The sequence below is a fragment of the Oncorhynchus gorbuscha genome, linkage group LG06, assembly GCF_021184085.1.
Source record: "Oncorhynchus gorbuscha isolate QuinsamMale2020 ecotype Even-year linkage group LG06, OgorEven_v1.0, whole genome shotgun sequence".
Classification (NCBI taxonomy): Eukaryota; Metazoa; Chordata; class Actinopteri; order Salmoniformes; family Salmonidae; genus Oncorhynchus; species Oncorhynchus gorbuscha.
Window position 1 is genome coordinate 59130654 of NC_060178.1, and position 72089 is coordinate 59202742.

Genomic DNA, 72089 nt, shown 5'->3' on the forward strand with positions numbered 1-72089 from the left:
GGTTTCCTTGCCCCGGTTGGCTCGGATGGCGCCCATCCCACTGTCGGGCCTCAGCCAGATCGTCAGTTCTTGTTCGTCCAGCTGGTCCAGGAGTTTTTGTTTTTCGTTTTGTTGGTGACGTCGGGTTGGATCCCGTCGCCGATAGAACCGGAGGTGCTTAAGCCGGCTCGAGACGTTTTCCTGGCTCTGCGGCTTCCCACCCCACTGGATCATCGGGCTCCCCTTCTGCAGCGGGATCGACAGGCTCTCATTGCCTCGGGCCGGCTCACCAGGCTCTCACGCTCCTACCGGTTTGGACGTTTTCACGTCCCAACCGGCCAGCCCAGCGCCCATGTCTTGGCTGGTTCGCCCAGCTGTCACGTCTGCTCGACTGCTTGTTTTTTGTCTTAGTTTCTGTTTGCTGATGCTGTGCTTGTCTATTTGTAAGTCGCTCTGGATAAGAGCGTCTGCTAAATGACTTAAATGTAAATGTAAATGTTATATGTCCGTTATTTATTAAATGTTACTCCCGTACCTGTTTTGTCTCTCCAGCGTCATTACATGTGACAAAGAGACTTGCTTGGGCCAAGAAACACTAGTAATGGACATTAGACCGGTGGAAATCTGTCCTTTGGTCTGATGAGTCCAAATTTGATTTTTGGTTCCAACCGTTGTGTCTTTGTGAGATGCATAGTAGGTGAACGGATGATCTCTGCATGTGTGGTTCCTACCATGACGCATGAAGAAGGAGGTGTTATGGTGTGGGGGTGCTTTGCTGGTGACACAGTCTGTGATGTATTTAGAATTCAAGGCACACTTAACCAGCAAGGCTACCACAGCATTATGTAGCAATACACTATCCCATCTGGTTTGGGCTTAGTGAGACTATCATTTGTTTTTCAACAGGACAATGACCCAACATACCTCCAGGCTGTGTAAGGGCTATTTTACCAAGAAGGAGAGTGATGCGGACCACAGAGTGAAGAAAAAAAACAGCCAACAAGTGCTCAGCATATGTGGGAACTCCTTCAAGACTGTTGGAAAAGCATTCCAGGTGAAGCTGGTTGAGAGAATGCCAACAGTGTGCAAAGCTGTCATCAAGGCAAATGGTGGCTATTTGAAGAATCTCAAATATTAAATATATTTGTTTATCACTTTTAACATTTCTACATGATTCCATATGTGTTATTTCATAGTTGTGACGTCTTCCCTATTATTCTACAATGTAGAAAAAATGTAAAAATACAGAAGAATCTTTGAGTAGGTTTTCTAAAACCTTTGACAGGTAGTGTATGTCCTATACACAAATATAGGCCTAAACAGTTTAAAACATTCTTTGAAAAAGAATACGGAAAAGAGTGTTTCTTATTTGACAAGTCCAAGTGGTCCCTCCCCTTTTCAATCTGTTTTCCTCCATTTGCTACCTAATGAACATGGACCAGCAGCAAAACGCCCTCTGCCATTATCTAAATTTACACACCCATTCCCAGGAAAATCTGTAGACCCTATAGTTATAGCCTATTACTGCAAACTAAATCAAATCAAATGTTATTTGTCACATGCTATGTAAACGGCAGGTGTCGAATAACAGTGAAATGCTTACGGGGCCTTCCCAACAATGCAGAGAGAAAGAACTGGGGCATTTCTGGACGTGAGTACTTCCTCGTCAGGAAAAAAACAAATGATCTTTCAGCTTGTTTTATGTCCCACACACAAATACAGGCCTATGTAAAAAATGATTTGATGAGACAGGCTGCCCACACGCTCCCTCTCACCTGTCTCAGTCTCTCTCCTCCAGCACCCTGGTTCTTCCAGCCAATGGAGACGTTGAAGACATTGAACCCTGCCAACAACAACAAAGCCATCAGATGACTTCATATTCTATGATGTGGTCATGATCACCATGGTAACACTGACGCAGCAATGTCATGTGGGCAGTATTGGGGGATTCGTTTGAGAATATAGAGTCCCCTGCAAAGGAACAAAATAAATGTTATCATCATTATACAAAAACAATTTGGTTATATATATATATATAAATTGGGTAACAATTAAATGCCTTACTGTAATAGTTTTCAATAAAATGGTCAAAAATAAACAAAAATAGCTTTTTAGCAAAAAACAATTTCTCAATAAATAATTTTACTAGGACTGTATGTGTGTGGTCTGAGTGGGGAGGGGAAACTGAAAACTAGCTTTTATTGGCAGAGAGGTTTGGAACGCTCTTTGTTATTGGTCTATTAATTTTTTACCGCTTGGTGAGGTTACCAGGCAAGCCAAAATCCCACCCATGCGAAACCTGCTGATAGATGGACCTGTGTAGATTGTATTTTCAGACAGCAACTATCAGGATATAACACTGATCAAATGTTTTCACACTTTTACAGTGTTCGTTTATAATAATGATACAAAGCACAGGAATAATCGGCTATGAATGATCGGCTATGAAAAGCCAACTGTCATTTACTCCTGAAGTGCTGACCTGTTGCACTCTCTACAACCACTGTGATTATTATAATCTGACCCTGTTGGTCATCTATGAACGTTTGAACATCTTGGCCATGTACTGTTATAATCTCCACCCGGCACAGCTAGAATAGGACTGGCCCCCCCTCAGAGCTTGGTTCCTCTCTAGATTTCTTCCTAGGTTCCGGCCTTTCTAAGGAGATTTTCCTAGCCACTGTGCTTCTACATCTGCATTGCTTGCTGTTTGGGGTTTTAGGCTGGGGCATCGGCTGATGTAAAAAGGGCTTTATAAATACATTTGATTGATTGATTGACCGAATAATAATTTTGACTGCACTGGGCCCTTAATAAAGTCTTTATATGCATGACAGGGTCATAATGCCCTACATAGATACTCTTTCATGCAGCGCTAATGCTGGAACAGTTATAACAGGCTTTAACTGTGTACGTACCACAGACATCGGTTTCCTCAGTACAGTAGCAACAGGAGCATCGGACTGACCTAACCCTAAAATGTGGCTTTGGGACAGGCCGAGTGGTCCAGGCACTCATCTATGTCTGCATTAGGAGGGAAATTATCATTATGTGCATTCATCTCTCCATATATACGACTGTAACATATGGCCTATAGACCTTAGATCTATTACATTGTCTTTATAAGTGTATATACAGAGTATGGCAGCCATATTAGGGATTTGTCAGATTTCAGACAAAACTCCATCTAGGGGTCAACGGGTCAGTACCTGTACAGTGGCATCCGTCCCCAGTAAAGCCAGGCTTGCACCTGCAGCTGTAGTTGTACCCTGAGCTGATGCTGTCAGCCATCTTGTGACGTCGAAAGAGGAAGGGAGGGAGGTAGAAGTCTGAGAGGAAAAGAATGACAGACATGAATGAGGACAGCTCAATGGTAATGAACAGGGCCAGGAGTTTATCTTTGCAAGTAATAAATAAATTCCTGAATCCAGGTGAGGGGTTGCTAGTGGAGTCTTGTTCATTAGGGCATGAAAAGACGAGCTCCAGGCAGTGCATCCCTGTTTTCTACCCCGTTTTCTGTCTAATGAACACAACCCTTGTAATCCTAAACACACTAACCATCCTCAAAGCACTTGTATCCCTGCCTGTCCTCATAGATGGTAGGTGGCGGGGGGCACTATCCACAGGTGAACTGGTCTGTCTCTCCCTGGGATTGAGACTGGGACTGGCACTGCACTCCTGGGAAGTTAGGCTTCCCTTTACACACTTCGGTGGTATTCCGACAGAATTAGGCCACAGACACCCTACCACCTGGGAGGACAAGACACAAAGGAAGGGTGTGTGGGTTGATCGGCATGGGAATATCATCTCACACTCAAAACCCAGGACTATACTGCGCTCTGGGAGAAAACACCCAATTATGGGATTACAGGTAACTTCACGAAGAGGGGAGTTGCATGTGTGTGTGTGTGTGAGTAGCTCACTTTTCCCAACAGAGGCTTGTGGTGGTCTGGGGAAGAGCATTGAGAAGCTTATATTGTTGGCATCTTGAGTGCCGATCTGCACGTGAACAGTGGATTTGAGGCATGTTACCTACATGGGAGAGAAATTTGAGCATGTCAATGGCCTATAGAGAGGCATGCTAACTGACCTCAATCACCACTACACCGCATTTGATGAATTCTTACACAACGGTTGGTAGAATGCGTTGGAGTCGGATGAAGTTGCACATAGAGGCTAACCTAAGGTCCGTTTTGCGTTTATCCCGCTAAACCAGCCCAATTAGGGTAGTAATTAAGATTAGAGTCTGTAATTGGGGAGAGAGTAAGCTGCTCCTAGATATTTGTCCAGGGGGCAACTATTTCAACTCCTTCAATGTGATTTATTGACTTTAAGCCTCACTCACAGGTCAGGGACCAAACCGAGGGGTGTATTTTTACCAACTTGTCAGGCCCAAAGCTGAAAGGGTGAAAGACCGCTCCTTTAAACACCTAGCAATGTCTGTTGAATGGCTACCAATACTTGGAGGGTTGTTGTTGGGGAAGGTCATCAAGCTTCCCGTCAGACTGCAGGGAGTCATCGGTGTGGTTGGAACTCCAGAGGCCCAGCAGGCCCACGGTGCGGTTGTAGAAGGTCTGGGGGACCTCCACCAGAGCAGCCAGCTACTGTCCACCATCACCTCCATCCACCCTCCAGACTACCATGTGTAGAGCCCAAACCTGGTATTTAGTCGTGGATTTCGCAACGTGGTTCGCTTTTAACAGCTAGGACTGCTATTTCTTGTCCCGGAATCCCGCTTAGCAGACAGTTTGAAGCCTGCTTGACAGAGATGCCATCAAGCTAACGAAGATGATACCAGAGCTTTGCAATGGAGCGCTCTTTGTCTGGAGAAATAAATGAACTGTTCCAGTGCTGTAGGAGCTTTGTTTCGGGACAAACCAGATCACTCAGAGTTCCAATCCGGCAATTATTTGCTTGTCAATGATTAGAGGCTGGAGGTGTGCTCCTTGATCATGCAGGTCGACCAGCCTACGTAAGAAACTGGGGAAAACGCAAAGTGGAATGATTACCTCTTCTACGCTGGTAGCTGGACGGCGTTCACACTTGTTGGATGCATCTCCGCCTTGTCGTTTGTCATTATCAGGCTGGCCAGGCAATAGTGGAGTGGAAGGAGCACAGCAAGAGGAGCAAGGCAATCAACAATCGTCGCATCTCACGAGCCGTGGAAGCTGAACTAGACTCCCAACTAGAGGCCAAGGTGTGGATACAAACAACAAATAGTTTCGTTGTCCTGGAGCCTGATCTTCCTGCACCTTCGTCGCTGGGGGTGTCTGCGGCCGCAGTGCCTATTCCTACGATTTCGAAGTCGACAACAGACAACCTTCTGTCCCTTTTCTGGATCGAGCAGGACTTCTCCATCTGTCAGAGGCTTGCGCCGGGAGCAACGGGCTCAAGTTCTCCTGCCTCTCACCCATCCATAAAGGGTTCTCCTGGCTGCACCCCAGCCAGGATTTTAGCCAGCTCTATTGTAGAGGTCGACCGATATCTCACACACACACACACACACACACACACACACACACACACACACACACACACACACACACACACACACACACACACACACACACACACACACACACACACACACACACACACACACACACACACACACACACACACACACACACACACAATGACAATTGCAACAATACTGAATGAACAATGAACTTTTATTTGACCTTAGTATAATACTTTTTTTTGTCTGAAATAAATAATGAATCAGGCTCAATTAGGTTTAAATAATGCAAAAACACAGTGTTGGAGAAGAAAGTAAAAGTGCAGTATGTGCCATGTAAGAAAGCGAATGTTGAAGTCCCTTGCTCAGAACATGAGAACATATGAAAGCTAGTGGTTCCCTTTAACACGAATCTTCAATATCCCCAGTTAAGAAGTTTTAGGTTGTAGTTATTATAGGAATTATGACGCATTGACTATTTCTCTCTGTACCATTTGTATTTCAATTTCCTTTGACTATTGGATGTTCTTATAGGCACTTTAGTATTGCCAGCCTAATCTTGGGAGTTGATAGGCTTGAAGTCATAAACAGCGCTGTGCTTCAAGCATAGTTAAGAACTGCAAACACACTAAAGAGCTTTTTGAATGAATGCTTACAGGCTTGCTCCTGCCTACCACCCTGCAATCTGACTGCTCTATCAAATATCAAATCAGACTTCATTATAATATAATAAACACACATAAATACGAGCCTTTCGTCATTATAATAATAATAATAATATATGCCATTTAGCAGACGCTTTTATCCAAAGCGACTTACAGTCATGTGTGCATACATTCTATGTATGGGTGGTCCCGGGGATCGAACCCACTACCCTGGCGTTACAAGCGCCATGCTCTACCAACTGAGCAAATCCGGAAACGATCATTTTGAAAACAAAACGTTTCTTCTTTCAGTGAAATATGGAGCCGTTCCATATTTTATCGAACGGGTGGCATCCCTAAGTCCAAAAATTGCTGTTATGATATGTACACAACCTTCAATGTTATGTCATAATTATGTAAAATTCTGGCAAACGAATTACGGTCTTTATTAGGAAGAAATGGTTCGCAACGAGCCAGGTGGCCCAAACTGCTGCACAAACCCTGACTCTGCTTGCACTGAACGCAAGAGAAGTGACACAATTTCCCTCGTTAATATTGCCTTCAAAAATGAATTTATTTTAACTAAATATGCAGGTTTAATAAATATATACTTATTTTTTATATATAAATATATTTTAAGAAAGGCATTGATGTTTTTGTTTTGGTACATTTGTGTAACGATTGTGCTTTTTTTGCAAATGCGCTTTTGTTAAAGTCATCACCCGTTTGGCGAAGTTGAAATAGGCTGTGATTTGATGATAAATTAACAGGCACCGCATTGATTATATGCAGCGCAGGACAAGCTTGTTAACCTCGTAATATCATCGACCATGTGTAGTTAACTACTGATTGATTGTTTTTTATAAGATAAGTTTAATCCTAGCTAGCAACTTACCTTACCTCCTTGCAGCCACAAGGTCCTTTTGATGCTGCACTCCAGTATCAGGTGGTCAGCCTGCCATGCAGTTTCCTCGTGGATTGCAATGTCATCGGCCATAATCGGCATCCATAAATGTCGATTACCGATTGTTATGAAAACTTGGCCCTAATTAATCAGCCCTGGCGATTAATCTGTCGACTTCTACTCCATTGTAAGAAATGTGATGACACTAGCGTTCCACCTCGACAACAGCCAGTGAAATTGCAGTGCGCCAAATTCAAAACAACAGAAATCCCAAAATTAAAATTCCTCAAACATACAAGTGCTATACACCATTTTAAAGATAAACTTCTTGTAAATTCAACAGTGTCCAATTTCAAATAGGCTTTACAGCAAAAGCACACTTTGCGATTATGTTAGGTCAGCGCTAAGCCACAGAAAAACATACAGCCATTTTCCAACCAAGGAAAGGTGTCACAAAAGTCAGAAATATCATTCAAATTAATCACTTACCTTTGATGATCTTCATCTGGTGGCACTCCCAGGTCTCCATTTTAGACAATAAATGTTTGTTTTGTTCGATAATGTCCCTCTTTATGACCAAAAACCTCCTTTGTGTTTGCGCGTTCAGTCCAGTAATCCGAATGCACAGGGTGCGGGCACTAATTCCAGATGAAAAGTTTTTTTTTTAAAGTACAATAAAAGTTGGTAGAAACATGTCAAACGATGTTGAAAATCAATCCTCCGGTTGTTTTTGTCATAAATAATAAATTATATTTCAACCGGACAAAAGCTTCGTCAATAGAAAAGGAAAAATAAGAAATGGCGCATGGCTGATGTCTGGAAATTTCCACTGTCCACTGATTGAAAGTGGTGTATCTCCCTCAGTTTTCAGAGTAAAAGTTCTGAAGCAATGCCTAAAGACTGGTCACATGTTGAGGAAAGCCATATATATTGTGAACAGGGTCCTAAGTCTTTATATGGTGGATAGGCTTTCAATGGAAAAACAGCCAATTAAACAAAAAAAGCACTTCCTGGTTGGATTTTCCTCAGGTTTTCACCTGCCATATCAGTTCTGTTATACTCACAGACAATATTTTAACGGTTTTGGAAACTTTAGAGTGTTTTCTATCCAAATCTACTAATTATATGCATATCCTAGCTCATGGGCCTGAGTAGCAGGCAGTTTAATTTGGGCATGCTTTTCATCCAGAGGTGAAAATACTGTCCCTTACCCAAGAGAGGCTAAGCTGCTCCCGAATGTACTACGTCAGGACATGGAAATCGATTCTATCATAGTTCATGTGGGTTTTAATGACATTATGAAGGGCAGCTCTGAACAGTTGAAACTGGATTTTAAAGAGCTGATTGACTCTCTGCTAAACATTATCCGGCCCTGTGCCGTCTCTGAATCGTGGCACTGAGCGCTTTAGCATGATTCTTTCCCTTCACAACTGGCTACGTGATAATTGAAGCTCAATGGGTGTAACTTTTGTTGTCAATTTTGATACCTTTTGGAAAATAAGGAGGATAGGATCCACCCAAATCAGTTGGGTTCCTGGATCCTTTCACAGCATTATAAGGTTGCATTGAGACAATGACTTATCAATGACCCAAGCCCAGCTCAGTTAATTACTACCATTGTGACGCAGAGTTGTCACAATGTTTAAGCAAATGTACATTATACCAGGGGTGTTTGTAAACACAATTTAAGTAACCTAATGTATGTCCCTCTACCTGCCCTGAATGCTTCTGCTTATCCTACAGCGATGCTATGCAGTAATCATGTGCCTTTGAACCAGATTTATACTGTTGGCACTGAGGCGGTGTGCCCTAGGAGGAAGTCCCCTGTGTGCAGCTCACCCTGCACTAACATAAATAACCTGAGCATATCTACTTCTGCTAAGCTTCCCAGTTAAGCAATGAAAACAAGTAAGCATTCGAGAAGTGCTCAAAATAGCCCACGTTAACATATGTAGCTTAAGAAAACAGGTTCATGCAATCAATAATTTGCTAGTAACAGATTGCATTCATATTCTGACTATCTCTGAAACTCACTTAGATAATACCTTTGATGATACAGTGGTAGCAATATAAGGTTATAACATTTACAGAAAAATGCCAATGGTGGAGGTGTTGATATTTATATTCAGAACCACATTCCTGTAAAGATTAGAGAGGATCTTATGTTAAATAATGGTGAAGTAATATGGCTTCTGGTTAACCTCCAGGGTAGTTACAAACAGCACAGGAATGCAATCATCAACATGTATTCATCACATCTTTACTAATGCTGCAGAAATGAGCTTGAAAGCAGTATCCAGATCCATCGGATGTAGTGATCACAGTATAGTAGCCATATCTATGAAAACCAACGTTCCAAAGGCTGGGCCTAATATTGTGTATAAGAGGTCATACAACATGTACTGTCGTGATTCATATGCTGTTGATGTAAAGAATAGTTGTTGGTCTGTGGTGTATAATGAGGAGCAAACAGATGCTGCACTTGACACATCTATGAAAATTGCTTATTCAAGTTACTAATAAGCATGCACCCATTAAGAAAATGACACAAAAAAAGGTTAAATCCCTGTGGATTGATGAGGAATTGAAAAAAAAATATTTTCGAGAGGGATAAGGCAAATCTAATGGCAAATAAGTCTGGCTGCACAACCGATTGGCGAATGCATTGCAAATTGAGAAATCATGGGACTGAACTGAATAAAAAGAAGAAGAAAATACACTATGAAACAAAGATAAATTACATAAGGAATAATAGTTCAATGCTTTGGAGCACCTTAAATGACATTTTGGGAAAAAAGGCAAACTCAGCTCCATCATTCAATGAATCAAATGGCTAATTCGTCACAAAACCAACTGATATTGCCAACTACTATAATAAGCAGGATAAGCTAACATGACATGCCAGCAACAAACACTGACATTACACATCCAAGTATATCTGGCCAAATTATGAAAGACAAGCATTGTAATTTTGAATTCCGTAAAGTGAGTGTGGAAGAGGAGAATAAAATTGTCTTATCAACAATGACAAGCCACCGGGGTCTGACAACTCGGATGGAAAATTACTAAGGATAATAGTGGATGATATTGCCACTCCTATTTGGCATATTTTCAATGTAAGCCTACTAGAAAGTGTGTGCCCCCAGGCTTGGAGGGAAGCAAAAGTAATTCCACTACCTAAGAATAATAAAGGCCCAACAACAAGCACTTACACAAATGACTGATGTTTGGCTGAGAGAAATTCATGATAAAAAGATTGTGAGGGCTGTTTTGTTAGACTTCAGTGCAGCTTTTGACATTATCAATCATAGTCTGCTGCCTGAAAAACATATGTGTTATGGCTTTACACCACTGCTATATTGTGGATACAGAGTTAACTGTCTAACAGAACACAGAGGGCGTTCTTTAATGGAAGCCTCTCCAACATAATCCATGTGGAAACAGGAATTCCCCAGGGCAGCTGTCTAGTCACCTTACTTTTTGCAATTTTTACTAATGACATGCCACTGAGTAAAGCCAGCGTGTCTATGTATGCAGATGACTCAACCCTATGCATGTCAGTTACTACAACGACTGAAATGACTGCTACACTTTTCAAAGAGCTGCAGTTCGTTTCAGAGTGGGTGGCAAGTAATAAATTAGGCATAAATATTTCTAAAACTAAAAGCATTGTATTTGGGACAAATCATTGATTAAGCCATAAACCTCAACCAAATCTTGTAATAAATAATGTGGAAATTGAGAAAGTTGAGGTGACTAAACTGCTTGGTGTAACCCTGGACTGTAAAACTGTCATGGTCAAAACATGTCGATACAACAGTAGCTAAGATGGGAATAAGTCTGTTCATAATAAAGCAATGCTCAACCTTCTTAAAAGCACTATCAACACTATTCTACAGGCCCTAGTTTGGTCACACCTGGACTACTGGTCAGGTGCCACAAAAAGGGCAAAAATTGCAATTGACTCAGATCAGGGCAGCACGGATGGCCCTTGGATGTACACAGAGAGCTAAAATGCATGTCAATCTCTCCTGGCTCAAAGTGGAGGAGAGATTGACTTCATCACTACTAGTATTTATGAGAGGTATTGACATGTTGAATGCAACAAGCTGTCTGTTTGAATTACTAGCGCACAGCTTAACACATATGCATACCCCACAAAACATGCCACAAGAGGTCTCTTCACAGTCCCAGAACAGACTATGGGAGGCGCACAGTGTTATATAGAGCCATGACTACATGGAACTCTATTCCACATCAAGTAATTGATGCCAGCACTAAAATTAGATACAAAAAAACAGATAAAAATACACCTTATGGAACAGTGGGGACTGTGAAGAAACACAAACATAGGCACAGACACGTGCATACACACACACACGATAACATACGCACTATACACACACGTACGCATGGATTTTGTACTGTAGATATGTGGTGGTAGTGTTGGAGTAGGGGCCTGAGGGCTCACAGTGTGTTGTAAAATCTGTATTTTAATGTTTTCTAAATTGTATAAACTGCCTTAATTTTGCTGGATCTCAGGAAGAGTAGCAGCAGCTAATGGGGGATCCATAATAAATACAAATATAGCCGGTGATCAAACCTTACCGACAGAGACCTCCACATCATCCACACCAGGACCTCCAGTCCCTCTCCTGACTATGCACACCGCCACTTAACCTAAACACACACACATTCACACCGAGGTAAGGATAATTAACCACATGAGATTTACAGCCCATAATACAACCCATAAGGCGCACACACATGCACGCACACACACTGACCTTGTGGAAAGGAGCCATCGTCACCACCGCGGGGACCCGTCTGGCCTGTCCATCTGTCTCCAGCTCGTCCTTCTCGCCCTGCAGCGTGAAGATAATGGAGCTGGTGTAGGAGGAGAGGTGCACAATGACAAACTTGCCGCAGGGCCTTGAAGGAGTACTCAGTCCCATTGAAGGTGATGAAATGAAGGCTACTGTACACCATGCCGGCAGACATAACAGATACACATGACTAGGACACCATTCACTAACCAAGGCTGTATACAGTACATTTACACTGACAGGCACGGTGCGATGGATCTGTCTATTATCACATAATGGGGCCAAACATGTGGGATATATATTATTATAAACTGGGTGGGTCGAGCCCTGAACTCTGATTGGCTGACAGCTGAGTTAAATCAGACCCTATATCACACATGACTGTATGACTAAATAGCATATATTTTATTATTATTATTAAGTCAGACCGTTACTATGACTAAACTAATTACATTTGCAACCAGTTTCTAATAGCAATAAGGTACCTCGGGGGTTTGTGTTATATGGCCCATATGCCAAGGCTATGTCATGTCTGCTCCCGCTCTTCCCTCCCCCTGGCGCTTGAGGGCAGCAGGTTGCCATGCATCAGGCACTCCTGCCATCCATCACGCACACCTGCCTTCCCTCGTCACACGCATCAGCGTTATTGGACTCACCTGGACTCACTCATCACCTGTTGATTTCCTCCCCTATATCTGTCAGTTCCCTTTCTCTGTTCCCTGCTGCTGCATTGATTGTTTTTTGTCTTTGTTTGCTGACGCTGTTCCTGTCTTGTTATATGTCTGTTATTTATTCAATGTTTGACTCCCCGTACCTGCTTCGTCTCTCCAGCGTCAACTCATGTGATAGGCTAAGGGCTGTGTCCAGGCACTCTGCATTGCGTTGTGCGTTAGAACAGCCCTTAGCCGTGGTATATTGGCCATATCCACACCACCTCGGGCCTTATTGCTTAAATATATTGTGATCCAAGTAAATAATAATGAATTAAACGAGTTGACAGGAGCTGAAGGTAAATTAACCCCATTCCGCTGAGTAGAGGTAAGCAATCACCAATGCTGTGTGTTGCCTTGGCTGCTTTTATGCAGCAGTCGCTCACCCAGCCATAACCTTGGCAACGGTCCAGGGGTGTCATGGCCAGATAGAGGTGGCACAGAGGAGACAGGATACAACACCATTGGAACAGAAGGAGATCCTCAACTAGAAATGATAAAAGACAAAACTATTGTTAGGCAATAAGAACGAGTTTGCTCGTTTAAAAGACATGCAGTTAGTGATTACATCATTGAGTGGTATTATTGATTTGAACAACATTCCAAATGGCAGGTTGATCTTTCACTATATGACTTAAATGAGACGTTACCTACAGTGAGCTCCAGAAGTATTGGGACAGTGACCCATTTTTTATGTTTTGGCTCTATACTCCAGCAATCTGGATTTGAACTGATACAATTGCTGTGATGTGCATACAGTCAGCTTTCATTTGAGAGTATTTTCATTCAAGTCAGGTGACCCGTTTGGAAATTACAGCACTTTTTGTTCATGTCCCCCCATTTTTAGGGACCACAAGTATTAAGACAAATTCACTTATGTGTGTTAAAGTAGTCAAACGTTTATTATTTGGTCCCATATTCCTAGCACACAATGTTTACATCAAGCTTCTGACTCTACAAACTTTGGACTCTAAAAACTGTCATAATACTGTTGGTTCTCACTGTACGTGTTTCTGTGCAGAGGCTCTAGTGAAATAGCACTCGCTGTATCCAGCCAACAGGGCACCTTGTGGGTCATACATACATTGGACAGGATGGACTGGAACACGCCACCCCAGCGCAGTCCCAGTAGCTCCGTTACCCGTATCTGATCCTGCTGGTTGAGGGGCAGGGTCTCAGGCCCGTATGCCAGATCCTCCAGTGCTTGGGTGTGGGGGCACCACGACACCCCCTTGGCCCACTCCTTTGGCTCAGGCTCCTTTACTGCTTACACCTGGCACCTCTTCTGGGGGTTCCGTTTGGGCTCTGACCTATATTTCCCCTCACCTCCTTAAGCCTGTACCGCCACCCAAATAGATTCATTTCATTTGTGATCTCGTTGAAAAAGTGGTGGAGCCTTTGGCCAGGACCCCAACTCCCCGAAGCGTAGCAGAGCGAAGGAGTGCTCCCCGTCGGTAGTCAGGATGTACTAGAAGGTGTTAGTCTGGAAGTGGGCACAAGGTGGCACCACAGGAATAAAAATAATAGGTGAGAACTGACATAGCTGGGAGAATGTAACCTAACACCTGAGGTTCTCACAATGCACACAACAATGGATGCCAAACTAGGACAAACATCAGAGCAAACTATACCACACCCTACCGTCCAATAACTAACTTTCCTGACAGATATGCAATCATGTTTACCACCAATAGACACCCAAAGTATATGCCTATATTGGAATATGACATAACTGGAACATGGACATTGAAAACAGACCAATACTCTGAGTGGTTCATTTCCTGGTAGTAGACAGCCATCACATGATCCCAGGTGATCTTTACAACGCAGGCTGGGGTAAACGCAGGTTTGCCCTTCTGTTCCGTGTAACATCCTCCGCTGTACGATTGAAGACAATTTGGGAATATGTATCAGACATATTCAGCTGGTGGTATTCCTAGGAGAGAGAAAATAATGAAGAGAAGGTGTGATTAGTAAATCCCCACTTTGATTCCACTTTGACCCAAATTCAATTCTGACCCCTCAACTCTTGACCTCTCACCTGATAGAGCAGCTTCCCCTCCCCATGGGTGAGGTCAGCATCGTAGGTCAGAACACTGCCAGCATGGCAGAAACCCTTAGGGAAGGGGACAGGAAGCAGGAACTAGTTCTGACTGACAAACTGGATAAGTCCATTATCTGAGAACTAAGCAGGATAGAGAATAATGTTTCACTAAATGTCCACAGCAAAGGCCATTTCAGAGAAGAATCACAGTGATGTACATTTTCTTCCAACTGCAAAATAGAGGAAAAATAGAATTGTACAAAAATGTAAATAGTACTCATCACTTATTGTCTTGCTCTCTTTAGTTCAGGATTTCCAGTGTAAGAGTTGTGGGTAAAGATGTGGATACTTACATAGATCCGATCAAACAGCTTGCCCATGAAGCGGAAATCCATAATTGGTGTGACGTAAAGAGAGATCCCATCTTCTTTGTCCAATCACAATCCTCAATCTTCCCCTGGTCACCAAACGGATACAAATGTGAATGAAATGCACAGTTAGTCAAACAGTGGCACACCCCATTATAATTATGACATTATGATACACTTTCACCCCCCGACTTACAGAAAACGTTTGACCTCTGTCATTGCCAACAAAGGGTATATAACAAAGTATTGAGATAAACTTTTGTTATTGACCAAATACTTATTTTCCACCATAATTTGCAAATAAATTCATTTAAAATCCTACAGTGTGATTTTCTGGATTTTTTCTCTCTCATTTTGTCTGTCATAGTTGAAGTGTACCTATGATGAAAATTACAGGCCTCTCTCATCTTTTTAAGTGGGAGAACTTGCACAATTAGTGGCTGACTAAATACTTTTTTGCCTCACTGTAAGCAGACAATGAAAGCTCTTCCAATATTTTATGATGATATTTCTCTAAAAACAGGCTATAGGCCACATGTGCACCACCAAGTCAGAACAGTAGGCTAAGTTATGGGGGGAAAAGGGACCAAATTATTAGGGTGAGGCACATGGGCTACTAATAGCTTACTACACAACATACACTTAGTATCGCTACAGTATACATATCTTTTTGGCATATTACATCATTTTTGCAGCAGCATACAATACATTTTTGCACCTTGTTGTGCTCACTTGAACAGAAAGGTGGCACGTCGATCCTTTGTGGGCAAATTTTGTCATTAAACTTTTTTTTTAATGGTGCTTTCAAAACAACTGGGAACTCTGAAAAAAACATGGTCAAATTATGATGTCAGTGATCTCCAGGTCGGAGCTCAAGAAAGAGGCCAGAGTTTTTGACTTGGAATTCCGAGTTGGATGACCGTTCAAAATGTATTCTCCCAGCCGGAGCTCGTTTTTTTCTCCCCAGAGTTCCCAGTTGAAGTCTGAGATTTCCCAGTTCCGAGTTTCCAGTTGTTTTGAACGTGGCAGAAGTCATGTTGGATTGACAGCATGGCCAATGTTGAATGTTTATCCTTTTAAGCTTGGAAAAAAGACCCTTAAACCCAGACTTGGACCACACGCCCACTCCACTGAATAGCAGGCAAAAGATTGCTTTGCAATGCTTGCAGTTACCCACTGATTCCTTCCAAACCCCTCATTGTTGAATTTTGTGATTTCCAACTTGTATAATGTTTATGTCCAATGAGCACCGATACGTTTTTATCTAGAATTTCTCTTCATAATTTATCTTTATATGACAAGGATTTGCCAATAGATTGTCAACTTGATTCATGATGATGACTGCTACTTGCTAGCTAAGATTTTGAAAGTGACGTATGACATGATCAGTCCATGAATTTAATCTGATTTGACCACATTTTATCTGTGGCAAATGACCAAATGAGCAAATGAGTCTTCTTGGATGGCATTTTTATTTGACCTCTTTTTCGTGGTATCCAATTGTTTTTTTTAGCAGCTACTATCTTGTCTCATCGCAACAACTCCCGTACGGGCTCGGGAGAGACGAACGTTGAAAGTCATGCGTCCTCCGATACACAACCCAACCAAGCCGCACTGCTTCTTAACACACCCGCACCAATGTGTCGCACCAATGTGTCGGAAGAAACACCATGCACCTGGCAACCTTGGTTAGCGCGCACTGCGCCCAGCCCGCCACTAGAGTCGCTGGTGATGCGCGATGAGACAAGGACATCCCTACCGGCCAAGCCCGCTGGGCCAATTGTGCTGGGCCAATTGTGTGTCGCCCCACGGACCTCCGGTCGCGGCCGGTTACGACAGAGCCTGGGCGCGAAACCAGAGTCTCGGAGGGGTTGAATTTTCGAGCTCTCTTCGTAGATTTTGCAGTGACGTAGTGTCCCCATGTGTGAGAGAACACTGAGCCAATCACGGTTCAACTAGAGAACATAACCAACCCCATCCCTGTTTTCCGCTGGCTGCCCCACCACCACTACAGAAAGCACTGAGCCTGGCTGAAACACCTGCATTTTGGAGCTGCCTTTAAGAAAGCAAAAAAAAGAGACCATGTTTGTATGCACTGTTATTGACTCTTTCTTTTACATTGTTTGCAAGCTAATATGTGACACATTAATGCTAACATGCAAAAAAAAAAAAAAAAAACTTTTTGCTAGACAGGTAGAGCTCAAAACTGAATTACCGGTCACCACTGGCCCACGCCCTCCACCAGGTGCCATTGCCCGTGTGGTCCTTCTGTAGCTCAGTTGGTAGAGCATGGCGCCTGTAACGCCAGGGTAGTGGGTTCGATTCCCGAGACCATCCGTATCCACACACGCTCACTCGTCCTCATGGACGAGTTGTGGGGCTGGGTGGAGTTGTAAGGACACTCGTGAACATCCTGGCACTCATAGCCACTGCCCTCGGTGCCAGTTGAAGGATCCAACCTGTTACATGAAGAAAACACAGAGGAACCCAAGAGCGGACTCAGATGCAGATGCAGAAGCAGAGATGAATGAACCAAAATGTTTATTGTACACAGAACGATATGGAGTGCAGAACCGGGGTTGCTCAACAGGGGGAGAACTGCGGGTTAGGATGACACTGGATGAACACCAGAGGGCGCAGTGGGAGCAGATGTGACACAACCATTTGTAGCAGCTGGCAACAGGGTGGCACCCTCCATTTTGGGTTTGGCACTCATCAATGTCTATAATTCATCCAAAATGGGACAGTGTCAAGGAAACAGCCCCATAAGTTGCTAAAAAAAAAGCTCACACAAAAGCAGGGCAGGTACAGTATAGATGAACAGTCAAAACAATCAAAGTAATGTAATGTATAGTGATGATACAAATGACAAGAGAAATGGTTTGCTTACCAGAACAATTCTTCCCATCACCAGCAAAGCCACGGTGACAGAAACAAGAGGTGACTCGCAAACATACAGCACTCCTTTTCTCCAGATTCACTCTCATCCATATCGGAAGAGAGAGAGAGATAGAATTAGTCCCTTGAACACGGTCTTACCACATTATCAATTTTACAGAACAACATATTCTAAGTAAGATCATCAAACACCAGATTTTGAATAAAGAAAGACAGGACTTTGCAATTGAATGGTTATTGTGAAATATTGAGTAGTTCTGGTAATATTTGTGAACTAAATCAAGTCTTCTTAACAGCGCAGTTTGTCTCGTTCTGTCTGTAGCCTACTTTGCAGAGGCAGGCAAAAGAGCCTGGGATATTCACACAGTCTCATTCTGGGAGCACACACTCTCCTGTCGCTCACTTAAGTCAGAGCAGGTGAGTCAATCCCCCTCAAAGCCAAGGTAGCCAGCGGATGAGGGTTGGCAGAGCCCATGAAGGTGGCAGGCAGAGGCACATTAGAAACTGGGGGCCACACAGGTGTCATTATAGGTCACTGTCTTGTTCATACAGGAACAAACGTAGGCTCCGGGGGAGTTGACAAACTCTAACACGGGGGGGCAGGTGGCGGCGTTGGAGAGAGCACACTCATTCACATCCTGGCACCACCAGAAGCCGTCCCCGGTGAAGCCCTGCTGGCAAGAGTAGGAGAAGTCGCCGTGCACATTAGCACACAGTAACCACGGGTGGCAGGTGCCATTTGCAACGCACTCGTCCACATCCTCACACTTGGAGACGTTGCCTGTGAATCCGTGCTTACAGGTACAGGTATGGGAGCCCACTGTGTTCAAACAGGTGGCATTGTCGTGCCAGGGGTTGTCCACTTTGCACTCGTTGATATCCGTACAGGCCATGGTCACCTGGCTAGGGCACCCGTAAGCCCCCAAAGTGTTGGAGCAGCGCTCATTGAGGTGGCATGGCTCCTCCATGTTCTGTACACTCATTGTAGATGAGTCCCAGGCCATTAGGAGTTGTCCCCCCTTTTGCCCTTAGAACAGCTCCAATTTGTCAGGGCATGGACTCTACAAGGTGTCGAAAGCATTCCACAGGGATGCTGGCCCATGTTGACTCCAATGCCTCCCACAGTTGTGTCAAGTTGGCTGGATGTCCTTTGGATGGTGGACTATTCTGGATACACGTGGTAAACTGTTGAGTGAAAAACCCTGCAGCGTTGCAGTTCTTGACACACTCAAACCGGTGCGCCTGGCAGCTATCATACCCTGTTCAAGGGCACTTAAATATTTTGCCTATTCGCCCTCTGAATGGCACACATACACAATCGTTGTCTCAATTGTCTCAAGGCTTAAAAACCATTATTGAATCTGTCTCCCCCCCTTCATCTACACCAACTGAAGTGGATTTAACAGGTAACATCAATAAGGGATCATAGCTTTCACCTGGACTCACCTGGTCAGTTTGGCATGGAAAGAGCAGGTGTTCTTGATGTTTTGTACACTCTGTGTATATCCTGGCAGATGGTGCGGCTCACCAGGTCGAACCAGGCTGGACACAGACAGAAGGAACCTTTACTGTTGACGCAGATGGCTTTGTTCCAGCAGCCTCCATTGTCCACCAGTTCACATCTGGACACTGGATCACCCCATCCCCGGAGTAACATACTTGGCAGCTGCAGATGAACATGCCTGCCAGGTTGGTGCAGAGGGCATCGGGGTTGCACTGCTGTGCCATGGAGCACTTGTCCAGGTCCTCACAGGTGATGCTGTTGCCCCTGTTGCCCCTGAACTTACAGGTGAAGGAGCCCAGGAAGTTGGCACAGGTGAAGAAGGGGCTACAGTGCCCAATGGCACACTCATCCAGGTTCCTGCACTTGGAGTTATTGAATGTCATGTATCCGGTGCCAAAGTTGCAGTAGAACGGAACTTCGGTGTTGACAGACCCACCGAAGCAGGGCAGATATTAAGAATGACAAACTCTCTTCCATCCCTTAGATATCCGGAGCGGCAGGAGCAGTCATAGCTGCCCAGCACATTGATACAGACAGTGTTGAGATCACATTTATTCTGCCAATTACACTAATTGATGGCCCTACAGGTCAGCCCATTCTCATTCAATTCATCGAAGCAGGTGCAGCGTTACAAGCCCAACATGTAGACACGGTCATCGAAGAGACTCTGAACTGGGGGTCTCTGAACTGGTAGCCTAGCAGTTAAGAGTGTCTGGCCAGTAACTGAAAAGTTGCTAGTTCGAATCCCTGAGATGACTAGGTGAAAAAAAATCTGCCGATGTGCCCTTGAGCAAGGCACTTAACCCTAATTGCTCTGAATAAGAGTGTCTACTAAATGACTAAAATGTCAAGTAAATGTATATCCAGACACAGGTAGTTCCCATTGCCCTTAAAGCCTGTGTTATAGATGCACACATAGGAGCTGCTTGTACCAGATCAAATTTTATTTGTCACATGCGCCGAATACAACTTTACCGTGAAATGCTTACTTACGAGCCTTTTGCCCAATAGTATAGAGTTAAAAAGTAAGAAGAATTTGTAAAAAAAAAAAAAAAAAGGAAGTAGTAACCCAACAAAAGAACAATAACAAGGTTATACAAGGAGTACCGGTACCAAGTCAATGTGCAGGTGTCACGCATACTCCCGTTCTCTCTCTCCGCCTGTCCTGGCAACCCACATTACGCACACCTGGGAACTAGGTGTGTGTTTTGTGTGTGTGAGCATATGGTGTGATGGAGTGTCAGTGTAGTGTGTATGGGTAGAGTCCAGTGAGTGTGCATAGAGCCGGTGCAAGAGCGTCAGAGCAAATAAAAAGGGGGTCAATGTAAATAGTCAGTGACCATTTGATCAACTGTTCAGCAGTCTTATGGTTTGGGGGTGGAAGCTGTTCAGGAGCCTTTTGCTCCCATACTTGGCGCTCCGGTACCGCTTGCCGTGCGGGAGCAGAGAAAACAGTCTATAACTTGGGTGGCTGGAGCCTTTGACAATTTTAAGGGCCTTCCTCTGACACCGCCTGGTATAGAGGTCCTTGATGGCAGGGATCTCGGCTCCAGTGATGTACTGGGCAGTACGCACTACCCTCTGTAGCGCCGTGCATTCGGATGCCAAGCAGTTGCCATATCAAACGGTAATGCAGCCAGTCAAGATGCTCTCAATGGTGCAGCTGTAGAACTTTATTTTCAGCCTCCTGAGGGGGAAAGAGGTGTTGTCGTGCCCTCTCCACGACTGTGTTGGTGTGTTTGGACCATGATAGGTCCTTAGTGATGTGGACACCGAGGAACTTGAAGCTCTCAACCCGCTCCACTACAGCCACGTCGATGTGACAGGCGGCATTCCCATGGCAGATGCCACGTTTTGTGCATTTCGTCAATGTCCGTGCACTGAAAACCATTGCCATTGAAGCCTCTTATGTACTTGCAGTCTTGCCCTCCTCTATTCGTACAGAGGTTAGTAGTCTGGCAGTTGTCGATGTCCTTTCATTGGACTCTGTCGCCGAGGCAGCCATCCAGACACGCACAGCTGCTGTGTTGTGTAATGTGCCTTTGAGTGGCAGCCGTGGAGGCCAGTAACACACTCGTCAATGTCCTCACTCAGTAGTCCATCTCCATGGTAGCCAATCTGACACGCATGTACACAGTCACTGACTTCAGCCTTGAGGGACTCGACGTGGGTGTGGCATTGACTTCCCACCGATTCCTAGTCACTCAGATCAGCAGCTAGAGAGAGAAAGAGAACGAGGGGAGAGAAGCATTATTAGGATAGAGATAAACGTATTGAGGCAGTTCGTTTATTTAGACCTCATATACTATACTAGACCAAAACAAAATGTAATTGATAAAGAGAGAGACGACATGCACCATGTTGTGACGACCCTCCCACTCTGTCTGCCGTATTCTGTCTTTGTTCTTGTTTCCTTATTAGGATGCCGGTGGGCGGAGTTGAGAGGGTCGTCAGCTACATGGGAAACACCTGTGCCAGGTGTCTCCCAGGATAAATAGACCTCTTCCACATTCATGGAAGAGACTCTCTCCATGCAGACACCTTTTGTAGATTCTGTTGTGGTTCTTGGTGGCCTTTTGTTTGTTTGCTTTGGCACCTTTCATCACCCTGCATTATCACATTCATGCATGCAAAACACTCACTTACACTACTGATTACACACACCATTGTATATTATACTTAGTTACTTATTTAATAAATATAGATTTTGCTACTCCTTATCTCCACGTTGTCTCCCTTTGTTACGGGCTTTGAGCCGGTTCGTGACACATGTGGACAGACTCACCTACAGAGCAGTATCCCAGCACTGCACAAAGACACACCAGTCTTAGCAGCGGTAACATGCAAGAAAAAGAGTACAGTGAAAAGGCAGAGCCCCGTCTGTGCGTAGTCCAGGATCAGCTCTTTGGTCTTACTGACATTGAGGGAGAGGTTGTTGATCCGGCCCAAATTCCTTCTTGTTTCTTAATGGTGGTAGAGTATTTGTTCCATTTCTTAGGGTCCTTTCTGTTTCCGTACCCACTTCCACTCCAAACATTAGCGCAGGGTCTACTATTACCGTGACATGAAACCTATTTTTTGGAGACAAGAATCAACACAGGAGATCACTGAAAAAGTACTGATATTTGTTCTCCAATTATAAGCGGAATGTTGCTAAGCATTGATAGGATAAAATAGGGAGGAAACTGAAATAAATGATAGAGCGGTAGTTGCTATTCATATTTGGGTTGGAAACATAGATCATTTGTATAATTAAAAATGTCAAGACATATTCCAAAAAGGTATTTGATAACATGTTTTAACTAATCATTTGACAGTATCTGCTGTTTCTTTGATTAGGCCACAAAATGAACAACATGAGACGAAAGGACACTACTGGAATCCCTTATTGCTTGTTCAAAGAAAGTCCCCACAATGCCTTAGACTGTATTGTTGAGCATCCAAATAGATAAGACTTGTAAGTCCAGAAAGTTTGGAAGTAAACATCCCCTGAGAGCACTGAATACAATCCCTGTTTTCTGATTGGATTACAAGCTAAACGCTAAGATTCCCTCTAGGCCAGGTTCAATTATTGTGTGTCTGTGTGGGGGCCTGTGGGGACAGAGCTCCATATGAACCTGGGTGGTGGTGAGTCTTTACATAAGAATACAATCTACTGCAAGCCCCATAGGACCTTATTCTGCACAGTAAATCAAATCGTGTCAAATACAACAGTACAACAGCTTACTTACAAGCCTTTAACCAACTATTTTTATATTACCTTTATTTAACTAGGCAAGTCAGTTAAGAACAAATTCTTATTTTCAATGATGGCCTAGGAACAGTGGGTTAACTGCCTGTTCAGGGGCAGAACGACAGATTTGTACCTTGTCAGCTCGGGGATTTGAACTTGCAACCTTCCGGTTGCTAGTCCAATGCTCTAACCACTAGGCTACTAGTGAAAATTAGATAAGTAAAACTTTGTCTAGGTGATTGAGGTAATATGTACATGTAGAGTTATAGTCCTACAGTTTCAGTAAATCAGTAAACTAAAGTTAATGTTTGCCTCCTACCAAACCCTGACATTTCAACATTAAGCACAGTATCCACTGTATTCCGTGGGTAAGTTACTGGGCCATGAAGTGTAGGCTATTTGTTTTCAGGTCCAGAAATATATCAAATTCAAATCTGTTAGATTAGAATTGCTCTAATACAACATTTCAGTTTCAATGTTGAAAACCCAAATGATCTATATCACAACTTGGCAAATGAAGGTGAACGAGACATACCATTGCCTTCACTTACGGATAAGGTAAAGATTTTGTATGGATTTAAAAAAAAAATATTCTCGAAGACTATAGATATGAAAATAATATGGCCAAGGTACAATGATCTGTGATGTAAGGAAATGTTCTGTTCCCATTGACAGGGAAAAGTTTGTCATCAGACAATGTCTTATATTTACGTTTGTTTCTCAGTACCACAGACATCGGAGTACATGAAGAATTTGAAAATGACCCCCCCCCCCCCAAAACCGTCAAAATCACAGACAATAAGTATTAAATAACCCAAATGTATCATTAAGTAACCCTCATCTGTCTGTAAGACAGTTAGTGTGCACCAACAAGTCACAGAAAAAATGATATATGAATGTGACTCAAAGGCTACTAGACATTTGTAGCTACAGGTATCATAGCCATGTCCACGGGATGATGTTTTGATTGGGGGTGCTGTTGAGATTATATACACACACAAATGTACTCAAATTTGTTGGTACCCCTCCACAAAAAACAAAACGCACAATTTTCTCAAATAACTTGAAAATGGCAAAAGTTATTGGCATCCACCATTGTTAATTCCATATTTAATAGAAAGCAGACTTTGCTTTAGATGTTTTACTCAACATAATATTGTAAATAAGTAAACAAATGAAAGAGACACGGATCAGGACTCTTCAGAATAGTCCAATGTTTTGTTCTGATCTATTCTTGGTTGATTTTAGCTGTGTGTGTTGGGTCATTATCCTGTTGGAGGACCCATGACCTATGACAGACAGAGCTTTCTGACACTGGGCAGTATGTTGTTTCGCTCCAGAATGCCTTGATTGCCTTGAGATTTCATTGTGGCCTGCACAGATTCAATACACCCTGTGCCAGACGCAGATAAGCCGCCCCAAAACATAACCGAGCCTCCGTGTTTCACTGTAGGTATGGTGTTCTTTTCTTTGAAAGCTTCCGTTTTTCCTCTGTGAACATAGAGCTGATGTGACTTGCCAACAAGCTCCAGTTTTGACTCATCTGTCCAAAGGACATTCTCCCAGAAGGATTGTGGCTCGTCAATATGCATTTTTAGCAAATTCCAGTCTGGCTTTTTTATGTTTTTCATTCAAAAGTCCTCCGGGGTCTTCTTCCATGGAGCCCAGATGGATGGTGCTATCTAAACAGACGTACCTTCACCTTGGAGTTCAGCTTGTATCCCTTTGGCATTTATCCTTGGTTCTTTTTCTACCATTCGCACTCTCCTTCTGTGCAATCTGGGGTTGATTTTCCTCTTGCGGCCGCGCCCAGGGAGGTTGGCTGCAGTTCCACGGACCTTAAACTTCTTAATAATATTTGCTATTGTTGTCACAGGAACATCAAGCTGCTTGGAGATGGTCTTGTAACTTTTACCACGCTTGTCTATTATTTTCTTTCGGGGATCTCCTCAGACGAATCTCTGTTTTGCGTTCTCTGGTCTATGGTCAGTGTGGTGCACACAATGATACCAAACAACACAGTGGCTACTTTCCCTATTTAAATAGGCTGAATGACTGATTACAAGATTGGAGACGTGTGATACTTGTTAAAGAAACCAATTAGTTTGAAATATCACTATAATCCAATTATGTATGATCTTTTCTAAGGTAGCAACAAATGTGTCCAGGGCATTTTGGAATATCTTTGTAGAATAAGCAATAATTATTCTCTTTTCACAGCTTCTTTGTTTTATTCTTTGACATACCAAAGGCATGCAAGTAGACATGATAAAATAGCTTTTAATTGAATCACTTGTCAGGAGGAATGAAGCATTGTTTCAATGAGCTGTAAGGGTAGCAAGAAATTTGAGCACGTCTGCATATATTTATTTTTCGACTTATCAGGGGGTGCCGCAGCACCCTCAGCACCGCTACTTGCGCGGCTATGATCATAATATATAATAATAATAACATAGCAGAGATTTACTCACCACATATGTTTCTATATTCTCAGTGTCTAGGAGGCTTTCATTGGGGCTGAGAGTGCAGGCTTCTCTCGGATATAAAGTGTGTGTCTTTCCGTCTCTCTGAGGTGGATGTGACTGTGTCCTCTCCTCCTTTCTTACCCAAGCTGTGGGCCAGTTCAGTTCCTCCGCTGCTGTCTCTTGTCTCTCTTAGGGACCCAAAACAATAGGACATCTACCATATCTGAGAGCTCTCTGAAACCGTTGAGAAGGGGAACACCCATATTACTCTCCTTTTTGTATCGTTCCTCTCACAATAACTGGACTAGTCCCCTGATGCATTCATTTGTCCTCCTCACTGTAAAGGGATAGAGCCAAATAGACAAGGGACACTGGTCAGAATGGATTCATCTACAAATAAGTGCTGGAAGTGTTTTACAGTGCTATTCTGAGAATACAGTAGTTCATAATTATCTGATGTAAGCCATTAACAGTTGGCTTCCATTCTTCATGTATCATGGCTGTTTACTGTTTAACAGGAAGTATGCCTTTGCATAAACTATACAGTGTGCAGTTGCAACCTGTCATTCAGGGCAGGTTGGGCAGACGCCCACCCTGTTTTGAGCCCCACCTCTTTATCTCAATTTAGCTAAGAATAAAATAAAAAATGTGTCGCCTGTTTTGCGTTTTATTTTGACATTAATACGTGTCACATATCAGTTTAAAAAAACTTTAAAACATGGTCTCTTTTTTGCTTTTTTTTGAGTAAAGTAGCTCCAAAATGCAGGTGTTTCCACCTAGCTCAGTGCTTTCTGTGGTGAAGGGGCAGCCAGCGGAACATACAGAGCGTAGGTGTTGGTAATCTTTTCTACTTGCGCCATGATTGCATGATTGCCATGATTGCTCCTAAATAAAGGTCAAATAAAAAATACAAGTAAAATTGCTCTTTAATTACTTTAGTTACTTTTATCTCTTATTCTTATCTGTATTTCTTTTTAAACTGCATTGTTGTTTAGGGGCTCGTAAGTAAGCATTTCACTGTAAGGTGAACCTGTTGTATTTGGCGCATGTGACTAATAAAATTTGATTTGATTGGCTCAGTGTTCTGTCACTCATGAAGACAATACATCACTGCAGAATCTACAGGGAGAGTTAGGCCGTTCAAGCCCCATTGGGTGCTGCCATAGATTTACATTAAGGGCCCATCCAAGAAGGCTCAAGGTCATTGGCCACAGATAAAATGACGTCAAATCACTTTATATCTACCGTAGCTTTGTTTGGACTGATTATGTCAGAAAATGCCAGAAAATGTTGAATACATTGGCCATGCTGTCAATCCAACATGACTTTTGCCTCATTCAAAACAACTGGAAACTCAGAACTGGGAAATCTCAGACTTCAGTGAGTTCAAGACACCTGGGAACTTAGACAAAAACGAGCTCCGACTGGGAAAATACGTTTTGAACGGTCATCCAACTCAGAATTCCAAGTCGTGAACTCGGGGCCCTTTCTAGAGCTCTGACCTGAGGATCACTGTTGTCATGATTCAACCTCGTTTTTCTGAGTTTCCAGTTGTCATGAAAGCACCACAAATCCAGAGAATGCTAGACTTTGATGACAATGTTTCATGGCAAGATTTGCCCACAAGAAGGACAGCCACACCACCATCCTGTTAAAGTGAGCACATCACAACAACAGTAAGTCAAAAAATGTATTGTATACTGCTGCATAAATTATGTAATATGCCAGGGAGATATGTATACTGTCTGTAGCTAAGAAAGTAACACTAAGTGTATGTTGTGTAGTACGCTGTTAGCAGCCAATGTGCCTCACCCTAATAATGTTGTCCTTTTCCCCTTCACAACTTAACCTACTGTTCTGACTTGGTGGTGCACATGTAGCCTATATCCTGTTTAGAGAAATGCAATCTTCAAATTGTAAGAGCTTTCATTGGCTGCTTATATTGTATGTCCCTTTATTTATCCTACAGTTCTGACTTGGTGTACAGGGTGAATACTGTAAAAACGGGCCATGTTCTGAATTCTGATGCTGTACATTTCAAAAGTGCTGAATATATAGTTAAATTGACAACGACCGTCTTAGCTCGCTCATTAATGTCTTAATCGAAATTACGGACTATCTCTTATCTGCTCATCGTTCCCTTATGCCATAGTTTGTACATCTCAATTGGCAGTAGAAACCAGATTTGTTTAAAAAAGTCAGCCAGCACAGCTATGTTTTTTTAAAGGCAGTAAATGAGGCTGAATGAACTGTTTCGCTGCCAGAAAAGGCTCCGCTGATAGCCAGGTGTAGCGGTGGTAAGGATTCACTCCATGGTGCTGAAAGAAAGCTCTGCTTATGGGGCAGCTTTATGTAGGCCCTAACAGCTTGTGGGCACCGTCTGTCACCGTTATAGTGCAGTTAATGTATTGTTTAGTTTTGTGTTGTGTTGTGGCTTTGCTGGCATGCATCAACAACAAACAAAGGTTTGCCCCACCAAGATTTACATGCTAAAATTGGCACTAGGAATCAGGGCCTGCATTCACAAAGCGTCTCAGAGTAGGAGCGCTGATCTAGGATCAAGTCAGCATAGCAGCTTCTTATTCATTATGGTCTACAAGGAGAATCTGATCCTAGATCAGCCCTCCTAATCTGAGACGCTTTGTGGTCTCATTGTAGGTACTTCACTTGTTAACCTAACATAGTTGGCATAAAATAAAGGTCTGAAATTAGATCCCTTACATAGGCCTACTGGTCTTGACCAGAAGAAAAAAAACATTTGGTGAGTTTCTCTTCTACACTGTTTAACCAATCCAGTAAATGTGGAGGAGGAGTTAAGATGGAGTGTTGCTTTGTTAACGTCCAATAGCGGAAGTTGAGTCACAGGCTCTCTTTCCATTTCCTCTGAAAACCGGAATATCAGGTTGTTGGGAACTTGGCAGAGGCTATTCACTGGTAGACCAGCTAATCAGCTGTGTGGTGAGATAAAGGCTACAGGTAGATAATATAGGTAATAAAGTACTACTGTGTTGATAAAGCCAGTTAAATGTAAACTACCTGTCTGGTTTATCTACCTGTCTGGTTTTTATGTATTGGTTTTGGTTTTGTGAAATGTATTTTTACCTGGGTTGTTGAAATGATACCACCATAATTTGCTAATTATTTCATTAAAAATCCTACAATGTGATTTTCTGGATTTTTTTCTCATTTTGTCTGTCATAGTTGAAGTGTACCTATGATAAATTATAGGCCTCCCTCATCTTTTTAAGTGGGAGAACTTGCACAATTGGTGGCTGACCAAATATTTTTTGGCCCCACTGAATGTATATATATATATATATATATATATAACAGCAGGGTGTAATCATTGTAGGGAAAATAAATGTCTCAAAATAGCCTACCATTAATACATATTCTGATTACTGCTCAATAGAGGTCTTCATGGATCTACCTGAACGATTACCTGAGACATTTTGGAGTTAACTCTTGAATCAAGGGGGAGATCCCTCTCAGTGGCCACGGGCCTCGGATCTGTGTGAATACGTGAAACAGCCTATTGACCTCTCCAAAATTACACTGAGAAAAAACATAAATGCAACACGCAACAATAACAAAGCTTTTACCGAGTTACAGTTCATATAAGGAAATCAGTCAATTGAAATAAATTCATTAGGTCCTAATTTATGGATTTCACATGACTGGGATATGCAGATATGCATCTGTTGGTCACAGATAGCTTCAAAAAAGTGAGGGCCTGGTGTCTGCAGGTTTTTGGTTTTTACTTTCAATTAAGCCATAGACAACCAGGTGTGGGGAGGTCCTTAATTAACCTTAATTAATCAAAGTACAAGGGAGGAGCAAAAACCCACAGCCAATCGATCCTCCATGGAATAAGTTTGACACCTGTGGTGTAAGAAATATCAGGACAACTTCTCTCTTCACTAAGCAGGTTTCCATCCAACCTTTTTATTTTTAGTAGGTCTGTGTCAGATAAAAAAATCATGACATGCCTGATGGAAACAGAAAATGTTTTGGTAAACTTTCCAAATGTTGACTAAATGAAATATGTTAGACAAGGTGGGGTATTTGTGTTGGTAAACATCCTGGTCTCAGAGCATTTTGTATTATTCTGTACGTAAATATGAGACACTCCATTTAGTATAATAGTAAATGCTCTGAGACCAGATTGTGGTAAAATGAATTATATGAGAAATGTCGGTGGAAACACTTTTATGCCCAAATATTGATATAATAACCATATTGACGTAAACTTGGAGTCACAGAATGACAATGTTGTGTGGTCCTCCCAATATGACTCGTCGGGAAAGTTTATTAAACTACAGATAAAATAAATGATGATGAACTTCAGTGTGGTGGAAGTGCAAGGTAATGAGCTTGATTGCTTCTTTCCAAATTAATACTGAGGGTCTTATTCTGGTGACATGATTATTGATACTTGGCTGCCATTTGACAAATAAAATGTACTTTTTTTGGTACATAACGCATAGCCTTTTATCTACAACAAGTAAATTTGATGGAAACATCTCTGGTGGGAAAATTAGCATATTGTTTTTATGCAGATTTCAGAAATGTCCCATGAAAATCTGTTGCCAATTGGATGGAAAAAGACCTACTGATTAATATTTTATTAACTCTCTTCGACAGTAGACCTACACAGCTGTGGCGTGGATGACTTTTCTGTCAAACCCGTAACCAAAACAATCTCAGGCTGTATAGGTTGATTCTGTAGGCCTACACATTTAACTTAGAACAGAAAATATTAGACTATTATATTGAGTTTGACCTGAGTTAAAGCCCACTAAAATATGTCTAACACACAACACTCACTAGCGTCCTAAACTCACAAAATAAAAGTATTCTAATCTCAAAAATTCAGTCAACAGAAACAAATGAACAGATCTCTGATAAATGCAATATTCTACATCCAATTATAGCCTTGTCATAGCGGGAATAGCCTACTAACCTTTGACCTACAAATCCCAATTGTTGAAAATGACACAGGAATGCAGATGGGAGACGCAATCCTTCCATAGCCTATTCAAAGTTGATTTTGAATTGGTCAAGCAGGCTATAGCCTACCTTTAGTCTAAATCAATGTTGATCAAAACAGTTAAATAGGATAGATTGTAATGTTGCTCAGTAAAAGAATAGGCCTACAGAATATTAGGTTACAGACAAAAGTTAACTATTTGCAGCATGCTTGCAGTCAGGCACGCTATCACATAAAAAAAAATCCTACTGAAATATTTGGTCAACAGAAATAAGGCAAACATTTCTGAAAACCTCAATGTTCTACATCTAACTACTGGGATGTCATCATGTAAATGCTAAGCTGTAGAGCACAAATAAATTATTTTAGATACAACTGAAAATGCACAGTTAAAGTTTACTGTCAGACAAGTAAAAACTATTTCGCTGGCTTGCGAGGCAATAAAATTGCATTTTATGCGATACAGACCCAACCCCATTTGGATCTAATTCTCTCTCAGCTCAGACATGATTTGGGTCAGATCTGGTCCACCTTGGATATAAAATAAATAATTTTAAAGACCTGATCCAGTTGGGGTCAGGTATGAATTTAGTTTGATTATATACATTTTTGTATTTTCTAAATGATATTGTTCTCTATCTTTCTCGCCCCCTTTCTCTCTTACTCTTAATTAAATTCAAAGGGCTTTATTGGCATGGGAAACATATGTTTACATCACACATACACAAGAGAGAGATTCTATGTACAGACTCAGTGAGCATAGCCTTGATATTGAGAGAGGTCAACATAGCCGACCTGGCTCTCAAGAGAAGAAAACTTGATGATTAGTTGATTGTTTGAATCAGCTGTGTAATACTAGGGCAACATTGGGGTCCCAAAGAACAAGTTTTGGAAACCACGATGTATCCTCCCCCAATATTCGTACTACAACTATCTGCACATTGCTAAAACACCATACATTGCTGATAATAAAACAAATATTTCCCATGCCAATAAAGCCTCTTTGAATTGAGAGAGAGAGAGCTTGTTTCCTATGGTAATGACGGAAAAAACGGCGAGTCAGGTAAAACGCCACAACCTGTCCTCATTATTTAAATTAGCCGACGTCATGAAACGGACTGTTCTTAGAAATCAAAGTATTTGTCAACAACAGCTGTCAGTATCGGATACAGTATTACGTTTGATAAATTCAATGGTTTAAGTGTTCTCACAGGTGATATCGAATTTGTTAAGGAATTACACACACCATTGCTCACCAATCCGTATCAGTGCTTGTTTGGTGAACAAGATCTCATTGGAGTTAATCTCAACTGGTTGGGCGAGCCACACCCGTGGAAAGAAAAGGACCCTTCTATCGCTCAGGTGTTTACTCCATCTTGGTGCTTTGTGCTGGACGGTCACAACGTTTACTAAGGACATTTAATTTGTTCTCAAGGTTTCTACCATGACGATTTGGATTGCACTTCTTCTTGCGACTTTCGCAGTGGGTGCCTCAGCTCAATGTAAGTTGATTTAATTTAGGCATTTTAACAAGGGAAATGTTTATTAACATATTATTTTTTTTTATGAGAAGACATACATTTACAAATGTTTAAGAAAGTAGCCATACTCTCTAGCCAATTTTGATAGTTGGTGGCAGTCGGTTCCAAAAATTGATAGCTAACAAACTTTATTTTTTTTGTATTGGTCTCTGCGTTTCGCTGCCTAGCCCTAGACAGCCAGCCCAAATCAAGAATTTCGGTTTGATAAACCAATTGTTTATGGCCAAAATATTACAATGACGTTGCATGTTACACAATTGTATGTATTTATTTTATACATTGTACATAGTTATACTCCGAGACTAGTTTCGGTGCGTTAAAGAGTTTGGGGGTCGGGAGGTATTGTTCTTTGTAACCAACGCCCAGTTCAAGCTCTCTAACGTTACCTGTAGGCCTACACCCGCCATGGGAATTCCTTTTGGGACTTGTTTTAACTGCTTCCGCTCTAATAAACATGTCTATTTGTTACATCACCTGTGGTTGGCCTCATGGTCGTCTGATTAGTCAGGCTGTAATACACCATTTAATTTGTGTGTGTGTGTGTGTGTGTGTGTGTGTGTGTGTGTGTGTGTGTGTGTATACAGCCTAAAACGAATGCTTGCAAAGTAGTGTAAATGTTCCGGACTTTACCTCGATGCTGAACCATAACCGCTACCTACCGGGTCTCTAAAAAGTCGGGTAAACAACTTTAGTGTGGATATTTTGTCTCATATCTGGCAGATGTTGGGCAAACCGCACAAATAACCAACTCCTACTTTTTTAAATGTAAAAACAACATTCTGGCTTAAAGAAATGTGCATGACTTTGCAAGTATTACTTTCAGGCTGAATCAATTGTGTATTTCAGACTAGCCTCATGTATACTTTGTCTTCCACAGGCAAATGTGAAAGTATGAAGTGGGCTACATGCGATGGCACCCCTTGCCAGTGTAGCATTATGGTTGACACTGGTATAACACAAAACCTGGACTGCTCTACATGCAAGTACCCCTCTCATTACTATGTCAAGCAACATTAATCTCACTTGGGAAACTTTTTTATTATTTCCTGTTATAAATATTACAACAAGCCTACATTTAAAAAAAAGGGGGGGGGTGGGTAGAAACTGTTTTTCCGGAACTGGTGACGTATTCTCATCCAGTGTTATTTTGCTCATGAATGATTCTTATGGTCTCTTATCCCCCTGTTAGTGATCCCCAAATGCTACCTGATGAAGGCAGAGATGTACCGTGCTAAGAACAACCTGTCCACTCGTACTGGAGGAAAGCCAGTCGAGACCGCCTTTGTGGACAATGATGGTATCTATGACCCTATCTGTGAGGCCACTGGTGCCTTCCATGCCAAACAGTGCAACAACACTGAGGAGTGTTGGTGTGTCAACAGTGCTGGTGTGCGCAGAACCGACAAGGGAGACAAGAACCTCAAGTGTGAGAAGCTTGTGGAGACCTAGTAAGTTTATATCATGTGCATTTAGTAGAGGTCGACCGATTATGATTTTTCAACACCGATACCGATTATTGGAGGACCAAAAAAGCCGTTACCGACTAATCAGCCGATATAAAAAAATAATAATTAAAATAAAATTGTAATGATAATTACAACAATACTGAATGAACACTTATTTTAACTTAATATAATGCATCAATAAAATTTTAGTCTCAAATAAATAATGACTTGTTCAATTTAGTTTAAATAATGCAAATAAGTGTAAGCGAAGAAAGTAAAAGTTCCTTTTAACATGAGTCTTCAATATTCCCAGGTAAGAAGTTTTAGGTTGTAGTTATTATAGGACTATTTCCCCCTATACCATTTGTATTTTTATACAATAAATTTAATGCTAGCTAGCAACTTACCTTGGCTTACTGCATTCGCGTAACAAGCAGTCTGTTTGTGGAGTGCATTGAGAGGCAGATGGTTATAGCGTTGGACTAGTTAACTGTAAGGTTGCGAGATTGGATCCCTCGAGCTGACAAGGTGAATCTGTCTTTCTGCCCCTGAACGAGGCAGTTAACCCACCGTTCCTAGGCCGTCATTGATAAATAGAATGTTCTTAACTGACTTGCCTAGTTAAGAAAAGGTAAGTGATAGGCTGAATCTAAATTCTGTTGACTAGGCAATTGTACTGGGTATTGAAATCTAACCCCGTCCCTCTCTCCTCCAGTTGGGTTCGCCTGGAGCTCAAGCACAAGGAAGTGAGCAAAGCCGTGGACACTTCTAAGTTGCAGGCGTAAGTATTTGTCTGTTTCATGGTATTCGTGTCAACTTTACATTTCACAAGTGCTATAATATTAACACGTGCATGAAACTACTCACTGAACTTTGTCCTCCTGCAGTGCCATTGCAAATGCCATGGAGACCCGTTACAGCTTTGACAAGACCCTTGTGAAGGAGGTGCAGTATGACCCCGATGCTCGCATCATCATCGTTGATGTCCAGAAGGTGAAGGGAGACCGCAAAGCCGACCTATCGCGTATGGCCTACTACATGGAGAAAGACGTAAGTCATGACCTCTCCCCTCCCTTTGCTGTTTCACTTCAGTGACGCATATCATGGTCTCTCTTGGCATATGTCTTCTGATCTCAGTTAAATAAAACAATCAATAAAATCAAAACTCAGATTATTGAACTTCTGAATTCCATGTTATCACCAGGTCAAGGTGCTGCCCCTGTTCGCGAACCAAGAAAAGTTTGCACCCAGTGTGGACGGTCAGAAGCTGGAGATGGAGAACATCTTGGTGTACTATGTGGACGAGGAGGCCCCCACCTTCACCATGAAGAGGCTGACCGGGGGCATTATCGCAGTCATCGTGGTGGTCATCCTGGCTGTGGTCGCCGGACTGCTGGTCCTTTTCTTTGCGAGGAAGCGAGAGCAGAAGTACAGCAAGGCAGAGGTGAGTGGTCCAACATGTTCCTCTGATAACTAGGTTAAAGAAGCATTTGAAACACTGCGGGTATAAGCTGTTCCTGTTGTGGTCATGGGTTTATGTAATATAGTAAGGACATTCTCCTAATTTTAAAACCATACTGGCATATTGAAAAACCAATTGCCCCGTGATGCCTAATGTTTTGTTTGGTTGCTTTCCCTTTCAGCCCAGAGAGATGGAGGCCCTGTAGACAACCCTTCACCAGTCGGTTCTACGCTGGAATATTAACAGCTTGTATATAGCCCTTTAACAAAACATTGTTTGCAATTGTCCTGTTTTTAATATTGTTACTTGAGGGATGCCGTTTGTAAAGGACTGGTCTTTTTATTTGGCACTGTTACTACCACAAGCATGTTTGTATATAAACTGTTGTCATTTAAATCCTCATGTCTGTAAAATGGCAAAGCTACAGTGCTTCAGAAACACAGGATACATGTCCAGGTTGATTTAAATGAATTGTTTTTATTAAATGAAGTATGAATGCTGCAGACTGTACAGTTTCATATGCATTGTCTATTAATAAAGTGTTTTAAACTATATCCTTTGCTTTGCCTTACAATTTTGTTACGATCAATTTATTTGCCTCAAGAATGACACTGGTTCTTAGACTGAGTTTTAATGTTCAGCATTAGAGCCTTAAGGTGGCTCAATGGAAAATTACTGTGCAGTCAAACTAATGGGGGAGGGGAACAAAGTCATGCCAACTAATGAGGAATATACTCAAACCAAGTCTAAACTGTTAACATGGTCACCCCTAAACTAGTTTATGGCTAGTATTGGTCTTGAGTGATACGTATCCATGTATTGTAACTTTATTTGGTCACAAACATTTAGCAGACGTAGCTAAATGCTTGTGTTAGCTCCAACAGTGCAGGTAAACAAGTTACTTCTCTCCATGACATGCCTAGTTACACAACTCTTGACTTGATCCCAGATGAGCTCGGGTAGGGTGGAAACCAACCACAATGTATGCTTCCGAACCGGTTTAACACTCAAACCAATGTACTCCATTTGGATATGCTGGTGAAAAGACCAGGGTGTGTTCACCTCTGGTCACATGTTCAGTATCTGCGACGCTAGTGTTCATGGGATCATGTTTAGGAGGCTTTCTAAAGTACTTCAGGTAGATGAATTACAGATGAGTTATGACCTTGAATGAAAGATCTCACTGAGCATGTCCATGTGAACTAAAATTACATTTTGAGAATTCATGTTCATGTCAGTCGACTGAGAAGGGCCTGCGTGTAGATACTATGACTCAACCTCTGCTCTGAAACCATTTGGCATTACGTCAAACCTGTTTGTCAAGTTGAGGTCCTCATAATACTCTAGTCTACATAGAGCTGTTAAGAGGTGGCAGCCATCTCAGGATGGTAACCTGTATATAAGGCCTTCTAGTGTTAGAAAGTTAAGTCAAAATACGAGGTTTATAGCACATCAGTGGAATTCTGTAGCGAGACTGGTTAATAGTTTATATATCAGCAGTTATAGAGAGATTATTAGCCATATTGTCAGGTTGAGATTCACCTTTTTAAACCGTATTGTATTTGAAAAGGTACCAGACAGGCGGTCATTACAGCATTAACACCAGAAGCTATCAATTGATAACCTGTCCCAGCTTGCTCACATTGTTTGGTTCTGGTCATTTTTACAAGTAGGTAGCATTTTGGGATAAGTCTTTGTCAGTGTTACATTATCGGACACCTTACTGTAAAGTCACTCATACATTAATGACAAAGAACTTTCTTACTGGAGTTTCTATTTTTTCATTAAATAAGAACCAAAATACACATACAAAAATAGCTTTATCAAGGAATAAATAATAGGCATTTTCAATAGTCAATACCAATTGCTTTGCCCATGTTTCCCTTTCAAACACTTCCTTTTATCTCATTGTTTCCCCCCTCTCATAAGCAACACAAAGTGCCTCTAACTAGTTTAGACAGGTTTGGGTGTTGTATGTCCCCTTTCCCCCTACTCCTCCGTACCTGGAATGAGGGTGTGCCAGTTCCCGGCAGGCCCTATTAAGCTCCACAGCATCAATCACAGAACAGCCTATCAAGGGAAGTTAAAGTGCCTTTTGGTCCTAGACTTGGAGCTCCGGTACCGATTGCCGTGCGGTAGCAGAGAGAACAGTCTATGACTTGGGTGACTGGAGTCTATGAAAATTGTTTGGGCCTTCCTGACACCGCCTTGTGTATAGGTCCTGGATGGTAGGAAGCTTGATCCCAGCAGTTTCCATACTAAGTGGAGATGTAACTGGTCAGAATGCTCGCGATGGTGCATTATAAGCTTGCATTTTGGAATGACATACATCAAGAACTCACATAGGAAACAAGCAGTTCAAAATGGATTCAGGTTCTAATAAATTATCATACTGATCTAGAAATATGCTTTCCAGTTATTCAAAATTGAATAAATGGGTCATGCTTTGGTTTAAATTCCTGTCCTCTGAGGGAACATGTCAACTGTCACACCTTCCCAAACTCTTCCTACTTCCACTGTAACACCTCTGTTTTACTTTCTTAGATGTCTCTTTGCCCTCACAGGCCCACAACTCTTGTGAGACAGCAAACATGCTTTTCAATCACTGTCCAATATTATTCCATCAATCCATTCTCTCAAACACCACCAACAGCCTCTTTGTGGCACTCCAGTCTCCTTTCAACTCATTTAACACCTGATTTGCGTAACACTATTTCACTCAAATCATTTTTACTTTTTAGTTTGTGTACTTTACTGTATATATATGTGGAATATCGTTTTAAAAAGTTTTTTTTTTTTAGTCGCTGGAGAATTTCTTTAAGAGAGAAAAAAGGTTCTATGTTCCTATTTCTTAATCTTGGCTAATCTGAAAGAATAAGTGAAAACAACATGGTGGCCATTGGTCACCTACCAGTAATCTAGTAGGTTGAGTTTCGGACCATTTCAGTTTCACCACACTACACCTCACTCAGTAACCCAGAGGGCGGGACCATATCGTAACATACCAACTACTCTGTTCATAAAGCATAGCCTTTCTCAATGCTGTACTGTACCACTTCCACAGTACTGTGCATCACTCACTTCCATTGCATACTTTCCGATGTCTCCACAAACTAGCCACTTACACCACTAACCTTTCCTTAATCTATGTACTGTACATACAACTAACTACCATAAAGTAAGCCTCTTCATCTATCCAACTGTAAGGCCAGTTTGCTAAAACAGCAGCCAAACTAGCTAAAACACCATCATATGTTATCACATATCCACATATGGCACTTGTTTTTAAAGAACCAATAAGGAATGACTACACACATTTTTAGACTGTTAAATGAATGATAAATATGAATATAAAGTTGAAGTCGGAAGTTTACATACACTTAGGTTGGAGTCATTAAAACTCGTTCTTCAACCACTCCACACATTTCTTGTTAACAAACTATAGTTTTGGCAAATCTACTTTGCGCATGACACAAATCATTTTTCCAACAATTGTTTACAGACTGTGCCTTTAAACAGCTTGGAAAATTCCAGAAAATGATGTCATGGCTTTAGAAGCTTCTGATAGGCTAATTGACACCATTTGAGTCAATTGGAGGTGGATGTATATCAAGGCCTACCTTCAAACTCACTGTCTTTTTGCTTGAAATCATGGGAAAATCAAAAGAAATCAGCCAAGACCTCAGAATTTATTTTGTAGAACTCCACAAGTCTGGTTCATCCTTGAGAGCAATTTCCAAATGCTTGAAGGTACCACATTCATCTGTACCAACAATAGCACGCAAGTATAAACACCATGGGACCACGCAGCCATCATACCGCTCAGGAAGGAAACGCGTTCTGTCTCCTAGAGATGAACGTACTTTGGTGCAAAAAGTGCAAATCAATCCCAGAACAACAGTAAAGGACCTTGTGAAGATGCTGGAGGAAACAGGTACAAAAGTATCTAAATCCACAGTAAAACTAGTCCTACTGTATATCGACATAACTTGAAAGGCTGGCCAGGAAGGAAAATAGCCCACCCATTTTTACCTTCCTCATCCCCATACTGTTATTATTTATTTTATTTTCTGCTCTTTTGCACACCAATATCTCTACCTGTACATGACCATCTGATCATTTATCACTCCAGTGTTACTCTGCAAAATTGTAATTATTCAGGGAGGAAAATTATGTGGATATATTGAAGTAACATCTCAAGACACTCAAGGCATTCCAGTTAGGAAGTTAAAGCTTGGTCGCAAATGGGTCTTCCAAATGAACAATAACCCCAAGCATACTTCCAAAGTTGTGGACAACAAAGTCAAGGTATTGGAGTTGCCATCAGAAAGGCCTGACCTCAATCCTATAGACAATTTGTGGGCAGAACTGAAAAAGCATGTGCAAGCAAGGATGCCTATAGACCTGACTCAGTTACACCAGCTCTGTCAGGAGGAATGGGCCAAAATTCACCCGACTTATTGTGGAAAGCTTGTGGAAGGCTACCTGAAACATTTGACCCAAGTTAAACAATTTAAACGCAATGCTACCAAATACTAATTGAGTGTATGTAAACTTCTGACCCACTGGGAATGTGATGAAAGAAATAAAAGCTGAAAAATCACTCTCTTTACTATTATTCTGACATTTCATATTCTTAAAATAAAGTGGTGATCCTAACTGACCAAAGACAGGGAATTTTTTACTAGGATTAAATGTCAGGAATTGTGAAAAACTGAGTAGAAATGTATTTGGCTAAGGTGTATGTAAACTTCCGACTTCAACTGTGTGTGTGTGTGTGTGTGTGTGTGTTTGGGTCACCTAGAAAAGTCCTTGTTTTTGCCTTCTAGGCAGAGCTGCAAAGAAAAAAACATCTCTGTCCAGTGTCTGTGTTCTTTTGCCCATCTTAATCTTTCTTTTTATTGGCCAGTCTGAGATATGGCTTTTTCCATGCATCTCTGCCTAGAAGGCCAGCATCCTGAAGTCGCCTCTTCACTGTTGACGTTGAGACTGGTGTTTTGCGGGTACTATTTAATGAAGCTGCCAGTTGAGGACTTGTGAGGTGTCTGTTTCTCAAACTAGACACTCTACTGTACTTGTCCTTTTGCTCAGTTGTGCACCGGGGCCTCTCACTCCTCTTTCTATTCTGGTTAGAGCCAGTCTGCACTTTTCTGTGAAGGGAGTAGTACACAGCGTTGTACAAGATCTTCAGTTTCTTGGCAATTTCTCACATGGAATAGCCATCATTTTTCAGAACTAGAATAGACTGTCTAGTTTTACAGGAAAGTTATTTGTTTCTGGCCATTTTGAGCCTGTATTCGAAACCCACAAATGCTGATGTTCCAGATACTCAACTAGTCTAAAGAAGACCAGTTTTATTGCTTCTTCAATCAGAACAACAGTTTTCAGCTGTGCTAACGTAATTGCAAAAGGGGTTTCTAATGATCAATTAGCCTTTAAAAATGATAAACTTCAATTAGCTAACTCAACGTGCCATTGGAACAAAGGAGTGATGGTTGCTGATAATGGGCCTCTGAATGCCTATGTAGATATCCCATAAACAAATCAGTCGTTTCCAGCTACAATAGTCATTTACAACATTAACAGTGTCTACACTGTATTTGTCAGTGACCCCAAACTTTTGCACGGTAGTATGTATATATATATATATATATATATATATATATATATATATATATATATATATATATATATATATATATATAGCCATTGATTATTGAAGAAAATTACTTCAACTATCATACCCCATCAGAACCCAGATATAATGTTGTTTTACTCAAATGTTTGTAAATAAAGTCAATGTAAACAAACACTGTTTAGCTTCACGACATGGTTCAACAGGGTGTCCACTTTGTTATTGTTGAAGCTCCGTATTGGCCCTTTAAGGCTATATCATACACACACGGATCATTTTGGTTTCCTTTACTTATTTCACACCCAGAAATAACACCTAAAGCTCCTCTGTTGGAAATTGGCATTATAAGTCACAGTAATTCAAGAAGAAAAGTATCCAGAGGTACAAAAGTTACAAGGCAGGAAGTAAACTTTGACTACAGAGTTAGAAAGAATATAAAACAAGCAATAGAAGATACTGAAAAGCTTCAACCATAGAAGGCTTTGGTGTTTAAGGCTGTCTGTCAATAAATAATACAGACATTTCTCTTTTTGGTGCGCGAAGAGAAGAATCAACAGCTGAATGAATGAAAGTGTCCCTGTGATGAGATATGGCTCACTATTATCCATTGTACCATGTACCATGTCATAAGTCCCTGCACTGGAGTTCCTCAGTCCCTTGTCATGAGAAAAGAGAAGAGACTGGGTGGTGTTCATTAAGCCACAACGTAAAAATAAAAGGATTGTTTCTCATGGGAAAGGTTACGATTGTGCCTCCCTGTTTCAATCCATTTTGTACCAACTGAACACAACACTAATTCCACGTACGCTGCTGATCCCCTGGCATGATATATGTGGTTGTACTTACAGCCTGTAGGGGACGATCACACCAGGGAGAGAGAGTAGGAGGAGAGCGAAACCTCACAAGAGAGAGGGTGAGTGAGTGTGTGTTTATCACACACTCACCTTGGAGGGGATCACAGGAGAGTAGGTGCCTTGCTAGGTCTGCCCACCGCTGGTGTTGACTTGCTCCTTAGCGTTTTGCTCTTGAGATTGACAGGCTGAGCCACCAGTAAGACGAGGGCAGAGAGGTGGTGGGGAGAGAGAGAGAGAGTGTGTGTGTGTGTGTCTATGTCTGTGCGCCTCACACACACTTACTCTGGAGGTGACCATGGTGAACAGGTGTTTCTCTGTGGGCTTGTCTTTGGTAGCATTGCTGCCGATGCTCTGGCTTACTATTAGAAAGACAAACAGGAAACCATGCATAAACCCAAAGACGAATATAGTCTTCACTGGTAAAGACAGAGATATAAATGAGCTGATGCCATCCTCATGCACTGCCTGCCACAGGCATGGTGGACTGAACAATCACGTGGACAGAGAGACAAATCAGAGGAGAGCACAGAGAAATATCAACAGGTGAACATCTCTATGTCATTCAATGCAAATAATACATACTACTTTTTATCTATCTATTTTTTTCCTCATTTAACCTTTATTTAACAAGGCAAGTAAGTTTAGAACAAATTATTATTTACAATGAGGGCCTAGGAATAGTGGGTTAACTGCCTTATCAGCACATGGATTTGATCTAGCAACCTTTCGGTTACTGGCCCAACGCTCTAACCACTAACCTGCTGCCCTGCTCTATGACATTAAATGATAACAATCATCGCTTCATGAAGGCTAACTCTAAGATGAAATAAATCACATCCGTTACTAATGTGTACCGGAAGTACAGTGCCTTCGGAAAGAATTCAGACCCCTAGACGTTTTACACACTTTGCTTTACGTTACACCCTTATTCTAAAATTGATTAAATAAAACATTTTCCTCAGCAAACTACACACAATACCCCATAATGTCACAGTGAAAATGGTTTTTTAGAAATTTTTTCAAAATGAAATACCTTCTTTACATAAGTATTCAGACCCTTTGCTATGAAACTCAAAATTGAACTCAGCTGCATCCTGTTTCCATTGATCATCCTTGATATGTGTCTACAACTTGATTGCAGTCCATCTGTGGTCATTTAAATTGATTGGACATGATTTGGAAAGGCACACACCTGTCTACAGTACCAATCAAAAGTTTGGACATGGCTACTCATTCAAGGGTTTTTCTTGATTTTTACTATTTTCTACATTGTAGAATAATAGTGAAGATATCAAAACTATGAAATAACACATATGGAATCATGTAGTAACCAAAAAAGTATTAAACAAATCAAAATATATTTTCTATTGTTCAAAGTAGCCACCACTTGCCTTGAAGAAATCTTTTTACACTCTTGGCAATCTCTCAACCAACTTCATGATGAATGCTTTTCCAACAGTCTTGAAGGAGTTCTCACATGTGCTGAGCACTTGTTGGCTGAGTTTCCTTCACTCTGCGGTCCAACTCATCCCAAACCATCTCAATTGGGTTGTGGTCAAGTGATCATGGAGGCCAGGTCATCTGATGCAGCACTCCATCACTCTCCTTTTTAGTCAAATAGCCCTTACACAGTCTGGAGGTGTGTTTTGGGTCATTGTCATGTTGAAAAACAAATGATAGTGCGACTAAGTGCAAACCAGATGGGATGGCTTATCGCTGCAGAATGCTGTGGTAGCCATGCAATTTAAGTGTGCCTTGAATTCTAAATAAATCACAGAGAGTGTCATCAGCAAAGCACACCCACACCATCACGGCTCCTCCTCCATGCTTCATGGTGGGAACCACACGTGGAGATCATCCATTCACCTACTCACATGGCGGTTGGAACCAAAAATCTCAAATTTAGACTCATCAAACCAAAGGACAGATTTCCACCGGTCTAATGTCCATTGCTCATGTTTCTTGGCCCAAGCAAGTCTCTTCTTCTTAAATCAAATCAAATGTTATTTGTCACATACACATGGTTAGCAGATGTTAATGCGAGTGTAGCGAAATGCTTGTGCTTCTAGTTCCGACAATGCAGTAATAACCAACGAGTAATCTAACCTAACAATTTCACAACAACTATCTAACAACTAAGAAATTCCACAAATGAACTGTTAACAAGGCACACCTGTTGAAATTGAAATGCCTTCCAGGTGACTACTCATGAAGCTGGTTGAGAAAACACCAAGAGTGTGCAAAGCTGTCATCAAGGGAAAGGGTGGCTATTGAAGAATCTAAAATCTAAAATCTGTTTTGATTTGTTTAGCACTTTTTTTGGTTACTAGATGATTCCATATGTGTTATTTCCAGGTTTCGATGTCTTCACTATTATTCTCCAATGTAGAAAATAGTGACAATAAAGAAAAACCCTTGAATGAGTAGGTGTCCAAACTTTTTACTGGTACTGTATATAAGGTCCCACAGTTGACAGTGCATGTCAGAGCAAAAACCAAGCCATGAGGTCAAAGGAATTATCTGTAAAGCTCTGAGACAGGATTGTGTCGAGGCACAGATCTGAGGGGGAAGGGTCCTTAAAATTGTCTGCTCCATTAAAGGTCCCCAAGAACACAGTGGCTACCATCATTCTTAAATGGAAGAAGTTTGGAACCACAAAGACTCTTCCTAAACTGAGCATTCGAGGGAGAAGGGCCTTGGTCAGGGAGGTGACCAAGAACATGATGGTCACTCTGACAGAGCTCTCGAGTTCCTTTGTGGAGATGGGAGAACCTTCCAGAAGGAAAACCATCTCTGCAGCACTCCACCAATCAGGCCTTTATGGTAGAGTGGCCAGACGGAAGCCACTTCTCAGTAAAATGCACATGACAGCCTGCTTGGCCTGAATGCTAAGCGTCACGTCTGGAGGAACCCTGGCACCATCCCTACGGTGAAGCATGGTGGTGACAGCCTCATGCTGTGGCAATGTTTTTCAGCGCAGGGACCTGGAGACTAGTCAGGATCGGGGCAAAGATGAACGGAGAAAAGTAAAGAGAGATCCTTAATGAAAACCTGCTCCAGAGTGCTCACGACCTCAAACTAGGATGAATGTTCTCCTTCCAACAGGACAACGACCCTAAGCACACAGCCAAGAAAATGCAGGAGTGGCTTCGGTACAAGTCTCTGAATGTCCTTAAGTGGCCCGGACTTGAACCAGAGCCCGGACTTGAACCTGATAAAACATCTCTGGAGAAACTTGAAAATAGTTGTGTAGCAACACTCCCCATCCAACCTGACAGAGATTGAGAGGATTTGCAGAGAAGAATGAGAGAAACTCCCCAAATACAGGTGTGCTAAGCTTTTAGCGTTATACCCAGTAAGACTCAAGACTGTAATCGCTGCCAAAGGGGCTTCAACAATGTACATTTACATTTTAAAGAAATGAGCAAAAGTTAAAAACAGTTTTTGCTTTGTCATTATGGAGTATTTTGTGTAGATTGATGAGGGGAAAAAAACTAACAAGTCAGTTCATCAAATTTATGCCCCGCTAGAGCTGCCACAGGTCAACTGTAAGTGCTTTTATTGTGAACTGGAAACATCTAGGAGCAACAATGGCCCAGCCACAAAGTGGTAGGCTACACGAGCTCACAGAACGGGACCGTCTCTCAACACTCACTACCGAGTTCCAAACTGCCTCTGGAAGCCACGTCAGCACAATAACTGTTCGTCAGGGGAGCTTCATGAAATGGGTTTCCATGGCAGTCCGACGGACAAATCTGGGTTTGACGGATGCCAGGAGAACGCTACCTGCTCCAATGCATAGTGCCAACTGTAAAGTTTGGTGGAAAAGGAATAAAGATCTGATGGTGTTTTTCATGGTTTGGGATAGGTTCCATAGTTCCAATGAATTGAACTTAATTGGTCGTTGTCCAGTACGCACGCACATAACTCAGCTTCAAACAGCTTGGCCCCAAAAAGAGGCCACTTCCTGGCCACAGTCAGGTAGATGTATACACACTCGGATGATCTTCGACCCCTGAGTGATGACCATCGGGTTGACAGACACCGGTACAGTTGCCTGGGGGGTGGGAGAAGGTCATTCATCATTGACAGAGTATGTGAGGGGGTTAATAAATAACAGAATGCATGTGAGAGTCAGACCGCGAGAGAATAGAAATCCCCCTAGAATGGTGTGTGAAACTTGGGTAAATAAGGATAATACCAGACCTGTGTCCAAAAACTATTTAAAATCTTTCAAATACTTTCAGTGTTTGCTTTAGCCTCCTCTGAGTGCCAGATGAGCGAGCCTTGCACTTTTACAACTATTCTATTGGCTCCATTGCGCCAGGAAACCTCAATCAAACCCAGCTAAAAGTATTTGAACCCAGGTCTGTATAATAGAACACATTCCAGCAGCTTACCCGAGCTGTTCCTCAGTGGAGGTCTTAGTGTTTCGGGTATTTTTTTAAATTTCACCTTTATTTAACCAGGTAGGCTATTTGAGAACAAGTTCTCTTTTACAACTGCGACCTGGCCAAGATAAAACAAAGCAGTGCGACACAAACAACAACACAGAGTTACATATGGTATAAACAAACATATAGTCAATAATACAATAGAAAAGGTCGGTAAATGCGAGCTGGTCTGCGCATGCCTGAAATGCCTTGCTACTGATGCCGTCTGGATCTCTCTCTCTCTCTCTCTCTCTCTCTCTCTCTCTCTCTCTCTCTCTCTCTCTCTCTCTCTCTCTCTCTCTCTCTCTCTCTCTCTCTCTCTCTCTCTCTCTCTCTCTCTCTCTCTCTCTCTCTCTCTCTCTCTCTGTCTCTCTGGTAGAGAGACAAGGAAGTCAGACTAGGGACAATTTGCATGCGTGCATATGTGAGTGTGTTCTCACCTGGAGTCTCCATGCCTTCGTTGTATAGGGTCATCTCCCTACACATCCACACTATATAAGGGCAAACTGTTTAAATCCATTGCAGTTCACTAGTGCAAATTCAAATACATACTCCGCATGTTCCAGTTTAGTGCAGGCATAATGCATGAACAAAAGTCTATTCATGACTGCCACAAGCCATTGCATTTGTCAGATGTGGACTGTTTGTAGTTTTACATGTACTCATGCTGCCCCCCTGTGGTGTAGAGTGTGCATGTGTACCAGCAAGGGTCTGGGCTGTTGGTTCTGTCTCTTACGTGTCTATTTGATGAGCTGACAGAAGAACTCGTTCTGTAGCTCTGGGTTGGTCAGGCACACCTACAAAGCACTCTGGGCAAAGCACTCAGGAGTAAAAATTTGCATGGACTCACTCTGTGTGCAATAATATATATTTTTAAATAGTATCCCAACTCAGTACCCAACACATATAATTATCTGTAAGGTCTAGTAATGAATTTCAAGCACAAATTCAAGCAGAAAGACCAGGGAGATTTTCTAATGCCTCGCAAAGAAGGGCACCGATTGTTGGATAAAAAAAAATAGACACTGAATATCCCTTTGAGTATGGTGAAGTTATTAATTATATTTTGGATGGTGTATCAAAACACCCAGTCACTACAAAGATACAGGTGTCCTTCAAAACTGAGTTGTCGGAGAGAAAGGAAACCGCTTGGAGTTTTCACCATAAGGCCAATGGTAATCTCTCGTGGACAGATTTACGTGTAAATTGGAAGTGAAACTTTTAGCGAAAATTGTATTTCTGGGTAACAAAGATTAGGCCAATGGTGATTTTAAAACAGTTACAGAGTTTAATGGCTGTAATAGGATACAACTGTGGATGGATCAACAACATTGTAGTTACTCCACAAATAACCAAAACGACAGAGTGAAAAGAAGGAAGCCTGTACAAAATCCAAATATTACAAAACATGCATCTTGTTTGCAACAAGGCACTAAAGTAATATGACAAAAAATGTGGCAAAGGAATTAACTTTCTGTTCTGAATACAAAGCGTTACGTTTGGAGAAAATCCAACACAACAAATCACTGAGTACCACTCTCCATATTTTCAAGCATGGTGGTGGCTGCATCATGTTATGGGTATGCTGGGGGACAATAACATAAAACACTAATTTAAACTGGAATTGATACCAAGAAGAGTGAATGTTCCTGAGTGACCTAATTACAGTTTTGACTTTGAAAACTATGGTGTGGGGCGTGGCTTGTAAGCCCCTCCCGCATGATTTCAGCTCTTCGTCCGACTCATGTCGCCTGTCCACCTCCTTCACCCGAGCCTCCTACACCACTGAGATCAAGCATGGTGAATGGGAAGATATGAGAGTAGAGAAGACATTTATATGGGTATAAGTGAATGAGTTGTGTATCTTATCTTCCTGACTGCGGAAGTAGTGGAATGTTTTACCAATATGGGCACACCACACATTCTGGGTTCAGAACAACAAAGTTTTAATTATACCACCACCCAAAAGGGCACTTGGTGAGTGGGAGGGCAAAGGGGCAGGTTCTCGTGCTCAGGTCGACCCCTATTTGTGCACGTGTCTGCACACACACACAAGTACCTGGAGCACCTCCTTCCCATCGCCGTGGGCGATACTACTGGTGGCGTTAAACTCAATCTGACCCTGTGGTGTCCGGATGATATCACTCTGGGAAGACAATCACATGGGCTTGTTCAGTAAATGGCATAACAGTAAGAGTGTTACAGTTCATAGACCAAATCACAGGACCAGTCATGAGACCCAGCTAGCAGATATGATCCCTTTAAAAGTGATGGGAATGTACATGTTTGGTTTCCCACTGCTTCTGCACTGCTACATTTTACTATGGTTCCCAGAAAGTTTGGACTTTTCAATAACTTCCTTAACATTTTCAATAATAATTTTAATAACACTGCTAGCTTATTTGGGGTTACATTTGTTTAACTATTTTTATGGAATGTTCTCGGAACAATTTGAGACCATAACTTTAAATAGAAACCATGATGAGGAAGCCTGTAGGAAACATTGTGCTGAAGTAATGAAATTCCCACAGAAGAATGTTGTTTTTTAACGTTCTCTGAACATTCCCAATGTCAAACCAGTTGGAGAACGTTCCTAGAACATTATCAAAAATGTATTTAAATGTAAAGGTGTTTGAACTTCTAGGAAATGTTCTGTTAAAGTAATGAAATATTAAGAAAATATGTTCCAAAGCCAGGCAAATATCCTGCACCATTCCCAGAAAGTTGTAGGAAGGGTGTATGCAAAATATCCATAGGACGACCGCGATCTCACCAAGCTCTAAGAGACATATGGTTCTCAGAACATTATGTGCCAGCTGGGGAGCCTGTACAGATGAAGGATCTTGAGCCAGTGGGAAATAGGAAAATAATCCTGCAGCAACAGGAAATGTGAATTATTATGGGTATTGTAATTAATGGACATTTTTGTAGTGGTTGAATTTTTTGTTAAGGCTAAGTCTGAAATGTCAAAGTGGAAATTTGACACGTTAAAAGCCTTTTTAAAATTCAAATGCACTACAAGTTTGCATTTCCTACTTTGCAGGAACATTCTCAGCAACAAAAGAGTGATACAATTAAGATAGAGCAGCTCTCCATCTTTGAGGACGAACCAGAGTCTCTTCCAAGTCTTCTTCAACATCATGAGGTACCCTGACTTCTCCATGCGTTCCTACAAACACCTGAGGTGGAGAGTGGTGTGTATAGTATCAGGTGTCACTGTCTACTCCAAGTCAATATTCACTTCATAAGAAGGAATTCCCCTCAACGATGCACACAAATTGGCCAAAACAAACATTATTTTCCATTGAGCCCCATTAGTTTAGTTAACAGAAACAACAAAATGTGCCGAAAAGTTGATGTGCAATGTACAGTTGAAGTCGGAAGTTTACATACACCTTAGCCAAATACATTTAAACTCAGTTTTCATAATTCCTGACATTTAATCCAAGTAGAAATTCCCTGTTTTAGGTCAGTTATGATCACCACTTTATCTTAAGAATGTGAAATGTCAGAATAATAGTAGAATAATAGTAAGGCAGCAATGCCTTTAAATGGTTTAACTTGGGTCAAACATTTCGGGTAGCCTTCCACTAGCTTCCCACAATAAGTTGGGTGAATTTGGGCTCATTCCTCCTGACAGAGCTGGTATAACTGAGTCAGGTTTGTAGGCCTCCTTGCTCGCACGTGCTTTATAGTTCTGTCCACAAATTTTCTATGGGATTGAGTTCAGGGCTTTGTGATGGCCACTCCAATACCTTGACTTTGTTGTCCTTAAGCCATTTTGCCACAACTTTGGAAGAATGCTTGGGGTCATTGTTCATTTGGAAGACCCATTTGCGACCAAGCTTTAACTTCCTGACTGACGTCTTGAGATGTTGCTTCAATATATGCAGATAATTTTAGTTCCTCATGATCCCATCTATTTTGTGAAGTGCACCAGTCCCTCCTGCAGCAAAGCACCCCCACAACATGATGCTGCCACACCCGTGCTTCACGGTTGGGATGGTGTTCTTTAGCTTGCAAACCTCCCCCTTTTTCCTCCAAAATGGTCATTATGGCCAAACAGTTCTATTTTTGTTTCATCAGACCAGAGGACATTTCTCCCAAAGTACAATCTTTGTCCCCATGTGCAGTTGCAAACCGTAGTCTGGCTTTTCTATGGCGGTTTTGGAGCAACGACTTCTTTCTTGATGAGCGGCCTTTCAGGTTATGTCTATTTAGGTCTCGTTTTTCTGTGGATATAGATACTTTTGCACCTGTTTCCTCCAGCATCTTCACAAGGTCCTTTGCTGTTGTTCTGCGTTCATTTACACTTTTCACATCAAAGTACGTTCATCTCTAGGAGACAGAACACGTCTCCTTCCTGAGCGGTATGACGGCTGCGTGGTCCCATGGTGTTCATACTTGTGAACTATTGTTTGTACAGATGAACGTGGTACCGTCAGGCGTTTGGAACTTGCTCCCAAGGATGAACCAGACTTGTAGAGGTCTACAATTATTTTTCTGAGGTCTTGGCTGATTTCTTTTGATTTTCCCATGATGTCAAGCAAAGAGGTACTGAGTTTGACGGTAGGCCTTGAAATACATCCACAGGTACACCTCCAATTGACTCAAATGACGTCAATTAGCCTATCAGAAGCTTCTAAAGCCATGACGTCATTTAAAATGTTCCAAGTTGTTTAAAGGCACAGTCAACTTAGTGTATGTAAGCTTCTGACCCACTGGAATTGTGATACAGTGAATTATAAGTGAAATAATCTGTCTGTAAACAATTGTTGGAAGAATTACTTTTGTCATGCATAAAGTAGATCTCCTATCCGACTTGCCAAAACTATAATTTGTTTACAGGAAATTTGAAGAGTTGTTGAAAAACAAGTTTTAATGACTCAACCTAAGTGCATGTAAACTTCTGACTTCAACTGTACATGTAACCAGGTCAAAAATCCCGACCTACGGTTCGCAATGCTCCATTTAGGGAAATAGAGCCTGTGAGAAGAGCCCTGTAGCTTCAGGGTATTCGGTGTGGGAGAGTGGGAAATGTGCAGACCCGGTATCCAGGTGGGCTGCAAGTGAAACAATATGTGTTTGGAAAACATTTCATCACACAAGACATTCAACTTGTTAAGTATAGCCCGTTTGCAACTTTGTAACTCACTACTTGTAGCTGTATAGTCTGTTTGTTTGTGTTGTTGGTCATGTCTAGCTAAAAGGTATACTTCAAGATTTTGGCAATCACCTTACAAAAAAAGAGTGCAGTTATACTGCACTCTAACTGCAGTACACTGCAAAATTACTGCAGTAAAAAACAGTGTTATTTTGCAGCATACTGCAGTTATACTGTAATCTGACTTCAATATTTTTTTGTAAGGGAGAATCAGATTAACTTTATGTCTTTGGGTACAGTTTGAAGGAAGTTGCTCACTAGAGCTAGTGCAATTGCTAACTAGCGTTAGCACAATACTGCTAGTTAGCATTGGCTATCCATGAGTTCATCAGACTCTGGGGAAGTAGATAAGGGGCCTCACTTCCAATATCCTGAAGTATCCGGTTGGTAGCTAGCCAGCACTCACTCACATGGTTGCTAGCACCGTCATTAAAAGGGGCATGAGGGAAGCCCTACAATATTACATTTTTCTAAGTAGTGAGAACGCTCGGTAGTAGGCAATGTTGAAACATCATGTTTAGACATGTACTTTTCTTAAATGTAGTTTTGTAATTGACTAAAATAAGACAGACAAAAAGAAAATTGCGATTGAAAAATTTCAAGTTTTTGCTGTGAGCCAATGACATAAACAAGGTGACCACAGGTTGTTTTCCCCACAGGCCCCGTACAAAAAAAGAAACTGCAGTAAAAGTGGAGTAACTGCAGTCGACTGTGGAATTTTGGAGGCAGTAATTGCTGAATAACTGCAGTGTACTGCAGTTATACTGCACTCTAACTGTTATCTGTGTAACGGATGTGAAACGTCTAGCTTAGTTAGCGGTGGTGCGCGCTAAATAGCGTTTCAATCGGTGACGTCACTTGCTCTGAGACCTTGAAGTAGTAGTTCCCCTTGCTCTGCAAGGGCCACGGCTTTTGTGGAGCGATGAGTAACGATGCTTCATGGGTGACTGTTGTTGATGTGTGCAGAGGGTCCCTGGTTCGCGCCCGGGTATGGGCGAGGGGACGGTCTAAAGTTATATGGTTACATCTGCAGTTACAATGCACAATTTCTTAAGAAAGTGAAGTAACTCTTTAATTCAAGTGTGCAGGCACCTAGCACTATTGTTTGGTTAGCAGTGTTTCTGTAGCACTAGCGATGGAGTTTGCAAAACAACTGGATAGATGCAAATAGATGCAAATAATCATGATATAATTTTGCCAGGTAGGCATAGGCTACTTTATAACTAGCTAACATTTAATTGATAAGGTTTTGGGGAAAGCCTTTCCATCTACCAGAAGACGGTTAGGCCTATCATTAGCATCGCAAAATGTTTCCTATTCCTTTTTTTTTAAACCTGGGTGTTTACTTCATGTTATGAGGCATGTCTTTCTTTGCTTCAAAGTAGCCTATAGCCAAAATCCCACCATAGAAACGTGGAGGCAATTATTTTATAAAGACTTCCTCATAAGCATTCACCCTTTCTCCTGTTCTTCAATCAACTTTCCTTCATTGTCTAGTAACCAAATACATTATCCTAGTTATATTAGCAAATCATGATAGTTGTTACATCTTTAGATCTCCCCTCTCAAAATTTCGAATGGATATTTCTATTACTGTCCATGAAACCACTTGTGCGGTGCGCATTTTAGAACAGATGTTTACCGCAAATTGTATTTTGGTACATTCACACATAGGTCTACTGCTGTGTGAAGAAATAATAGTTAATGAACAAGCTAAACATTCTGATCTTTTTAAATGGATTGATTTCACCTTTATTTAACCACGTAGGCTAGTTGAGAACAAGTACTCATTTACAACTGCGACCTGGCCAAGATAAAGCACTGCAGCGCGACACATACAGCAACACAGAGTGTCACATACAGCAACACATGGTATAAACAAACATATAGTCAATAATACAATAGAAAAGGTTGGTAAATGCGAGCTGGTCTGCTACGGGTGGGTGCTGCTATGGTGACCAGTGAGCCGTGATAAGGCGGGGCTTTACCTAGCAGAGACTTGTAGATGACCTGGAGACAGTGGGTTTGGTGACGAGTATGAAGCGATGGCCAGCCAACAAGAGCGTACAGGTCGCAGTGGTGGGAAATATATGGAGTTTTGGTGACAAAACGGATGGCACTGTGATAGACTGCATCCAATTTGTTGAGTAGAACGTTGGAGGCTATTTTATAAATGACATCGCCGAAGTCAAGGATCGGTAGGATAGTCAGTTTTACTAGGGTGTTTGGCAGCATGAGTGAAGGATGCTTTGTTGCGAAATAGGAAGCCAATTCTAGATTTAATTTTGGATTGGAGATGCTTAATGTGAGTCTGGGAGGAGAGTTTACAGTCTAGCCAGACATCTAGGTATTTGTAGTTGTCCACATATTCTATGTCAGAACTGTCCAGAGTAGTGATGCTGGACGGGCGGGCAGGTATCGGTTGAAGAGCATGTATTTAGTTTTACTTGCATTTAAGAGCAGTTGGAGGCCACTGAAGGAGAGTTGTATGGCATTGAAGCTCGTCTGGAGGTTTGTTAACACAGTGTCCAAAGAAGGGCCAGAAATATACAGAATGGGGTTGTCTGCGTAGAGGTGGATCAGAGAATCACCAGCAGCAAGAGCGACATCATTGATGTATACAGAGAAGAGAGTCGGCCCGAGAATTTAACCCTGTGGCACCCCCATAGAGACTGCCAGAGGTCCGGACAACAGGCCATCTGATTTGACACACTGAACTATCAGAGAAGTAGTTGGTGAGGCAGTCATTTGAGAAACCAAGGCTGTTAAGGCTGCCAATAAGAATGTGGTGATTTACAGAGTCGAAAGCCTTGGCCACGTCGATGAATATATGTGCCTACATTTACCATTTGAGTCTTATGTACCATTTCCAAGATTGGCATTTTCGTACATTTTAGAAATATACAGACTCAGCGCTTCAAAATGGTATGTCATACACTAAAGTTTGGGGAAACATGGTTAAGTTGTACACATTTTAAAGTGATAAACGTGTTATTCCACCTTGTAGACGAGCTCATTCAGCATCGTTCACTCCCTCTTAAGCCTTAGCCCCACCCATCTCTTGAAATCTTCAGATGAAGCCATGTGCTAAACTGAGTGATGTAAGGTTGTAAACAAGTGTTGAAAATAGTAGCCTACAATAAGGATAACCTCCAGGTAAAAATACACTATCTAGTCCTTGGCCTATATCCTAACATGTTCTAAACATTGTCTCTGGTAAACACACTACATATCAACCCCCCCCCCCCCCCCAGCTAAGTGGATAGGTGTTATGCTGGTGAATGAGGACCCAAAAGCGACTTAACGAAAACAGAGTCTTTATTCCAGTTCTAGAGAAAAGTGATAATCCTGGATATTATCAAGGTGAAAACAAAACAGGAAAACTGAAATCCACTCGTCAGTAGAGAGGAATGACTGGAGACTCGACCACAGACTGCAGGTTGTTTCGGGAAGGCACCGGCCGTAGCTGACACTGACACCTGCTCACACGCAGCATCTGAAGAAGGTAAAACACGACAGGGCGTAACAAGGACACAGAACAGCGAACATCATACAAGGATCCGACAAGGATAGAAGCGGAAAACAGGGGGAGAAATAGGGACTCTAATCAGAGGGCAAAATAGGGGACAGGTGTGAAAAGAGTAAATGAGGTAGTTAGGAGAATGAGGAACAGCTGGGAGCAGGAACGGAACGATAGAGAGAGAGAGAGAGCGAGAGAGGGAGAGAGGGAGGGGGAGAGAGAGGGATAGAAAGAGGGAAAGAACCTAATAAGACCAGCAGGGGGAAACGAACAGAAGGGAAAGCACAAGGACAAGACATGACAATATAAGACAAAACATGACAGTACCCCCCCACTCACCGAGCGCCTCCTGGCGCACTCGAGGAGGAACCCTGGCGGCAACGGAGGAAATCATAGCTCAACAAACGGTCCAGCACGTCCCGAGAAAGAACCCAACTCCTCTCCTCAGGACCGTAACGGAAGACGATGAAGAGGGAATCTAGGGCTACTACTCTTATAAAAATGAGACACGGGTAGAGAACTGTAAGCGTTAGAGCAATCAGGACCAAACAGGCCAGGAGAGTAACAACTAGGGACAGACTGAGACACAGCAAGGCTAAGACCAGGAACAGGAGAGAGGCGGTGGCTGTGGACAGACTGAGACACAGCAAGTGCAGGGGCAGGAGCAGGACCAGGAGAGATGCGGTGGCAGGGGACAGACTGAGACACAGCAAGGGCAGGAGAGATGCGGTGGCTGGGGACAGACTGAGACCCAGCAAGACCAGGAGCAGAAGCAGAAAAAAAGTTACCAGACTTATTCTGCGCGCAGTCCGAACAAGCAGCCACGAAACGGCGCGTGTCACGCTCCTGAGTAGGCCACCAAAACCGCTGGCGAATAGAAGCAAGCGTACCCCGAACGCCGGGGTGGCCAGCTAACTTGGCAGAGTGAGCCCACTGAAGAACAGCCAGACGAGTAGAGACAGGAACAAAAAGAAGGTTACTAGGACAAGCGCGCGGCGACGGAGTGTGAGTGAGTGCTTACTTGACCTGTCTCTCAATTCCCCAGACATTCAACCCGACAACACGCCCCTCAGGGAGAATCCCCTCGGGATCGGTAGACGCTACAGAAGAACTGAAGAGACGGGATAAAGCATGAGGCTTGGTGTTCTTAGTACCCGGGCAATAAGAAATAACGAACTCGAAACGAGCGAAAAATAACGCCCAACGAGCATGACGCGCATTGAGTCATTTGGCAGAACGGATGTACTCAAGGTTCTTTTGGTCAGTCCAAACGACAAAAGGAACGGTCGCCCCCTCCAACCACTGTCGCCATTCGCCTAGGGATAAACGGATGGCGAGCAGTTCGCGGTTAGCCACATCATAGTTACGTTCCGACGGCGACAGGCGATGAGAAAAATACGCGCAAGGGTGGACCCCATCGTCAGTATCGGAGCGCTGGGACAGAATGGCTCCCACGCCCACCCCCGACGCGTCTACCTCGACAATGAACTGTTTAGTGATGTCAGGTGCAACAAGGATAGGAGCGGATGCAAAACGCTTCTTGAGGAGATCAGAACAACAATCATACGACCGGTGAGGAGGAAGGGAGTTGGTTCTGGACCGACTGAAGACCGTGCGCAGATCATGATATTCCTCCGGCACTCCTGTCAAATCACCAGGTTCCTCCTGTGAAGAGGGAGCAGAAGAAACAGGAGGAATAGCAGACATTAAACATTTCACATGACAAGAAACGTTCCAGGAAAGGATAGAATTACTAGACTAATCAAAAGAAGGATTATGACACACTAGCCAGGGATGACCCAAAACAACAGGTGTAAAAGGTGAACAAAAAATCAAAAAAGAAATGGTCTCACTATGGTTACCAGATACTGTGAGGGTTAAAGGTAGTGTTTCACATAATATACTGGGGAGAGGACTACCATCCAAGGCGAACATGACCGTGGGCTCCCTAACTGTCTGAGAGGAATGTCATGTTCCCGAGCCCAGGCTTCGTCCATAAAACAGCCCTCCGCCCCAGAGTCTATTAATGCACTGCAGGAAGCTGCCGATCCGGTCCAGCGTAGATGGACCGGCAAGGTAGTACAGGTACTTGACGGAGAGGACAGTCTAGTAGCGCTTATCAGTCGCCCTCCGCTTACTGATGAGCTCTGGCCTTTAACTGGACATGAAATGACAAAATGACCAGCGGAACCGCAATAGAGACAGAGGCGGTTGGTGATTCTCCGTTCCCTCTCCTTAGTCGAGATGCGAATACCCCCCAGCTGCATGGGCTCAACACCTGAGTCAGTGGGGAAAGATGGTAGTGTCGGGGAGAGGGGGGACACAGTTAACGCGAGCTCTCTTCTATGAGCTCGGTGACGAAGATCTACCCGTTGTTCAATGCGAATAGCGAGTTCAATCAAAGAATCCACGCTGGATGGAACCTCCCGGGAGAGAATCTCATCCTTAACCTTAGCGTGGAGTCCCTTCAGAAAACGAGCGAGCAACGCCTGCTCGTTCCAGTTACTGGAGGCAGCAAGAGTGCGAAACTCTATAGAGTAATCCGTTATGGATCGATTACCTTGACATAGGGAAGACAGGGACCAGGAAGCTTCTTTCCCAAAAACAGAACAATCAAAAACCTGTATCATCTCCTCTTTAAAGTTCAGATAATCGTTAGTACACTGAGCCCTTGCCTCCCAGATAGCTGTGCCCCACTCCCGAGCCCGACCAGTAAGGAGTGATATGACGTAGGCAATCCGAGCTCTCTCTCTTGAGTATGTGTTGGGCTGGAGAGAGAACACAATATCACACTGGGTGAGAAAGGAGCGGCACTCAGTGGGCTGCCCAGAGTAACAAGGTGGGTTATTAACCCTAGGTTCCGGAGACTCGGAAGACCAGGAAGTAGCTGGTGGCACGAGACGAAGACTCTGAAACTGTCCTGAGAGGTCGGAGACCTGAGCGGCCAGGGTCTCAACGGCATGACGAGCAGCAGACAATTCCTGCTCGTGTCTGCCGAGCATCGCTCCCTGGATCTCGACAGTAGAGTAGAGAGAATCCGTAGTCGCTGGGTCCATTCTTGGTCGGATCCTTCTGTTATGCTGGTGAATGAGGACCCAAAAGCGACTTAACGAAAACAGAGTCTTTATTCCAGTTCTAGACAAAAGTGATAATCCTGGATATTATCAAGGTGAAAACAAAACAGGAAAACTGAAATCCACTCGTCAGTAGAGAGGAATGACTGGAGACTCGACCACAGACTGCAGGTTGTTTCGGGAAGGCACCGGCCGTAGCTGACACTGACACCTGCTCACACGCAGCATCTGAAGAAGGTAAAACACGACAGGGCGTAACAAGGACACAGAACAGCGAACATCATACAAGGATCCGACAAGGATAGAAGCGGAAAACAGGGGGAGAAATAGGGGCTCTAATCAGAGGGCAAAATAGGGGACAGGTGTGAAAAGAGTAAATGAGGTAGTTAGGAGAATGAGGAACAGCTGGGAGCAGGAACGGAACGATAGAGAGAGAGAGAGAGAGCGAGAGAGGGAGAGAGGGAGGGGGAGAGAGAGGGATAGAAAGAGGGAAAGAACCTAATAAGACCAGCAGGGGGAAACGAACAGAAGGGAAAGCACAAGGACAAGACATGACAATATAAGACAAAACATGACAATAGGACTCTCTTGTCTAGACCTGTTCATGATCTTCAATAGATGGCCACATCAGCCCCAGACACACCTGGATACATATATGGGTCATGTAATCATCTGGCTAAGCGGACTCTTTTGTATTCAGAACCCTTTACTTTTTTCACATTTGATAGGTTACAGTCTTATTCAAAATGTAATAAATATTTTTTTTTAAAACATTTTTGGAAATGTACTAAAAACACAAAGCGGAAATATGACATTTACATAAGAATTCAGACCCTCTACTCTGTACTTTGTTGAAGCACCTTTGGCAGTGATTACAGCCTCGAGTCTTCTTGGATATGACGCTACAAGCTTGGCACACCTGTATTTGTGGAGTTTCTCCCATTCTTCTCTGCAGATCCTCTCAAGATCTGTCAGGTTAGATGGGGAGCATTGCTGCAAAACTATTTTCAGCTCTCTCCAGAGATGATTGATCCGGTTCAAGTCCAGGCTCTGGCTGGGCCACTCAAGGACATTGAGACTTGTCCCAAAGCCACTCCTGTGTTGTCTTGGCTGTGTGCTTAGGTTTGTTGTCCTGTTGGAAGGTGAACCTTCGACCAAGTCTGAGGTCCTGAGCACTCTGGAGCAGGTTTTCATCAAGGATCTCTCTGTAGTTTGCTCCATTTGTCTTTTCCTTGATCCTGTCTAGTCTCCCAGTCCCTGCCGCTGAAAAACATCCCCACCGCATGATGCTGTCAACACCATGCTTCACCGTAGGAATGGTGCCAGGTTTCCTCCAGACATGACGCTTGGCAATCAGGCCAAAGAGTTCAATCCATCAGTCCAGAGAATCGTGTTTCTTGTTTCACCTTTTGGCAAACTCTAAACAGGCTGTCGTGCCTTTTACTGAAGAGTATCTTCCGTCTGGCCACTCTACCATAAAGGCCTGATTGGTGGAGTGCTGCAGAGATGGGTTTTCCCATCTCCACCGAGGAATTCTAGAGCTCTGTCAGTGGCCATTGGGATCTCGGTCACCTCCCTGAGCAAGGCCCTTCTCCCCTGATATCTAACTTTTTTTTCTGGGTGGCCAGCTCTAGGAAGAGTCTTGGCGGTTCCAAACCTTCTTCATTTAATAATGATAGAGGCCACTGTGTTATTGGGGACCTTCAGTGCTGCATAAATGTTTTGGTACCCTTCCCCAGATCTGTGCCTCGACACAATCCTGTCTCTGAGCTCGACAGACAATTCCTTCGACCTCAATGGCTTGGTTTTTGCTCTGACATGTACTGTCAACTGTTGGACCTTTTTATATAGACGTGTGCCTTTCCAAATCATGTCCAATCAATTGGACTCTACTCAAGTTGTAGAAACATCTCAATGGAAACAGAGCTAAATTTTGAATCTCATTGCAATAGTTCTGAATACTTATGTAAATAAGTTATTTCTGTTTTTATTTTTAATACATTTTCAAAATGTCTAAACCTGTTTACGCTTTGATTATGAGGTATTGTGCGTAGATTGTATATGTGTGTGTGTACATGCGGGTGTATTTAATCGCTTTTATAATAAGGCTGTAACATAACAAAATGTGGGAAATTCAAGGGGTCTGAATACTTTCCGAAGGCACTGTAGCTAGCCAAACAAGTTCATGAACCATAATCCCAACCGATACAGTTAAGCAATAATGTTTCTCATACACTCAGCTTGGCAGCCACCATGCATGAAATTATGTAGTTTTAATATGCATGTAAATCTAACCAACTAGCTAGCTAACAGTAGGTTGTAACTAGCAATTCAAACAGATTTGACAAAATGAGATACGATTTTTAACGTTATTTGGCGTTGGATACCAAGCAAATGATTTTTAGCTAGCTAGCTAGGTTAAATGTTGGCTAGCTACCCATTCAGCTAGCTAACAGTATGCTTTAACTAGCAATGCAAATGACTTTATAACATAATGAGATATGAATAATGTATTTACATGAAGCTGACGTTAGACTCTTACCCATATACATAGTTGAATGCTTCACGGCAGACTGGAACTACTTTGGCTAAGTAAAAGGTCCTCTGTCGTGTGCGCTTTGTCTGCTCAGCTTTTTCGGGATGTTGTGTCATGTCTAGGGCTGTCGTGGTGACAGTATTACCGCCACACCGACAGTTTTGTGTCATGGCAGCAGTAAAGTTCAACTTGACCGTTGAGTCGCGGTAATCTCCTCTTATGCACTCTGGGCATGCATTCCTGGGTACCCAACTCGCTAATGTTCGGCAGGGTAGCCTAGTGGTTAGAGTGTTGGACTAGTAACCGGAAGGTTGCAAGTTCCAACACTCGAGCTGACAAGGTACAAATCTGTCGTTCTGTCCCTGAACAGGCAGTTAACTCACTGTTCCTAGGCCGTCATTATTTGTTCTTAACTGACTTGCCTAGTTAAATAAAGGTAAAATAAAAAAATTAAAAAAATGAGATCACTAATGGTCTGGTGCTCAGAGCTCTATTGTCCCTCTAACCACTCTGCCATCAATGTAAATGCATTCAAATGACATTAAAACGATTGTGATGTTATAAAATCCAAAGCCTACTGCATATTACACGTTTCAGAAAAACATGAACAAAATACTGATTTAAGATATCTTTGGTACATAATTGGTCTAACCTAAATTTAACAAATTCATATTTTGTCTACAATTATAGTGAATTTGTATTTGATTTTGAATAGCCTACTAATAGGCCTTTAAAAAATTACTATAATAATTAGTAGACTGACACATTACCGTTTAGCCACAGAATCTCACCACAGTGAGTTTCCATCTCTGTCATTCCTTTCTCCAGAGCGCAGAGAGGGGGGCTTTCAACAATTTAATTCAATATGTTTAGTTGTGGAAAGGTTACTATCGATGTTCCCGAACAGATTTCACTTGGTCTCCCAAATTAAATATGGGGTAGCTGCAGGAACAGGGTTGGAGAACCCATGGCATACAGAGTTTGGGCAGAATATTACCTGTTGGGCAGTGAAATTATCGGAGTAGCCTAACCGACATGAGTGGAAGACATTAGTGAAAAACGTACCGGAGGGAAAGTGGCCTGTCTTATTTTTGTTGTTGTCTTGCCCGTGTTCTTGCCCATTGGATAATGGGCCATTCTAAGTCTAAACTAATTTTACATATTAGTAAAGACAAGATTAAATTGAGAATAGTCTGAAGTGTAAAAATATGATCACTTGACGAGAGAACAGCATGTGCAGAGAACAGCAAGGAACAGAGCCCAAGTTTTTCTCATTTCATCAATAGTCGCATCATGGCTCGGGAGAGACGAAGGTCGAAAGTGCCTTTCCAGAACCATGTGTCCTCCGAAACCCCTTCTTAACACAGCGCGCATCCAACCCGGAAGCCAGCCGCACCAACGTGTCGGAGGAAACACTGTGCACTTAGCGACCTGGTTGGCGCGCACTGCGCCCGGCCCTCCACAGGAGTCGCTAGTGCGTGATGAGACAAGGATATCCCTACGGACCAAACCCTCCCTAACCCAGACGACGCTGGGCCAATTGTGCGTCGCCCCACGGACCTCCCTGTTGCGGCTGGCTGCGACAGAGCCTGGGCTGGAACCCAGAGTCTGGTGGCACAGCTAGCACTGCGATGCTGTGCCCTAGGCCACTGCGCCACCCAGGAGGCCCATGTTTTAATTTCTAAGACATTTGAAGGCTTGTATCATTCACAACTAAAGTTGCCAAATAACTCAATCTAGCGTAGCCACTTCATATTCGCACACTCGCTCCAGAATGGCAAAAATGTCCTTTCTATTTCATTCAGCTAAATTAAATTATATTATTATTACTATAAAGTTATATGATATAGTGGCATGGGAATTTTTTTGGATATGCTATCTGCTAAATGAACACGCCTACCACATGGTGCACAGCACAAAATAACATGCAGTATGCCAACTCATATTCTGTTCGTCTGAAATACATTTTCTCCATATCATGTTTCTTTAGACCTGACTAAAATAATAGATTTATTGTGATGGTATATATTAAATGGATTTATTGGACTTTATTAAATGTAGATGTTCCAAAGGCGTGCATCAGCGGCTTGTATGCGTGGAGGTCTGGAGATGCTAAATGTGTTTTGTTTTATTAATGGTCAATTACCGTGAGACCGGCAGTCTTTTGCATGACAATAGCCGGCTGACAACATTTCATGACCGCCACAGCTCTAGTCATATCGCTCCAGTTCACATTGACTGTGTTCAATATTCCAAGAATCTTCGCATCTGTCGTAAACTGATCAGGGAAACCCCCATTATGTTACAGACAGTAGCTTGTGGCATGGCCGACCAATCAGGACTCATCTCTCAGCATGCAGCCCCTCCATAATCTCAGCCAATTAAGGCTAGCCAGAAAGAATCAGTTGTTTCTCTGTGAGAATTTACAGATCACCTACTATCAATCAAATGTATTTATAAAGCCCTTCTTACACCAGTTGATGTCACAAAGTGCTGTACAGAAACTCAGCCTAAAACCCCAAACCGCAAGCAATGCCGGTGTAGAAGAAACCTAGAGAGGAACCAGGCTATGAGGGGTGGCCAGTTATTAAGGCACATGAAAGTTCATATGTTCAAGAAGGCATTTCTGCAAAAGAGAAGAGAAAAAAAAAGTGTTTCAAATGTCTCTCCTGGGAATTAGGAATGTCCGTCTTACACCTCACTTGAGAGATCCAGAATCATATGTAAACACAACCTCGCACTCACTGAATACATGCTTGAACGTAATACCAGTAAAACACACTCCCAGTTAATTGTACGCTGTTGTTAACATCCAGCTACACACATGCCAACCCACTCTGTCCCTCAGTGCTCCCAGCATCCATGTGGGCCTGGAGGTAGTGTTTAGGGATGGCATGTTTACTGTGTGTCTACTGTAGTGAAAAACAACGTGAATATGTGTGTCACCACGCTGCAACTGTCTTCAATTAGCATCCGCCCTCGCTTAGCGGAAAGCTTTCCTTTTAGGCCGACCCACTGTTTAACGGCCACAATTGCCTTGGTTCCCAACTTGCCTCGCATTCTTTCCAAATCACTTCCATCACCACCGATCTCTCTCTCCCTGAAGAGGTAAACACAAAAAAGTCCCTAGACCCCCCCCCCCACCTTCCGCCTGTCCCTTACCCTCAGGCCCTCAGGCCAGCGACTTGTCGTCGCTTCTTGAGCATCTAAACTGCATCTGGTTAATTTAAGCATATCAAAATGACATAATGACATAATCAGCTGTTCTGGGTCTGCTCGTCATTTTTTTTGTTTTATTAAGATCCATTAGCCAACGCCAGTGGCGACAGTCTTGTATGGGTCCGACACATAACGCCAAAAACATTACAGACAAAAGACTATACAATTTAAATAAATGTAAAACATGAACATGTAGTGTGTGTGTGTGTTTGCATCTCCGTTACAGAGGCATGTCAGTACATCAAAGGTTGTTGGTCAATTGGCGAGGACTGGCTTGTGGTAATGGCTGGAACGAAATCAGTGAAATTGTATCAAATGCATCACAAACACATGGTTTCCGTGTGTTCGATGCCATTTCATTTGCTCTGTTCCAGCCATTATTATGAGCTGTTTTCCCCTCAGCAGCCACCACTGCAGTACATACACACAACAAGTAGGTCACGGGGAGAAGCCTTGTGCCGTGAGGTGTTGCTTTATTTGTGTTTTTTTTAAAACCAGGTTTGCTGTTCAGTTGTGCTATATGATGGCTCTGTATAATACTGTATGTTTCCTTGAATTTGTTCTTTACCTGGGGACTGTGAGAAGACCCCTGTAGGTATGTGTCCCGTAGAGTAGGCCAGAAGGCTAAACTGGATAACCTAACCTCTATCAAAATAAAAAGATGGCGGAGCCGCAAAAGTTCTTCTGTGAAAAGGTGTTTATTTACAAGTGATTCCGGAACAAAAAACAACAGTACTGCCATCAACGTCTACCTTATGGGACAGCTTAAAAACAATGCTGCCCCATCCACAGCTCAATCAAAAAAAAAAATGCCTCTCCATGACTGAAAGAGAGGCTCCTTTTGTAGGGCTAGCCCCTCCTCTCAGAACAATTAACCCTAATTAATCAATCAATTAACAATACAAACCTACATTTTCCATGAACTAAACATACTAAAGGATATACATTGCAACACGGTTTTAAACAATATCACAACATAACATTTACAACATTACATCACTACTGACAATATCTTTCAATATGCCCATATGCATTAATGAGCCATTTGGGACAGGCACTATAAAGCTAACCCAATTCCCTTAGCTCGGGTCCTTTTCCAGCATACCCGGAAGCTACAGAGATGGAGAGAGAGGAACAGAACAAACAAACAATGCGCTCATCCACAACATTGATAAGTATAATAATTATTGTATCTCTCAAATATGAACATTGACAAGTGTGAAATGCATGCACCAAGACAGAAGTTAATTTGTGTGTCGACCCACATTGTTAACTTATCTTATAATGGCGCAGGGAGGAGTGATGAATATGTGTGTGCGTTAAAGAACCAAATGCTGCCCGCGGCCAGTGACGGACTTCTACGTCACAGTATGTCTGGTGGGATAATTGTGTGTGCCTTGTGCTGTGTGTAAGTTTACTATGCAAACAATTTGGAATTATTGTTTCCTATAAAAACAAGAAGCAATCCAGTCATTCTTTGCCTCAACTCTTATCCAAGAGGTGACTACGTGATGCTGGCCTTCTAGGCCTAGTTGTAAAGAAACTGCCATATCTCAGACTGGCCAATAAAAGATTAAGATGGTCAAAAAAAACAGACACTGGACAGAGGAACTCTGCCTAGAAGGCCAGCATCCCGGAGACGCCTCCTCACTGTTGTCGTTAATACTGGTGTTTTGCGGGTACTATTTAATGAAGCTGCCAGTTGAGGACTTGAGGCATCTGTTTCTCAAACTAGACACTCTACTGTACTTGTCCTCTTGCTCAGTTGTGCACCGGGGCCTCCCGCTCCTCTTTCTATTATTTTTAGAGCCAGCTTGCGCTGTTCTGTGAAGGGAGTAGTACAGTATACATAAAAAAACTGGTACCAGGAATCTTCAGATGAGTCTTGTGAGGCTTGTAGGCATCCTAGAGCAAAACGGAGATGACCATCGTATGCATGAGAGTCTCATCTTACTGCAGAGCGTAGTTTGTTGGCCAAATCGTTTGGACGCTACATACGATTTTTGTGAGATATCTGACAAACACCGTTCTAGCTCTGCCTCCTTTCTCCGCAGAGGGTGATATCGCCCTCTGCTGATTTAATAAAATAAAAAATATTTTTATTATGTTAATACAGTGGGTGTAGAAAGTCACCGCCCCCTTTCAAAATGTTGACCTTTTTGTTAACTTACAGCCTGAAATGAAAACACATAAAATTAGACATTTTACTGCTTTATTTACACACAGTAAACCACAATATCCAAGCAATTTTTTTCACCAAAAAACAAAACAGATCAATTGTAGTGACCTTTTTGATTAGTTCAGAATAAAAGCCGATGTTCATAGAGGACCTCACTGCTTAGTAGTGCAATTCAAAGCAAAGAATCCACTACGGGTGGAATGGTACTTTCAAAAGATCTACAGGATAAAGTTCTGGAAAGGCACAAGTCAGGGGATGGATATAAAAAATATTTAAAAGGCTTTGTCTATCCATTGGAGCGCTGTTAAGACCATTATTGAGAAGTGGAAGGAATATGGCACCACCCAGACCCTGCACAGATCAGGCCGTCCCTCCAAACTGAATGACTGGGCAAGGAGGAGACTGATCAGAGACTTGTTGGGTTGTTGTCCTCTTTACAACAATTTTTTTTTGAAAAACCTCTTCTCTTTTTCATTATGAGGTATTGTGTGTAGAAAGATTTTTTTTCATTCTCAATGTTAGAATAAGGCTGTAACTTAACAAAATGTGGAAAAAGTAAATGGGTCTGAATACTCTGAAGTATGCAGCAGCAGCTCCCCCATAGGTATTCCTGTGTCTTCTGTCGATGTTATATCCTTGTATTGCTAATGCTGTATCATAAAAGGATTTTTTTTAAGTGAGTCTCAGAAATAGCTAATACACAGTGTGAATATTAGGAAGTCATTGATTTTATCAACATTTCTCAGGCTACATATATTAATATTTGCTATTTTTAGCCCTGTCCTTAGCTTATCAGAGATGGACAAAATATGGAAAAGAACAAACAAAGTAAGGAAAAAATGGATAATTCTTCAGCATTCCAGTTGGTGTGTGTAAGTGGATGTGTGTGCTGTGGAGTTGAAGCTACGAACCCACAGGCTCTCTCATCCCTTCCAGGCTTTTGGGAGGGAGGATGGACAATGAACCTGTCATAGCGGATGTAAGCAATGTCCCCACGCACTCTGTCAGCTTTCATGGCTGGGATCAGTTCTTTCCTCTTCTGGCTCCACAGCTTCAGGATAGTCCTCGTTGAAGAAGAGATGCACATTCCTCTCAAGTTCTTGGCTCTATCTAGAACAGCTACCTTGTCCTTGAACCTCAGGAACTTAACCACTATTGACCTGGGCCAGGTGACAGGCCCGGTTGCGGGTTGTCTAGTCCTGTGTGTGCGCGCTCAACGTCAATTTTCGTGTTGTCCATCTTCAGTTTCTCAATGATCATTTTCCTCACTTTGTCCTCCCGACACCGTCCAGGTTTCATGTGGAGATTCTGCAATTCCAACCACGACAATGTTGCCCTGCTTTGATTGTTCCTGTAGATAATCAAATTTTTTCCCCCTTCATTGTTATCATGGGTTCACATACTAATGTCCTCTCTCAGTGCCTTACAGATTGTCGTCATCTGTGCTGTTTTCCTGTTTAAAGTCATCAAGCTGAACCTGGGAGAACAGCAAACTGTGCTTTACGGTCCTGGACCTCTCTGGTCAGCTCATTATTTTATTAGTTGACTCCACCAGTGTTTGGACACTACACTTGAAGCAATTTTATTGTTGTAACGGCTGCTTGTACAGTTATTTTTGTTTGTTTAAAAGATCCTTCACCTGTGATGGAGAGACACCACTGTCCTCAACAGTGCTCCTACCGGCTTTAGTCTTTTTGTCGTGGTAGCTCTTTCTCTCGCCGTCTTTCCTTTTCTCTTGCTCCCTCTCTCTCTTCCTCTTCTCTATGTGGTCATGTTTAAATGTCAGTGCGACGGGTTCAGTCCAGTTCTGTGTTTGTGGAGCGGTTCTGGTCTTTTCTGCACAGATCAACACTTTCTAACCTACCACAGAGATGGCACGCTCAGTCAATGCTACTACGCGCGTGAGTTTGTTTGTTTATTTATGACGACGCGGGACGTCTTTCCAACACGCGTGCCGTCAGCCTCCCATGGCCTTTTGCCAGTGCACTCCTTTGCCATGGCGACGTGGCAGCTGTTTCTGCTCCTCGTCTGCACCGTAGCAATGTTAATCATTAGTCACGGCGGCTGGCCGATTTGTTATTTAGTTCGTCGTATTCACGGCACTGCCTGGGCTTCAGATGGTAGACCGATACGGTAAACGGAGCCAGGAGATAAAGCATTTTTACCCTGGGGGGCATTCTGGGATATGTCTCCATCTTAAGAGGGGTTTGTGTGTGTGTGATAGACCACTAGTGAGCTGGTGTGAATCCAAGGTCCTCCATGTTTTCACAGCTGTAGTGTTTGTTTGGCCTGGCCTGGAATAGATGGACAGTTTGGTCTACAGTGGAGACAGAGCCTTCAGTCTTGCCTCTGGACATTTGGAGAGGCCTAAGTCTAAACTAGACTAGAGAAATTAGCTTTAAGATAGGGGGCAGTGCCTTACTGCAGCTCCACTAGGTGCTGTGACTCTCCCTCTCTTTCTCATGTGTTCTCGCTCTCTCTCAGCTTTTTAGGATTGCTGATAGTATCTGTTAATGTGTGGGTCATGTTTCCCAAACACATTTATAAAAGGAACAGGAACTAAGGTGAGGAGGAAGCAGTCGTTCTTAACTGGTTTTGCCTCAGGACCCACATTTTAACCAGGTTGTCTGTCGTGACCCAATTTTCACATCGTCAAAATGCAATTTGGAAAAGTATTTTTAATGCTATAGTAAATGTAACAATTATATACCGAGGCAAAAACATTCCCACCTTTTTTTCATTGTCAATCATTTTGCCCATATTCTTGATGAAGAATGTTAATAAGCTCACTGTTTTGAGCCCACAAAATAAACCACTTAATACTGTAGCTCTGCTAATAGCTCTATGTTGAAGAAATGTAGTAAAGAGATTTAAATTATTGAATCACTTTCTACCTGGTTTAGTCATATTAAATTCATACTGGGGTATTTTTCGTCAAAACATTCATTTTTTTCCAACACGCAACCACGCAACTGGTCGCGAGCCACCAGTTGAGAATCGTTTGTGTAAACTGTCAAACTCATGCGTCACTTCCTCTTAAAGGACAACTCCGCCACTTTTCAACCTCATATTCATTATCTCGAGCACCAAACCAGTGTCTACATATGTGGAAATGGCATGTTTCTATGATCTGAGGTTATAAAGATAAAAAGGTTCTAAAAAATGCTTCTATGTAACATCACAGGGTAGGATTAAATGTACTAAAAAATTTGATTTTTCAGAACCTGCAACAAGTTTCTAGCCAGAGGGAGGCAATTGTTTTGCTCCCCACATCACCGCATATCTCAATAGTGTTTGAAAATGTATTTTTAATGCTATATTTTTTTAGACAAAACATAAATATGTTAATTTCACATGGTTTGGTGCTCGAGATAATGAATATGAGGTGGAAAAGTGGCGGAGTTGTCCTTTTGAGTAGTACATACATACTCCATGAACTTTAGACCCAACCCTGGGGTGACAAACTCAACAAGTTCATGCCCCATCAACCCATCTGACCCTATTGCCCCAACCTTTGGGCTTACCCACCTGCACCCTACTGTATTGCAGTGCATTACCAATTTAACCACTGCAGTACCAACCCGATGACTGTTCCATCGGACCCACTCAGTAACAACCCTGAGTCTAGAGTGCAGCCTGAGGACAGAGCTGACCTCACTGCAGTAAAACCTTAGTGAAAGTTACTCCGGGAGGGCAGTGGCCAAACCGCTGAGCTGGGCTGTGGCATGTGGAAGAGGGGGGGGGGGGCAGTTATTTAAGGTGTAAGGCGTTTGTGTAATCGTTAAAATTTCACTCGGGATCCTGGTTGTTGGGGGAACTTAATTTAGACTGGACACTTCCTGTTTGCAATGCTCCCATTTCCCAGAAAAGCGTCCGTGAGCGGAGACGGCGTTTCCCAAAGTCCTAATTACATAGGGCTGTGTCAGTGACCCAAATAGCAGCTTTTCCTCCTGAAAACTGGGTTGGCTGCCGGGCCTTGCGGCCCTGGCGTTGTGGCGGGTGTAAGAGCCTTAAGGAGGGAAAGCTGCTGCTGATGCTACTACTGCTGCTGTTGTTGTTGTTGATCTGATGCCATTGACTGGAAGCCCAGGGGGATTATGTAATGGGCTAAGAAGAGAGCAGGGCAATCGAGGAAGTAAGACCAGGGAAAATGCTCAACATTGACCTTGTGAATGTGGCATGTACAATGTTGACCGCAGGACACCTTAATTAAGGGTCAAGATTCAGGGACAGTGCAGACCAGGAAAAGTCCATAGGTTGCTGTAGTGTAGAAGTCACAGACCATTAGCGCATTCAACCCAGAGAAAGAGCTGAATAAATACTATTCATTAAATTATACTAGGATGGTAAAATATGTGCCCAACTTAACATATTACAGTTGAAATGTGACATTTTTAAACGTATTACTTGAAAAAAATATATATATTTAAAATCATGTTTACCTGGGGTGATGGGTGGTGGTAGGTTGTTTGTGAGTGTTTATTTTGTAGTGTGTGTCTGCTTTATAAACATGTGACAAGGAGAGCAGACTGGAGTCCTTATTCAGGGCAGTGCTGAAAGATGCCTGTCCAAATCTCTGCCATTTAGAGGGGAAAAGTCCAACCAGGTTGTGTGATGAAACTCAAGAGGGTATGTGGAACTAGAAGTATCCCATTCTAATTCCCACAGAGCTATGCCCATCCCTCCGTCCCTCCCTGTGCCCCCTATGCCACCCTAGCCTGGCACGGCGCCTGGACCCAGCCTGTGGTAGTGATGCCACAGTGTAATGACAGGGCACAAAGGCCTCAGCCAGCCCCACCCTGCTCTACCTCACCTGGAACACCCCCACATGTTGACGAACTACAGAAACACACGTGGGCTGTGTTGATGTTCTAGAAGTTAATTACGTCACCACATGCAATCATATATAGAAACTAATTACTGACATTGAACCCAATTTAATGATATTGAAATCTGTCAATCATTACTATAACTTTTACATGCTTGTTTACCTACCCACTTGTAACTCATCCAGAGGAATTTGACCGTTTTATGTTCCCAAACCCCCCCTCTCTCTTTCTGTCTACCTCTGTTTCTGTACCCCTCTCACCCATCTCAGTTGAGAGGGGTACAGCAGCTCCTCCAGTCTCGTCACTGAGGCCTTTAAGCTGGCCTACGTGGGCTTTGTACATCTCACCTACATGCTGTGTGTGTGTGTGTGTGTGTGTGTGTGTGTGTGTGTGTGTGTGTGTGTGTGTGTGTGTGTGTGTGTGTGTGTGTGTGTGTGTGTGTGTGTGTGTGTGTGTGTGTGTGTGTGTGTGTGTGTGTGTGTGTGTGTGTGTGTGTGTGTGTGTGCGTGCGCACGCTCTATCCACATCAGTGCCAAAGCGGCACACTTGGGAGGCGCAGGCCGCAGCTGGGGAGAAATGTGCTGCTCTGTTTTACAAGGGGCAGTGGAGCAAGCTGGCCAGATCAAGCAATCCACTGTGGAGGAAGGGCAAGGTGCACACACACACACACACACACTGCCATCTCCCACAGCCCAGTGGAACATACCACCCCAGAAACATAACTGAGCTTCAAAACGCGGGCAGTTAAGCACCCCACAATCAACACCCCATAACCCAGCTCCATGCATACCATCAGGACTGCTGTTTCCACCCCAACGCTCTCCCTCCAAACACAGGCCCAACACACACACACACACACTTGCACACGTATACACTCCCTAGTTCCGACACCAACCCACAAGAACATTCCCCTCATCAAATCACTCAGGCATCTCAATTATTTCTCTATTCAGCACATGTACACATACGCTTCTCCAAAGCTTTTCAGGTTCAGTGCCTCGCTCTATGGCACAAAATCAGTTTCCTTGACCTGTTAGGGCTCGGCCCCTTTATTCTCCACTTCCTATCTGAATGACATGCCCAAAGTAAACTGCCTGTTGCTCAGGGCCTGAAGCCAGGATATGCATATAATTGGGAAAAAAAAACTCTTTGAATTTTGTAGAAACGTTAAAATAATTTAGGAGAATGTAACACAATAGATATGGTAGGCGAAAATTTGATTAACAAGAGTTTAAGCTTTCAGCCGATATAAGACACTTACAGTTGAAGTCAGAAGTTTACATACACCTTAGCCAAATACATTTAAACTCAGTTTTTCACAGTTGCTGACATTTAATCCTAGTAAACATTCCCTGTAGGATCACCACTTTATTTTAAGAATGTGAAATGTCAGAATAATAGTTGAGTGATTTTTATTTCAGCTTTTATTTCTTTCATCACATTCCCAGTGGGTCAGAAGTTTACATGCACTCAATGTTTAACTTGGGTGAAACGTTTTGGGTATCCTTCCACAAGCTTCCCACAATAAGTTGGGTGAATTTTGGCCCATTCCTCCTGACAGAGCTGGTGTAACTGAGTCAGGTTTGTAGGCCTCCTTGCTCGCACACGCCTTTTCAGTTCTGCCCACAAGGATTAAGATCAGGGCTTTGTGATGGCCACTACAATACCTTGACTT

The 72089-nt window shown here is 42.6% G+C and overlaps 1 protein-coding gene and 2 long non-coding RNA genes across 3 annotated transcripts; 1 reads left to right on the forward strand and 2 right to left on the reverse strand.

Moving 5' to 3' along the window:
- Window positions 1-1200: 1200 nt before the first annotated feature.
- LOC124037191 lies at window positions 1201-17917 on the reverse strand. Its single transcript, XR_006839141.1, has 12 exons — window positions 17824-17917; window positions 17149-17655; window positions 14919-15022; window positions 14563-14706; window positions 13606-14457; window positions 12908-13008; window positions 11773-11872; window positions 11594-11665; window positions 3903-4011; window positions 3189-3308; window positions 2898-3003; window positions 1201-1822 (listed from the first exon to the last, which is right to left on the reverse strand). It is a non-coding gene; the product is annotated as an uncharacterized LOC124037191 (long non-coding RNA).
- A 3108-nt stretch (window positions 17918-21025) lies between these two features.
- On the reverse strand, window positions 21026-25886 carry LOC124037192. The gene is made up of 3 exons (XR_006839142.1): window positions 25540-25886; window positions 22121-22406; window positions 21026-21551 (listed from the first exon to the last, which is right to left on the reverse strand). It is a non-coding gene; the product is annotated as an uncharacterized LOC124037192 (long non-coding RNA).
- A 5823-nt stretch (window positions 25887-31709) lies between these two features.
- LOC124037193 (tumor-associated calcium signal transducer 2-like) lies at window positions 31710-35525 on the forward strand. Its single transcript, XM_046351862.1, has 7 exons — window positions 31710-32025; window positions 32942-33043; window positions 33254-33512; window positions 34225-34290; window positions 34397-34559; window positions 34714-34953; window positions 35153-35525. Exons 1-7 carry the CDS (start codon window positions 31968-31970, stop codon window positions 35174-35176), a joined length of 912 nt encoding a protein of 303 aa, XP_046207818.1. The 5' UTR covers window positions 31710-31967; the 3' UTR covers window positions 35177-35525.
- Window positions 35526-72089: the final 36564 nt, after the last annotated feature.

What these genes read in the sequence shown, in the direction of transcription:
- LOC124037193 (XM_046351862.1), top strand. Translation starts at nt 31,968, where the DNA reads ATGACGATTTGGATTGCACTTCTTCTTGCGACTTTCGCAGTGGGTGCC. An exon ending in GAGAAGCTTGTGGAGACCTA is followed by an intron (nt 33,513 to 34,224) that starts GTAAGTTTATAT and finishes TCTCTCCTCCAG; the next exon opens with TTGGGTTCGCCTGGAGCTCA. An exon ending in GACACTTCTAAGTTGCAGGC is followed by an intron (nt 34,291 to 34,396) that starts GTAAGTATTTGT and finishes GTCCTCCTGCAG; the next exon opens with TGCCATTGCAAATGCCATGG.